The sequence below is a fragment of the Leopardus geoffroyi genome, chromosome B3 (genome assembly GCF_018350155.1).
Source record: "Leopardus geoffroyi isolate Oge1 chromosome B3, O.geoffroyi_Oge1_pat1.0, whole genome shotgun sequence".
NCBI classification, from domain to species: Eukaryota; Metazoa; Chordata; class Mammalia; order Carnivora; family Felidae; genus Leopardus; species Leopardus geoffroyi.
The window spans coordinates 71,221,694-71,282,641 of record NC_059337.1 but is presented as its reverse complement, the minus strand read 5'-3'; the positions used below and the strand labels follow the sequence as shown (position 1 = coordinate 71,282,641).

Sequence of the window (60,948 nt, the reverse complement as noted above, 5' to 3'; positions counted from 1 at the left end):
TTGCCTATTGTGGGCAAAGTTTGGTCCCTTTTTGTTAGTGAGTCAGTCTGGGGTCACCTTGGGTCAAATTGAGTTAGATCAGACATTTGTCTGTCCAAACTGCAGGATGTTTTCCCTTTGTTGTCCCCTGAGGAGCTTTTGTTGGTGGGAAGACTGGATGTCTGTCCCCAGCCCACTGCTGGGGCAGCATTTGGACTGATGTACATGGTTACCTTCCCTTCTTTCTCATGCAGGAGTCACTTTTGGAGTAGTGCTGACCCTTGTTGGGGCTCCTTGAGCATTGCCAAACTTGGGGCATCACTTTGGATGGTCTTGGCCAAAGGTGTATTTGAGGGGAGGTCAGCAGGAGAATACAGGGGTGGGATGTGGGGTGTTAGCAAGTTTTGTGTGAGTCTTCTGTGGGAGGGGACCTTGAGAGGAAGCCTGGCTGGAGGAGGGATGTCCACAGGAAAAATTGAGGGCAAGGTGTACTGTTAGCAAGTTAGGTAGTGAGTGTTGGTGCTATGTTGTTTCTGTGTGTCTAGGCTGGGGGGCAGGGAAGGGGAATGGTTGCCTGCCAGCTCTTTTATTCTTGGAGGAGTCTTCCAAGGATCCCTGCTGCTCCAGCACGTGCTCTGCAATTAGGAAATAAATCTCCCTCCTGTATACCTCTTGTGTTTTTCAAACTGCTGCTTCTATGCAGTATCTTCCCAGGGCTATTAGTTGTGCTGTCTGTTTAAGGGTGGGGACTCAGTTTCCTTTTGCCCTTTTGACTCTCCCAGAGTTGAGCCCACTGATTTTGAAAGTTCCTGACGTTAAGCCCTAATGATTGTAAGAACTCATGAAATTATGCCCCTCTAGTTTTCAAAGCCAAATGTTATGGGGATTCACCTTCCCCATGCAGGTTCCCTCTGCCTCGGGTGCCTGGTGTGAAGGTCTGTTTCTTTCCTCTCTCTGTGCATGAAGCACCCCTCCCACAGCCACTCCTATGGTCTGTTTAGCTCCCCATAATGTCTCTTCCCTTCTTATCTTCTTCAGTGTGGCCTCTTCTCTACATGTAACTGTGGAGAGTCTGTTTTGCCAGTCTCTGGGTAATTTTCTGGGTTATTTACACTGATGGGGCTGTTATATTGATGAAATGAGGTGAGTTTAGGGTCCTTTTTACTCCACCATTTTCCCTGTAAGTGGCAGCTATCATGATTTAAGTTATTTGTGCAATCTCCAACATGTTGGACAATTTTCTTTCTAAAGCCAGCACCATTTAATGTCCTGGTTGCTTCACTTGGTTCTACTTCTTTTTTCTAAGCACAAATGCATGATTCTTCTACTCTGTCATGGAAAATGGTCAGACCATGCCTGCTGTCACTCACTGGACCATTCTATCCTATGACAGGATCTGTAGTAGGGTGATGTGACTCTCTTGACTCACTGATTTTCTCATTCAGTCCCTATTAGATTTCTAAGTGGTATGGTGGTGTAGGTTGGGTTCCATGGACATAGATGCTAAGATTTCATGCAGAAAGTTTGTTGTGGAGTTCTCTTGGGAACAACAGCTGTACAGGATTGAAGAAAGTAGTGTAGGGTAGAAGGAGAAGTTGAACTGTAATAAAGTTGAAACAAAAGTTTTAGCTGTTGCCATGTGGAACCCTGTAGCTGGGATGGCTGTGCAGATTGGTTGTGGATTGAGGCAATAGTATCAGGCCTTTGTACACCAGCCCTGACCAATCATTGGATGTGAACTGACCCTAGGTAGGGCTGATAGGGATTACCCTTTGCTTTGAGGAAATTTCTGATAAGGAAGCTAGTCCTCAGCACACTAGACTTATGTCAGTTGGAGAAATTGAGTGCCTCAGTCTTGAAGGAAAGATCTGGACAGCACATTACAACATCTGCTACATATGGGCCCACTGGGTGCCATATCCCATACCTATGGCACATCATAGAACATGTACTATGTGTGCTATGTGTCCTGTACCTACCCCATATCATAGAATAGAACATGTACTATAAACTCACCATCATTCTCACTGTTTTGTATATCTTTGGACCAAATATGTTGGTTCTAAGAACTATGCTTCAGATGCTTTCAGCAGCGGAAATGTGTATCTTGAAATGTGTGTCTTTGTTGGTGGTGATGTCTCTGTTCTCCATGGTGATGTATATGAATCTCATATCCAGCTATTTACTAGAAATGGAGATGACTAATCATATCCCCTAATACTCTCTATAATAATGGTATCTTTTATAAAGACTCTGATTATAAACTTCCTCAATGATAGCCTACTCAATAAGGACATGAAATTTGTTCTCAGTCATATTTTTTTTTTTAATTTTTTTTTTCAACGTTTATTTATTTTTGGGACAGAGAGAGACAGAGCATGAACGGGGGAGGGGCAGAGAGAGAGGGAGACACAGAATCGGAAACAGGCTCCGGGCTCTGAGCCATCAGCCCAGAGCCCGACGCGGGGCTCGAACTCACAGACCGCGAGATCGTGACCTGGCTGAAGTCGGACGCCTAACCGACTGCGCCACCCAGGCGCCCCTCAGTCATATTTTTTTATTAATTTTTTTTACATTTATTTTTGAGGGAGAGAGAGAGTGTGAGCAGGGAAGGGGCAGAGAGAGGGAGACACAGAATCTGAAGCAGGCTCCAGGCTCTGAGCTGTCAACACAGAGCCCACCACAGGGCTCCAGCCCACAAACAGTGAGATCATGGCCTGAGCCGAAGTTGGACACTCTACTGACTGAGCCACCCAGGTGCCCCCTCAGTCATATCTTTTATGGAATGAATATTAGCTCATGAATAGTTCTTCCTATTAAAAGATCCTGTTGAAGGAACCTAATTATATTAATTGTACATCTCTGGCCTACTATACAAAATGAAAATATTTGGCAACCTTACTTTGGAGTTGCATATTATAAGGCCAAATGTAAAGGCACTGTATACAGAAGTCAATAAAATATAACTTAATTTTTGTAAGATAAAGAATGAAAAAAGCCCTGACATGTAGTTATAAATATTTTTATATGATTAGGAGCAGAGAGAACAGTATGAAGCACATGTACTAGATTGTTGATATTGTTTGTGTAGCAGAGATGGGTGGGGGTAGAGTGAAAAGTAGATTAAGAATTAAGTGGTGGTGGTAGAGAGTAGGAAGGAGAAAATAAAGGAGTCCACCAGAAAAAAAAAACTCATTCATGTAAACTTGACATATGTGAAAGAGTGTGTGATTTGTGTATACAAGAATACATGAAAGATTGGTCACTAAAGTATTAATGGTGGTTAGCTCAGAGTGGTGGGAGTTTAGATAACTTTAAAAATATTTTTATGTTTTATTGTTTGATAATTACTACAATGAGCATTTATATATTGAGCAAAGAGCAAGGTATTTTTTTTTTCTCTGTGGGTGAGAAGAATCACTGCATTAAGGAAATCTTTCCTGAATACCAATAAGTATCAGGGTATCCCTTGGAATTAAAAAGAAAGCCAAATTAATAAAAGTACGTGAAATACACAAAGTACATTCCAGCTTACATGTTTCTGGCTCAAAGAATTAGTTCTGAATGTAATATTTTAAATATAAGTATAATATTTATACTTTGATGTCCTTTAAAGATTGATTTTTGTATTTCAATACCCAAATGATATATTTCTTCATTGTCCTATGTTTCTTTTTATATCTATTTGTATCTATCTTAATTGTTGAATTATGAATTAAGTTATATCTTTTAATAGGAAGAACTATTCATATTTATTTTGATTAAAGATGCTCATTACTCATTAATGTATCAATAGGTGTGGCCAATTATAAATCACAATGGGTAGTAAGTGCCCTGTGGACCTGTATTCTAGAAATACTTCTTTTCTGTGTATTGTGGCATACTTGTAAATAGATTGTGATCTGTGAATGGTTAAGTGCATTTTTTTTAATAACTTGCCATGCTTTCTCACTTCTTAATATTCCTGGCCTTTATCTGTACTCTTTTTTCACTTGCTCTCATACCAATTTATAATTCCTTTGTTTATATCACACCTTGTCCATTTGCCGCTTGTTTATGAGCCCTGCAAGAAAAGGAAATATATCTTACTTCTGTATATTAGTCATTTCTAGCTCAGTGTCTAGCATATCACATATATTTAATTGTTTTAATGAATAAATGATTATGGAGGAAAATAGTACAACAATAATAAAAATATAGCCACTTTCAATTTTTCATAGTTTATTTAGTCTCATGGGTCCTCAAAAGAGGAAGAATTTTCCTACTCTGCTCCAATAGAACCAAGGAATTTTTAGTGAGATGACATCAAGAGGTTGTCAGTTTTCTTCTTTTTCATTTTCTATCAATAATCAGTCCTCTTCCTAATTTCCCAAAGAATCAAAGAATTATTAAAAAAAAGTTTCCCTGGTTCTAATTTTATACTGGAATAGTTGTAAGATTTATTTTTCAGTGTTAACATTAATGTTAAATGTTTTAATCTATGTTTAAATCTAGTATATGCGAATAGAAAGAAATTTTAAAAATACATAGGCATATACAGTGAAAATATCTCCTTCTTTCCCTACCCCCAAACACCCAATTAACTTTCTCAAAAACGACCTCTTAGTTTCTTCTTTCTTCTTCAAGAAGCACATAATGTATTTCTGAACATAAATATATACATACTCATATAATTTTTCTTCACGTGAGAGATAGCCCAAGACAGCGATCTTTTTCATTTTGTTTTTCATTTAATGATATACTTTCAGGGTAGCTTTAGATCAAAAGATGTGTACAGATCTTAATTTTTAACAGTTATATAGTATATTTCATTCTGTGGATGTATAGTAATTCAATGTCCTTAACTAATAGGAATTTAGATCGTTCCAATATTTTTCTATTGGAAACAGTAGTCAGTATTCTTGTAGATATACCATTTTTTTATATGTGGATATACTATTCAGGTTAATATCTAGGAACAGAATTTCTGAGTCAAAATGAATGCTTTTTAAATTTTGATAATTTTTGTCAAAATGTCCTCCATAAGAATTGTACCAATTTTGCTCTACTAGCAAAGGAATAGATTGCTGCTTTTCCCAACATCGTGTTTGATCTTCATCAACTTTTGTATTTCTCTAATTCTGAATAAAATAGAATGTCTTTTTAGATATTTGAAAATATTTGCTGTATTCTTTTTTTAATACATTTGGCACCTTTTCTATTGTGCCGAGGCTAGAAGATATTTATATATATTAAGATATTAACCTCTTGTCTGTAATTCATGTTACTATGACAGATATTCTGAAAGGCAGAAATATAAGCTGAACTGGAAGAGTAAGGACAATTTGTTGTTGTTAAACGGGTAATAGAAAACTTTAGGTTTTGGCCTAGGATTGTATTCTTGTGTAATTTGTAAGGTCAAACACAAATAAATATTTAGGGGCTGACTGTTATTCAACATAGTATTGGAAATCCTAGCCTCAACAATCAGACAACACAAAGGAATAAAAGTATCCAAATTAGCAACGGGGAAGTCAAAGTTTCTCTCTTCACAGATGATCTGATAATCTATATGGAAAACCCAAAATATTCACCAAAAAAATTGCTAGAACTGATCCATGAATTCAGCAAAGTTGCAGGATATAAAATCAATGCACAGAAATCAGCTGCATTCCTATACACCAATAATGAAATAACAGAAAGTGAAAGCAAGGAATCAATCTCATTTACAATTGCATCAAAAACCATAAAATACCTCAGAATAAACCTAAACAGAGGTGAAAAATTTTTTCACTGAAAACTATAGAGAGCTTATGAAAGAAATTGAAAATGAAACAAAAAATAGAAAAATATTTTATGCTCATGGATTAGAAGAACAAATATTGTTAAAATGTTGATACTACCCAAAGCAGTCTACATATTCAATGCCATCCCTATCAAAATAACACCAGCATTATTCACAGAGCTAGAAGAAACCTAAAATTTGTATGGAACCAGAAAAGACCCTAAATAGCCAAAGCAATCCGGAAAAAGAAAACCGAAGCTGGAGACATCACAGTCCTGGACTTCAAGCTGTATTACAAAGCTGTAATCATCAAGACATTATGGTATTGGCACAAAAACAGACACTCAGATCAATGGAACAGATTAGAGAACCCAGACACGAATCCCCAAATGTATGGCCAACTAATCTTTGACAAAGCAGGGAAGAATATCCAATGGAATAAAGACAGTCTCTTCAGCAAATGGTTCTGGGAAAACTGGACAGCGACGTGCAGTAAAATGAACCTGGACCACTTTTTTACACTAGACACAAAAATAAACTCAAAATGAATAAAAGACCTAAATGTAAGACAGGAAGCCATCAGAGAAAGCAGGCAAAAACCTCTTTGACCCTGGCCACAGCAACTTCTTACTCAACACATCTCCAGAGGCAAGGGCAACAAAAGCAAAACTGAACTGTTGGGACCTCTTCAAGAAAAAAAAGCTTCTGCACAGCGAAGGAAACAATCAGCAAAACTAAAAGGCAACTGACAGAATGGGAGAAGATATTTGCAAATGACATATCATAAAGGTTAGAATACAAAATCTATAGAGAACTTATCAAACTCAACACCCAAAAAATGAATAATCCAGTGAAGAATTGGGCAAAAGACATGAATAGACTTTTCTTCAAAGAAGACATCCAGATGGCCAACGGATACATGAAAAAATGCTCAATATCACTCATCATCAGGGAAACACAAATTAAAACCACAATAAGATAGCACCTCACACCTGTCAGAATGACTAAAATGAACAACTCAGGCAATGACAGATGTTGGCGAGGATGTGGAGAAAGAGAATCTCTTTTGCACTGCTGGTAGAAATGTAAATTTATGCAGCCACTCTGGAAAACAGTATGGAGGTTCCTGAAAAAATTAAAAATAGAACTACTCCATGACCTAGCAATTGCACTACTAGGTATTTATCCAAGGGATACAGATGTGCTGTTTCGAAGGAGCACATACACCCCAATGTTTATAGCAGTGCTATCAACAATAGCCAAAGTATAGAAAGAGCCCAAATGTCCATTGACAGATGGATGGATAAAGAAGATGTGGTATATATACAATAGAATATTACTTGGCCATCAAAACGAATGAAATCTTGCCATATGCAACTCTGTGGATAGATCTAGAGGGTATTATGCTAAGTGAAATTAGAGAAAGACAAATATCATATGCTTTACTCATATGTGGAATTTAAGATACAAAACAGGGAAGGGAAGGGAACATAAGGGAAGGGAAGCAAAAAGAATATAAAAACAAGAAGAGGGACAAAACATAAGAGACTCTTAAATATAGAGAACAAACAGGGTTGCTGGAGAGGTTGTGGGTGGGGGGGATGGGCTAAATGGGTAAAGGGCATTAAGTAAGACACTTGTTGGGATGAACATTGGGTGTTATACATAGGGAATAAATCACTGGAATATATTCTTGAAATCATTACACTATATGCTAACTAAGTGGCATGCAAATTAAAAAAATAAATAAAATTAAAAAAATAAATTGGAGGCTGAATTATCCTTGTTGAAAACTAGTGAAGACACTTTCCCTCTCCTTCACCTTTTTTTTTTTGAGCTTTTACTTTAGAAAACTTGTAATTAAATTTTTTTCTGTCTTTGAAATGTATGTAAAAATTAAATCTAAGTGAGCCTCTTGCCAACTTTATGACTCAGAAGTGTCTTTGTCAGGTACCTAAGAAGTCTCCTGAAATATAATAATCAATGTGGATACTGCCCCTATCTCCCATTTTCCATGGTAGCTTAGAAGCCTAGCTTTGGTGGCCTATCTGCTAAGTTGCAAAACTATGTCAGGTAATAAAGATGTGTGTATTTTTCCTTCGTATGAAGCCAATTAGCAAACAAAGATGGCCATCCAATTATCAGGTGAATCTATGATGAATTATGTATGACAAAGTGTTCTGTCAAATCTTTTTGAGAACTAGTTCCTATTTATCTTGAGAACACGTATGTAAATGGTTTGTATTTGCTTGGCTACATAAAGGAATGAGATTTCTTTATGTCTTTGCCATCTCTTATCAGATTGCCTGTGATTCACATATTCTCTTGTTTTAATGCTTATTCAATAATAAAACTGTTTCTTTCTCTTCTACTTTTGTGGATAGGTTTTCTGTCTTGGCAGGAGATATTTTTAATTCTATTTCTGCAACAAATTCTACTAAGTTTTTTCAATCTATGACTCTGTCATTTCTAAAATTAAGGAGATGAGTTCATCTTTGAGATCCCTTATAGCCCCATAAATTCTAGGAAAGAAGCTGTATGGTGTATAAAGTTCAAAAACAATATAAACAATTTTCTGAGTGATGTCAGGTAGTCTTCTTTTTCGCTAAGAAATTAAAAACAGATTCTGCCCCCAAATGTTTTAAACCAAGGCTCTTACTTTTATGTTCTCAACAATGTTTTCATAGCATGTTTCATATCTTTGTTCCTCAGACTATATATTATAGGGTTGATGAGTGGAGTAACTACAGAATAAAACAAAGTCACCATCTTCTGCATCCCAGCTTCACGCTCAGATGTTGGGCTCACATACATGACCATCACTGAGCCATAGAACAGTGAAACCACTGCCAGATGGGACCCACAGGTGGAGAAAGCTTTTCTTCGTCCAGCTGCTGAAGGGACCCTCAACACAGCTCTCAGAACAAGAGCATAGGACACCACGATAAAGAAAAAGGGAATAAATAAGAGCAGAGAACTTAAGGTGGAGCTAGTTAACTCTATTGCAGGGGCTCTAGTACAGGTGAGGGCCAACAGGGGACCAGGATCACACAGGAAGTGGTCAATAATCCTGGATCCACAGAAGGACATTTGCGAGATGATGATGATGGGAATCAAGAACCAGAGGAAACCAAATACCCAGCAGCTGATCACAAGATTGGTGCAGAGACGTCCAGTCATAATGGTTGGATAGTGTAGAGGCCAGCAGATGGCAAGGTACCGATCAAATGCCATAATAGCCAAGAAAAAGCATTCTGTAGAACCCAAGGAGAAGAAAAAGTAGAACTGGAGAAAGCACCCAGAGAAGGAAATGACCTTGGTGTCAGAGAGGAAGTTGGCTAACATGTTGGGGACAGTGGAGGTGACATACCAGATCTCTAGGAAGGAGAAGTTGGCGAGCAAGATGTACATGGGGGTGTGGAGTCTCTGATCCCAGTGCACAGCACAGATGATGGACCCGTTGCCCATGAGGGTCAGGAGGTAGACAACAGAGAAGAGCACAAAGAGGAGGATCTGCTCCTCCCTGGAGCAAGGGAAGCCCAGGAGGATGAAGCCAGTGATGGTGCTGGAGGTGTTGGGGGTGTTGGAGATATTCATGTATCTGGGAGCTGTGAAAAGACCATCAAATTATTGAATGTCTGTGTATATGGGGACCCACATATGTATTGAAACCACTCTGTGGAATGCAATAAACATTTATATGTCAGTAGTTAGTATTTTTGTCTAATCCCGAAATATTGTTCTGGCTTAGTCATTGGACTGAAAAACACAAGCAGCCAGTGAATATCAGTGGATAGACAGAAATGTTTCTTTATTGTGAAATATATGGAAACATGCTTAATACATAAACTTATAGCTTAATAAGTCATTATACATAAACCTCCATAGTAACTGCTACCAAGGTCAAGAAATAGACTATCACTTGCATCCTAGAATCCTCTCTCATGCTCCATCACAATCACTATCCTCTGCCTCTCTATTCCTCCAATTGTAACATTCTCTTTTCCTTAAGGTAATCGCTTCTTTGTTTTTATTTTAATAAAAAAGTATGCATTCCTAAACAAAAATATTTGGTTTTTCTTGTTTTTCTACTTTACATAAAGGAAGGTATACATTTGGATGGCTTCTTTTGTTCAACAGTAAGTTTGTGAAATTCATGTTGTTGCATGTATCTGTAGTTTTTCCATTTTTCCTTCTCTATACTATTACATTCCATGAATAAACCGTAACATAGATTAATTATTAGCTATCAGGAATAATGCTACTATGAATATAAAGTTCATTTTTCTTGGTTTGCATATGCATGCATTTCTATACGCTGGATAATAGAATATGTGCATCTTCAATTTTATTAGATTAAACTCAACAGTGTTCCATCATTATTGGACTATTTTCTGCTTACATTGACAGTACATGAGAGCTCTGATTGTCAATACCATTTTCTAATACTAAGGTCTATATTTACCAGAGCCTGGGGAATGATGTATAGAGTGCATTTTAACTGCTTTCTCTTTTTTGTTTTCTTCTGGTGATATTAGACTGGGTAGTTCTCCTCTTGGCAGTAATTTTTTCCAGAGTAGGTGGTTACATCAGAACAGCTCTGCTTTCAGGAGAGAATAGTCCAGAAGTGATTAAGAAAAAAAAAATAAATAAAAATAAAAAAAATAGAAAAGAAAAAAGAAAAAGAAAAAAAGAAAAAAAAAAACTATCCTCAAACTTGGTTTAGGAGAACATTGTAATGCATGATGTAATTCACAGCCACTTCTGGGAAGTCTGTTACCATCTTACATGAACATTGAGTCTTATGATCAGTCTTTTAAATAAGACATTTCTTTACTGTACCTCCCACTTTTCCTGTATGCCTCTTCCAAGAGAGAATTCTTTGAAGTGGCTCACTCAGAAGCATCTTACTGAGCAGAAAGTTTCAAATAGAACTTTTTCATAGGCTCAAAATCAGTTTGTGTAAGTTAGTTTACCAGAAGTGACTGGGAATTAGCATAATGCTTTGCACTTAGACAGCTCTTAATGAATATTCATAAAAATGATTGAATAACACACTTTTTTTCGGTTTCCAGAGAGAGATCACACCCACAGAGCTATTTGTGGACAAAGCTAATTCAAATTGTGTGGCCTTGGAGCAGCAGACCCTTAGGACTAATGGAATCACTTTTCTGTTTTAAGGTAGTTAATGAACTCACTGATTCTATTTGGCAATGCAATCTACCAATTTCAGGAATAAAAGATTCAAATTGTAGCAAATAGCTTTAGCTCACTTCTGTTAATATAGTTCTCCAGCCATCTAGGGTAGGTACAGTTGAGGGATAGGATGAACATTAATTTGGCTTTGTGGAAATAGGTCTTTGATTGTCTGGGCTGGGAATATGACTACAAAATCCACTGGTTTCTATTCCAGCTCTATGAACTGTGGAACCTGATACTATTGATCCAAAGTTAAGGTACACGGAGCAGGAAACTTGAAAAGAAGAGAGAGCTTCCTTCTAGTCACTGCTTGGGAGTGCCTCAAGGCAGAATGAGTTTAGAAGGTTATACATTTGCATAATGGCTTTATGCTTTTCTGAGTTAAAACAACAACAATAACAACAACAACAAAACCTTTGTTAAATAATCCTGTCCTCAATCCTGGGTCTTAGTTATTATAGCCTCTGTAAATAGGGCATGCCTAAGGAACATGAAAAATATCTATTTCCATTATCTGGATTATAGTATCAATTAAACAATCAAATTATTTTTGAGAGTCACATAGTTATCCAAGGAATCTGACAGTGGTCTATTGATGGTAGTGTATTTTTGTGTTGATTTAAGAAGATTTGTGATAGGGGACCAGCAAACTGAGTAATAATTTAGAATTTATAATTTGTGTACCAAAGCTTCCCTTTCAGAGACAGATCTAGGTCTGGATTTCATATGATTTTCAAGACATGGGGGACTCATCTGGTCAATAAAATTTCCCAAGGTCCTGCTATTTTATATCTTAACTTATATTACAGTGAGGCTTTTAGAGCCTCAGCTGTGGGAAGAACAGGTTCTGGTTCTTGTACCATAAACTTACACTTTCTAAATGCCCTTTCCTTTCTGATTTTAAGAACATGTGGCTAGGGACTGAGATTAAGTTTCAGATACCAAATATTCCATTTTTTGAAGGCAAACTTAAATCAGACACAAAATATCTAACATACATTTGCATTACCTTACACTGTTCTCATTCAGGATGAACATATTCACAATGTGGTCTTTTCTGAAGCAAACATTTTTCCAAATGCCCTGTTCTTCGAATGGGGCTGTTAACAAATGTTGGATCCATGACAATACATTAACTGCTAATGAATGGAAGAAGTGACTCAAAATAAAATTTACTTAACGTGTGAAATTCACTTATGGACTTTAAACTCAATAAAATTTTCAGTAGGTCAAAATAATTCATTACTAATTGTGTTTGGGGCATTTTTAACCAAAGTGTTTTGTAGGATGTTTCTAAAAGGTTATGTTTTGCAATAATCACATTGTCCATCGCCTCAAAATATTTTCAGCAGTTTGAATGGCTTAATGTTTAAGGACTTACTTTTCCTGGTTTAGTCTAATTTTACATCCCTTCCTTTCTTTTGCACCTCACATCCAATGCATCAGCAAGATGCTTCTGTTTCTAAACTATGACTCACATCATGCACTTCTCTTTGTCTTCACTGTTTTCTCCCAATTTCAAATGACATCCTTTCTTCCTTGGACTTCTGCAGCAGCAACCTAACACAAGTCCTTGCTTCTACTTTTGTTCCTCTACCCTCAGTTTTCCAAGCAGCAGCATATTACTCCTTAAAAATGGAAAAATCAATCATGTTAGACTTTTGAGTAAAACCATTTCTTCTCAGAACAGTTCTGTGTCAGGAAGTCTCACAAAGCTGTTCTAGAAAGCTAGGAGGGATTCTAGAAAATAAGAATGGCCATCATTATTTTATGCTCAATCTAATATATTTAACAGGACTGTATTGCTACTCATCTTTTATCACTTAGCTCATTTGTACAGAAGAAACTATGATGCTTACCTGCCACAAATCTTAGCTGGAGCTGTCGGGGAAAAAAAAAAGACTGATTCCCACTGCAGAGGGGGCTGTGAATATCACTGTGTTTATGACTCCATGCTGAGTTAGTCGACTGAGTTAATTAGCAACAATCATCTTGTTTTGGTTTACTTGTTTAATTAGTCAACCTAGGAAAGGTTGAGATAGACCAAATGAGTGAGCCAGGTCATGCCATACACAGTTGGAGGAAGACATTTCCTGATCTTGGTATGTTCATGTGTTGGCCCTCTCTCCATAGCCAGGTTAGAAATGTCTCATGACAACTCGATTTCCTCCTTTAGCTGGTTTGTATAGTTTCAGTGAGGGGGTTGTCACATCAGTAACATTGGTAATCTGTTTCTAGAAAATACTTAAAAGTAAGGATAATTTTCCCAATTAGGCCGGCAGGCCGGTGTGCATAACAGAAAAATATTGGATTTAGAGTCAAGAGCTTTTTTTTATTAGTCATAGGAAATTAATATGCAGTTACCTTAAAGTAGGCATAAAAATGCCCTCTTTAAAGGGCTGCTGTAAAGATTATTGAATGAGATAAATGCCTGTGGAAGTACCTTGACCATTGCCTGACCAGTAAAAGCTTAAGAAATATTGGTTGTATGTGTATGGCTATAGCAAATTTGAAGAGAGCTGCAGGTAAAAGCTAGGAGATTATGACTTTTGCTCTTCTCCATACCTCAGAAGCTTATTACCTGGATCAGCAAAGGGAGTTCCAAACTGAAGCTTCTCAAATTTTCTGTTTTATTTTCTTAGAGAGATGACAGTAATTAGGAGAAAAGAGGTGGAAGTGATTGTGATAAGGATCCTTGATTTTGTCTGTGGAAGGGTGGAGGGTTTATAAGCAGAGCCTGTCAGGAAGTAGTCCCTGTTTTTTTGTTTTTGTTTTTGTTTTTGTTTTTTTAAATCCTTGAGGATCCATTTACTGCTCCTAAAAGGAAAACAGTGTCAAGAGACATTTTTCTGCTTGTTATTCACTTCCCTTGGGACCTACCTTAACTTTTTTTTTTCCTATAATAATATTTTTTCCCTGTTTTAAACCTCTCACAAGTAGAATGACATTTTCACAAATCAATCGACTGGTTGTTTTATTAATTAATCAACCAATAAGTCTATCCCTAACTTCTCTAAGTGTGCCCCTGTTCAATTCCTGCCTCTTACCCCACTCTGAACTCACTCCCCAGGTAGCCACTGATATTTCTCTCACTGTAGATGTTTGCATTTCCTACAGCATTATATAAATGGAATAATACCATGCTCCTTTTTTTTTTTTGTTTGTTTTTTTGGTCTACTTCCTTTTACTCAGCACAGTTATTTTGAGATTCATCCATGTTGTTGCATCTGTCAATAGATCATTCTTTTTATTGCTGAGTAATATGTAATATGTATGTATATGTAATATGTATGTAAAGATGTATAAGAATTTATTAATCCATTCACCTTTTGATGGGTGTGGGTTGTTTCTAGTTATTAGAAATAAACTTATGTTATTAGAAGTAAACCTGCTAGGAACTTTGTGTATAAGACTTTGTATGTCATATGCTTTTTCCTATTAGGTAAATAGCTATGGGTGAAATGGCTTTATCAAGTGGTAGATATATGCTTAACTTTTTAAGAAGCTGCCAACGTGTTTTCCAAAGTTCCTGTACCATTTTACATTCACACTAGCAGTGTATGAGAGTTCCAGTGCATTTATATCATCACCAACACTGGTATGGTTAGTCTTTTTTTTTTTTTTTTTTAACGTTTATTTATTTTTGAGACAGAGAGAGACAGAGCATGAATGGGGGAGGGTCAGAGAGAGAGGGAGACACAGAATCTGAAACAGGCTCCAGGCTCTGAGCTGTCAGCACAGAGCCCGATATGGGGCTCGAACTCACGGACTGCGGGATCATGACCTGAGCCGAAGTCGGACGCTTAACTGACTGAGCCACCCAGGCACCCCATGGTTGGTCTTTTTAATTTTAGTCATTCTGGTATGTACACAGTAGTAACTCATTGTGTTTTTAACTTGTAATTCCCTTATGACTAGTGATGTTTCAATATATTTTCATTTGCTTGTCATTTGTATATGTGCTGTTCAATGTCTGCTCAAATATTTTATCAATATTTTTATTGGGTCATTTTTTTTTCTTTTTTTAAAAATTGTTTTTTTAATGTTTATTTTTTTGGAGAGAGAGAGACAGAGCTTGAACAGGGGAAAGGGCAGAGAGAGAGAGAGGGAGATATAGCATCTGAAGCAGGTTCCAGGCTATGAGCTGCAGCACTGAGCCTGAGGCGAGGCTCAAATCCACAAACTGTGAGACTATGACCTGAGCCAAAATCCAACACTTAACCAACTGAGCCACCCAGGAGCCCCTTTTAAAGTTTTTTTTAAATGTTTATTTATTTTTGAGAGACAGAGACCGTAAGTGGGGGAAGGGCAGAGAGAGAGGAAGAAACAGAAGCTGACACAGGCTCCAGGCTCTGAAATGTCAGTGCAGAGCCGGAGGTGGGGCTTGAACCCATGAACTGGGAGATCATGACCTGAGTTGAAGTCAGTTGCTTAACTGACTGAGCCACCCAGGTGCTCTGGGTCATTTGTACTCTTATTGTTGACTTTTGAATGTTCTTTACATATTCTGATTGCAAGTCCTTCAACAGATTTTTAAGCCTTTTTAGTATTTTAGTTAACATACAGTGAAATATTGGTTTTAGGAGAATTCAGTGATTCATCACTTACATAAAACATGCAGTGCTTATCACAAGTGCCGTCTTTAATACCCATCACCCATCTAGCCCATCTCCTACCCACCTTCCTCCATCTGCCTTCAGTTTGTTCTCTATTGTTAAGAGTCTCTTGTGGTTTGTTTTCCTTTCTTCTCTTCCCCCCCTCCCATATGTTCATCTGTTTTGTTTCTTAAGTTCCACATATGAGTGAAATCTTATGATAGTGTCTTTCTCTGACTTATTTCACTTAGCATAATACAGTCTAGCTCCAGCTGTATCATTGCAAATGGCAAGATTTCATTATTTTTGATGGCTGTATAATATTCCATTGCATATATACATAACAGTTCTTTATCCATTCATCAGTCAGTGGATCATAGGGTAGCTCTATTTTTAGTTTTTTTTTGAGGAACCTCCATACTGTTCTACAGAATGTCCACACCAGTTTGCATCCCCACCAGCAGTGCAAGAGGGTTCCCCTTTCTCTGCATCTTTGCCAACACCTATTGTTTATTGTGTTAATTTTAGCCATTCTGACAGGTGTGAAGTGCTGTCTTGTTGTTTTGATATGTATTTCCCTAATGATGAGTGATGTTGAGCATCTTTTTGTCTGTTAGCCATCTGGGTATCTTCTTTGGAAAAGTGGTTATTGTTATTCATATCTTCTGCCTATTTCTTAACTGGATTGTTTTTTTGGATATTGAGTTTGATAAGTTCTTTATAAAGTTTTGATACTAACCCTTTATCAGGTATGTTGTTTGCAGTATCTTCTCCCATTCCGTAGGTTGCCTTTTAGTTTTGTTGTTGGTTTCCCTTGCTGGGCAGAAGTCTTTTTTTTTTTGTAATTTTTTAAAAGTTTACTTATTTTTGGGAGACAGAGACAGAGCCCGAGTTGAGAAGGGCAGAGAGAGAAGGAGACACAGAATCCAAAGCAGGCTCCAGGCCATGAGCTGTCAGCACAGAGCCTGATATGGGACTCTAACCCACAAACTATAAGATCCTGACCTGAGCTGAAGTCGATGCTTGACTGACTGAGCCACCAAGTCACCCTCAGAAGTTTTTTATCTTGATGAAGTCCCTGTAGTTCATATTTGCTCTCATTTCCCTTGCATTTGGCAACATGTCTAGTAAGAAGAGTTAATACCTATTCTTTTCAAACTGTTCTAAAAATAGAAATGGAAGGAAAGCTTCCAAACCCATCCTATGATGCCAGCATTACTTTGATTCCAAAGTCAAGGACCCCACTAAAAAGGAGAATTACAGGCCAATATCCCTGATAAACATGGATGCAAAAATTCTCAGCAAGATACTAGCAAATCAAATTCAATACTACATTAAAAGAATATTCACCATGATCAAGTGGGATTTATTCCTGGGCAGTAGGGCTGGTTCAATATTCACAAGTCAATCAATGTGATACACCACATTAATAAAAGAAAAGATAAGAACCACATGATCCTGTCAATAGATGTAGAAGTATTGACAAGATACAACATCCATTCTTGATAAAAAACTATCAATAAAATAATGAATGGAATATACCTTGGCATCATAAATGCCATATACAAAAGACCCATAGTTAATATCATCCTCAATGGAGAAAAAGTGAGAGCCTTTCCCCAAAAGTCAGGAACAAGACAAGGATGCCCACTCTCACCATTACTGTTCAATATAGTATTGGAAGTCTTAGCCTTATCAGACAACAAAAAGAAATAAAGGGAATACAAAGTGGTAAGGAAGAAGTCACACATTTGCTATTTGCAGACGATATGATCCTCTATGTAGAAAACTCAAAAGACTCCACCCCAAAATTGCTGGAACTAATACATAAATTCAGCAAAGTTGCAGGATACAAAATCAACTTGTGGAAATCTGTTGCATTTCTATACACCAATAACAAAGCAGCAGAAAAACCAAGGAATCAATTGCATTTACAATTGCACCAAAAACAATAAGTTACCTAGGAGAAAATCCAGCTAAAGAGGTAAAATATCTGTACCCTGAAAACTTATGAAAAAAATTGAAGAAACACAAAGAAATGGAAAAACATTTCATGCTCATGGATGGAAGAATAAACATTGTTAAAATGCCTTTATTACCAAAAGTAATCTACACATTTAATGCAATCCCTATCAAAATACCATCAGCATTCTTCACAGGGCTAGATCAGTGTTAAAATTTGTATGGAACCACAAAAGCCCCCGAATAGCCAAAGCAATCCTGAAAAAGAAAAACAAAATTTGAGGCATCATAATTCTGGATTTCAACCTATATTACAAAGCTGTAGTCATCAAGGCAATATGGTACCTGCACAAAAACAGACAGATGAATGGAACAGAATATAAAACCCAGAAACGGACCCACAACTCTATGGTTAACTCATTTTTGACAAAGCAAGAAAGAATATCCAATGTAAGAGCAGAATTCTTGTTTTGTTTCTGATTTTAGAGGGAAAGCATTCACTTTCACCATCAAGTATTCATGCCAGATGTAAGTTTTTGAAATGTTCTTTACAGATCAAAAATGTTTCAAACTCTGCCACAGTGGCAGTATCGTAGCCAATGAGGCTTATCTGAAGTGTGATTATTGCTAATTGAAAGCTTTTCATAGATCAAAGATGTTTTTGGTGAATCGCAGTTCGCTAAGAACTTTTATCAAGAAGCGATGTTGGTTAGAATGTATTTTAATATGTGCAGGTATATTACGTATAACTTAGATTCTTATGTGCCAACTTGGGCATTTACATCATCTAACAGGGTTTAAATGGGAAAACGAATGCCAAATTTCAAGCAACCTGGTTCTGAGAAAAGTTTTGCCCTTAACTTACATTCCATTTGTTAGTTGAGAGTTTGCTATACTAATGTTTCCTTTTTTAAGGAATTATCATGTAAACATCATCAATAATTAAGCCCTACAAAGGGCCTGACAAAATAAAAACTGTTTCTCCGCATCTGGTGTTTTCATGGCAGCATACACTAGTGATGCAAATGGAATATGAGTATTTCCTTAGAAAAACACAGGGAATGAATCTATAAGCTTCATCAATGCAGCCTTTAGTAGCCTATGGCATGTGATCTGAAGTTAGTTGTTTGCCAAGGTGACTCTCCATCTCACAGATTTCTGTTCACTGGTAGAGGCTACTCTCTGCTCTAGAGGGTGACTTGTTCCCATCAAACTGTGTAAGAGAAAACCACAAGTGGGAAGTAATTGGTCCTCATGGCTGCTGAATATCCATATACTGTTTTAATTTCTCTCTTTCTGCTGCCAGGATCCTGAAGGCATTTTGCTCTCACTGCCACTCACCTCAAAATCTGCTCTCCAGTGTCCTACAAATTCCACTCACTATCGTATTAAGATCAAGTTATAGAAATAAAATTCCCTCTCTCCTTATTTCAGCCAGCATATTATTTTATACATTTAAGAGGAAAATTTCTGAGTAAAAAAAAGAGAACAAAATCAAAGAAAAAAGCATGTCTTCAGAATACAAGTATCTTATTTCAAGATAATTAAAACATTTACTTAAAAGTTTTTTTGAATAATATAGTTTACTGAATTCAGGTACTACTTCCCATGAATAACCCCCTCCCCTGCATTTCAGTCATGCCAGGACTAACTCTTTCCCAAACTTCCCGTTTCTTTTTCAGTTCTCAGTCACCCTTTCCTTCAACTCCTCACTTTTCTTTGGATGGCAGGTGTGACAACTCTGTACAGGTGAATTACTTCCAGTGCAGAAAGAATTTAATAAACTTCGTAGGGCATATATTGTGATAGTAACAGTTCCTTCCATTCTTATGAATACTTCTCCTAAGTCAACTTCTACATTATAGAAGAGAACTTTGGTATCCAAATAAGGGGTTATTAATCTTTGACTTGGGTGAACATGCAGTTAGCTCTAAATTTTATTCTTAGTGTATTCTGGGCCAGACTTCTGGAGTAAGGCAGAACATCAGAAAGCTAATATTTGTATCAAAATTCTTAGATCTGGGAAGAATTGCTTTTGTTCTATATAATACCTTTGAATCTTACTGAGAAATGTTATGAGAAGCAGCTATATAGAACCAGATTATATCTATGTATATCTGTGTCTGTCTATCTATCATCATCTATATCAGATACTTTGGAGGCTCAATATTCACTGTATTTCTTAGTTTCCTTAGTATGAATCCCCATGAAAGAAATTGTTACAGCATTAAGAGCCATTAATTTAGCTTTCCCTGAGCCCACGTGTTTTCTTCTCAGAGTTAATAAAAATCATACAGCAAATAATGTTTCCCCATTCTTCACTTTGTTTATTTATTTATTTATTTATTTAAAAAAAATTTTTTTTTCAACGTTTATTTATTTTTGGGACAGAGAGAGACAGAGCATGAACGGGGGAGGGGCAGAGAGAGGGAGACACAGAATCAGAAACAGGCTCCAGGCTCTGAGCCATCAGCCCAGAGCCTGACGCGGGGCTCGAACTCACGGACCGCGAGATCGTGACCTGGCTGAAGTCGGACGCTCAACCGACTGCGCCACCCAGGCGCCCCCTTCACTTTGTTTTAAAGAGAGCTCATAACATATTTAGTGGCTTGCTTTAATACAAACATAAAATCTTATCCAAAAATTGTCATTCTATTTTTTTCTTTCTAAGTTGATATTTCTCTTATTTTTTCTTTTATTGCACTTTTCTTTCAGTACATCAGATCCTTAATGTAACAAGGTGGAATATAGTATAACAAAGGCACATATAAATAAACATGTAACTAAATAAATAGTTCCAAGATAAGAAGAGCTTCTGAAGTGGAAAGGATTTTATTAAGATGGAATTTTTATTAAGCCTTCCTCTATGGTATTAAGCAGGCTTTCCCAGGAGTTCAGATAAAACACTATTTATTGTGTTTTAGAAGGTTCTAGATGATCTGATCTTGCCTATCTCTCTAGCCTCCTATACCATTTTCATTTTGGGTAGCCAAATAAATTATTTAATATTCTTTGAAAACCACAAACTTTAACCTATACTTACATGGGATTTGGTTCCCCTAGAACTTTGCATAGCATATTTTATGACTTTGAAATATCACCTCCTAACAAAGGCACTCTCGAGCCATGTCATCTAAATTACCCACTATCCTACCCAAAACTTTTCTATATTCATATATTCATCTTTTATTGCGATATAGTTGATATATATAACATTATGTTAGTTTCAGGGATGCAATGTAATGTTTCAGTACCTGTGTAATTATAAAGTTACCACTACAATAAATTTAGTTAACATCTGTCATCACACATAGTTACAAATTTTCTTTTCTCCTTTCTTTTGGAATTGACTAACTGGAATTATAGATTTATGTGTTTAGCTGATTATTATCCATCTCCCTCACTAGAATGTAAATTTCACAAAGGCAGGGAATTTATCTTCCACACTGATGTAATTCAGGGCACATCACAGAGTAAATAAATGTTTATGGAATGAATTAGTGAAATGCACCAAGTAAACTGAGCACTTTATTTTTGACCAAATAGTTGGGCCAAATAACAAGGAGTGGTTGTCAAATTTCTCTGCATCTGTTTATATCTCAGTCTCTGGGAATCATGAATCACTGGTTTTTGCTCTTTGCTTTTACCTCTTTAGGTCTCTGTGTCAATTCACCCTTCCCTCACACAAAACTAACCCAAACTGTAATGCCACTATATTATGGTCTTCTTTAAAAATGTAAACCTGTTTCCAGGTGTTTTTAATAATTTTGCATAGGTAAGAAGAATGTAATCTAGTCCTTAATTTATAAATGGAGGATTTCAAAATCGATGCAGGAAAATAAACTTCTACTACTTTCATGAATGTTTGACTCACCTATAGTGTTCACTGTAACTCCTTTCACTTTTCTCAGCTAATGTGGGGTTTGTATTTCTCTCTGTCACATATTTATTTAAAATAGTGGCGCTTTCAGATCAGTTTGTGGATTGTGCTGGTCTAGGTGTACCAGAACCACCTGAGTAATATTAAAATAAGGATTTCCAGGAGTCCAATTCAAGATTCTGATTTAGATATGGAGAAAGTACTGGGAATCTGTTCTTTTAAAAAGCTCCCTAAATAATTATGAAGCAGACAAGTTAAGGAGACAGTGCTTTTAATTATTATTAGTCGTTTGGATGTCAATTAAATAAAAATTTTGGCTCAATTATGATTTGGTTGGCACTAGTTTCCCTTGAATTTAGTGAGCTAAAAGGGTGTGAATAGTCTTCTAAGGAGTAGAGCAGAGATGTTTAAACAAGCAAAACCAAGTGCAAGAATGGATGCACTTAATAGAAGTCAAAAAAGGGAGGAGTCCAGGGACTAAAATGGGCAAGCAATTATTGGAGGAAGGAATAAAAGAAGAATCTAAAGTCCAGAAATTCAGGTCATTTAAGTCTAATTAACCATGTATGAAATCCTGATTTGAGCGCAAGGTATGATTTAATTGAGCATACTATTGTCCATTATGTAACTAGACAGAAATAGATGAATTTGAGTCTGTGTTTGAGTCTGCAAATGAATAAAGACCTACTTCTTAAGTGGGAATGGTAGTGGAGAAAAAGAATTAATTCTGATTTTGACCTACTCATGAGTTCTCATTCTCTTTGACTAATTTTTGTGCATATGAATTTTTCTGAAGGCAGCCTTCACGTCATTGTTCCGGAGACTGTAGATCAGTGGGTTAATAAGTGGGGTCACTGATGAGTAGAACAAGGTTACAATCTTCTGTATCCCAGCTGCATTTTCAGAGGTTGGGCTGATGTACATGACCATGATGGATCCATAGAAGAGAGACACCACAGTCAGGTGGGAACCACAGGTGGAGAAGGCCTTACGTCGGCCAGCTGCTGAAGGGACACGCAACACTGCTCTGAGAACCAGGGTGTAGGACCCAAGGATGAAGAAGAAGCTGATGAAGACAATAAGAGAGCTCAATATAGAACAGGAAAGCTAATTCCAGGGGCAGGGATGCAGGACAGGGCCAGAAGAGGACCAGGGTCACAGACAAAGTGGTCAATGGTATTGGGACCACAAAAGGGGAGTTGTGTGATAAAATAGATAGGGACTGGATAGCAGAGGAAGGCTGTGACCCAGCAGAGGGCCACCAGGTTCATGCAGAAGTGGCTACTCATGATGTTAGGATAATGGAGAGGCCGACAGATGGCCAAGTACTGATCAAAAGCCATGAGGGGCAGTAAGAAAGTCTCAGTAATGCCCATGGAGAAGAAGAAATAGAACTGGAAGAAGCAAGCAGTGAAAGAGATGGTTTTGGTCTCAGATAGGAAGTTCTTTAACATATTGGGAACAGTGGTGTTGATGTAACAGATCTCCAGGAATGAGAAGTTGGCCAGCAGAATGTACATGGGGTGTGAAGCCTGTGATCCAGCTTCACTGCACAGACAATGGCCCCGTTCCCCATCAGTGTCCGGATGTAGGACACAAAGAACAACACGAAAAGGAGGACCTGAATCTCTCTGGAGCACGGAAAACTCAGTAGTATGAATTTGGCCACTGTGCTGACTCCTGACATATTCATGGCTTCCTAAAGGGGTAGAGAGGAAGAAGTGTCAATGACAAAGATGACCTTAATCCTCAGGAATATTTCCTTTGTAGAGATCCCAAACTCCTTCAGATTTTGTAATTCCATTAAATAAATAATATAACTATACTGCTAAAGACTATGAACCTTTCAGAGTGCTGGTATGATCAGACTTTGAATCTTTGTATTCTGTCATTTCTCTTTCAGAATTTTCTCATGGTAAAAGAAAAGATCCTATGTGATAAGCAGCTTGAAGAATGTTAATGACAGTACTAACAAAAGTAGGTAAGTATGAAAATCATGTATTTGTATCTATAGATTAAGATATATAGACCTTTAATATTGGACACAGAATTTCAATTACTTAAATCTTTGGAATCAGAGATAAAAAAAGTTAGGCATCAGAAGAGGGAGAAAGGTAACAAGGTGCAGAAACATTTATACATTTCAGTGTTATTCTGGATCAGTGTTGGAACCGTACGTGTTGACATCCTAAGGTGGTCTAATAGCTGACACAAAAAATGTCAAACGACTATCCATTCTTCAGGGTTCATCATTGTTTGTTAGCTCAATAAAAATTTGAAAGTCCAGATATCTAATGATGGCTTCCGATTTGGTTCCGTATTTTACCTACTGAATTAAAACACTTGTGTAACAAGAAACAATAGGTGTTGGTGAAGTTTCAGACAGGAGAACCCTCTTGCACTGTTGGTGGGCATGCAAACTGGTGCAGCCACTCTGGAGAATAGTATGGAGGTTCCTCAGGAAACTAAAAATAGAACAACCTTATGATTCAGCAATTGCACTATTAGGTGTCTACTCCCAAAATACAAAAATACAGATTCAAAGGGGTACATGCCCCCCAATGTTTATAGTAGCATTAGCAACAATACCAAACTATGGAGAGAGCCCAAATGTCCATTGCCTAATGAATGGATAAAGAAGATGTGAGATATATATATATATATATATATATATATATATATATATATATATTATATATATTATATATTAATATATATTAATTAATTAATTAATATATATTAATATATATATATATTACTCAGTCATCAAAAAGAATGAAATCTTGCCATTTACAATGGCGTGGATGGAACTAGAATGTATTATACTAAGCAAAATAAGTCAATCAGAGAAAGGCAAATGCTGTACGATTTCACTCATGTGGAATTTAAGCAACAAAACAGTTGAACATATGGGAGGGGGAGTAAAAAGAGTAGAGAGGGAAACAAACTACAAGAGACTCTTAATGACAGAGAACAAACTATGGGTTGATGGAGGGAGATGGGTGGGAGATGGACTGATGGGTGATGGGTACCTAGGAGGACACTTGTGATGAGCACTGGGTGTTGTATGTAAGTGATGATTCACTGATTTCTACTCCTAAAACTAATATTGCACTGTATATTAATTTAAATAAAAGATAATTACATTAAATTAAATTAAAAAAAAAACTCTAGAAAACAAACAGGATTGCTGGAGGGGAAGTGGGCAGTGGATGGGCTAAATGTGTGATGGGTATTAAGGAGGACACTTGGATGTTACATGTAGATGATGAGTCAGTAAATTCTACTTCTGAAACTAATATTACACTATATGTTAACTAATTACAATTTAAATAAAAACTTAAAACAAAAAAAAATAATGTGTAAAATCTCAGCCTAGGTTAAAACTAGAAAAATATAGGGGTGTCTGGGTGTCTCGGTCAGTTGAGCGTCCAACTTTGGTTCAGGTCATGATCTCACAGTACGTGAGTTCAAGCCCCATGTTGGACTCTGTGCTGACAGCTCGGAGCCTGGAGCCTGCTTCACATTCTGTGTCTTCCTCTCTCTCTGCCCCTGTGCCACTCAGGCTCTGTTTCTCTCTGTCTCTCTGTCTCTCTCTCTCTCTCTCTCTCTCTCTCTTTCTCTCTCTCTCTCTCTGTGTCAAAAAATAAATATTTAAAAAAATTTAAAAACTAGAAAAATACAGAAAAAGTAAGCAATGTATTGGCATATTAAGGATTTTTGAGGGTTTTGCCTGAAGTGTCATGATACTTAGTAAGGCCTCTATTCTTCTGGGTTATGGATAGATACAGAGGCTCACAAATGTCAGATACTCCCAAGCAAAGGCCTCTGGAAACCAGGAACAGTGGTGTGGGAGCCATACACTGTCCCTCTAGACAAGGATTCCCCTCCTACTTCCTCACTCCTCTGTTGCCCCCACCCAGTTCTAGATATTTAGGGAAGTTAAGGGAGAATCATTGTGAAAACTTCCTTCTCTGAGTTAGACTTAGATGCGGTGTGATTTCTGTGGTGAGAAAAGCAAAACAAAGCCGTGAAATTGCCTACAATTCTGTTGTTAGTTTGCTTTTAATTTATTAATTTATGTTAGGATCCCCTCCATTAGTGAGGGACAGTCATAGTTTGGACCTAAATGACCCAAGTGACACAACTGAGTGATGATATTTATTAAAAAAAATGTAAATGCACAATACAGACCCAGATGCTCCTAATAAAAGTATTCTAGCTAAGAATATTTATTATGTATAAGTTATAAAATGCATTACTTTCTAGATTGCATAATGTCATAACTTTAAGGGTGATCTTGATGATTGTAATTAGTGACACAAGGTATCAGGGAAAGTCAGAATTTTCCACATCACACTTCACTGTAAGGCTCCTCTTTGGCCTGTGACTGGATCATGTTTGGCAAAATCAAGCTGTGAGTAATTCCTCTGTAGCAGGAATTTAGTGTAACCCAGAAGTCAAAGAATCCATGAGGAAAGAGGTGTAAAAGGAGGCAATATTTGGTGATTAATGTCTATGAGGATTGCAATGACTTTGTAAGCCATGTGGGAATGAAGCCACCAAGTGGATGTGCTCAGTCGTGTTCTCTCTCCTCGAAATGGCTGATCATCTGCCCTGTGGCAGAGCCGAACACGGCTAAAATAAGAGAGAGCTGAAGTTTTTTCTGCCCTGCTACTCATCACCACTTTGCCAATCATTTCCAGATGTCACTTCCCTAACATGCTGTTTCCCCCAAAGAGCTGGTTCTGACTGAATATACCTCCTGGTTACTAAGGATGGACTTTCCATACTTCCTCATCCTCATCTCTCTCACTTCCTTGATTCCCAGCCCTCTTAGTTGCAAAGATGAATGTCCTTACATTCTTCATGTAACTTGAGGTGCTATTGTTTCTACAACCACATAAAAGAAGGCAGAGCTAGAAGACACACCTAAGAACTCTCCTAAACTTGTATCTCTTCCAAACCTACCTCCTCATAGAACTGGCAGGTCTGACCTGAAATCTTCTGTTTGCACTGCAGCAAGAGGCAGGCACGATGGAGGATGTGGCATCCTTGGCAGCCAGCAGCCCAGAGAAGGTGTTTACATTGCTGGGCACAGGACATTCATTTGGAGAAAAATTGGCATATATGCTACACAAGAGAGACTTATTTATGTTTCTCTGAAATCTGTATCTGATTCCTCCTAAGGGATATAGTCTCCTGGGACCAAAAGTGAGAATTCATGAGAGAAAACTGTCAGTTATATCCCTAATGTTCTCTTCCCTAAGGAGTCCAGTGATTGGCCTTTGGGATCCAGTTTCTCCAGTGGTGATCAGAAACTCTCATGCTATTCTTAGAGTCATTGTTTATTTTGTTCAATAGACAGATTACTCTTATGGTGGTGCAATCACTACAGCAACCCCAGCTTAGCTGTGACATGAGATTATTTATTCTCTTGTTACTTTACATTTTATTCATTTTTTGAGTCTGCTGCAAGTTTTAGATTCTCTTATCTGTCAGTATCAGAGTCATGTCATCAGATTTCTCATTTTCATTCCTGTTGACCTGCTCAATGGCTTGAAAGGGGTTATTCCTTTTTTTTTTTTTGCTAACAGGTTTTCTCTCCCAGATTCACTCTGTGCTTCTAGTATGACCCTGATAAATAAATTCCATTTCATAGTGAACAAGTCCCAGAAGCAAGAAACATGGGGTATACGGTGAAATGCCAAAGTTCTAGAAGATAACCCCTCATTTAGTCCTTTAGGTTGTTTTAGACTGTTTTAGCAGATGTCCCTAAAAGTTGACATGATTGTTGAAATTTTCTTTCTCCTTTCAAGTGAGTTGTTGCTGAGAGTGGTGACTCAAACTTTTGGACCATTTTGTGTTATTACTTTTATGTCTATGTGTGCCTGCGCACATGGGTATGTGTGCAGTTAGATATGATATTTAATAATGTTTTTCCTCTGTTATTGGTTTAGAGCCATCTTTAATGGGACTGCATTCTTGTTAATAATTTATTATTGGGGGCCCCTGGGTGGCTCAGTCGGTTGGGCGTCCGACTTCAGCTCAGGTCATGATCTCGCGGTTCATGAGTTCGAGCCCCGCGTCAGGCTCTGGGCTGTTGGCTCGGAGCCTGGAGCCTGCTTCCGATTCTGTGTCTCCCTCTCTCTCTGCCCCTCCCCCATTCATGGTCTGTCTCTCTCTGTCCCAAAAATAAATAAACGTTTAAAAAAAAAAAAATAAAAAAAAATAATTTATTATTGGGTGTACAGCATCAATGAGCAAAGAGTTTTATGAGGAGTTATGACTTGAAGTTTCCTCATTTTCTCAGCATTGTTTCTGTAAGGTAGAAATGCTTTTGTTTCTTATGTGGTAACAGCACTTTTTTAGTCCTGAAAATTGATACCCTAGGACGCACACTAGCTAGGGTTTTGAGTGACTTATTCAATGAAAGCTTTTAGTGCTTGAATGTACAAAGAGAATTTTCTTGACACTAAGGTCTGCCAAAATTATGATTTGGAAGAAAGAATTTATCTCTTTCATCAGGTGGATGGTTCCATGCCAGATACTTGAACTGAAGTACTAAATTATAGAATTTAACTCAAGGGAGTTGAGGAGCACTCTTGATCTGTTAAAAATATGTAAAAATATACACACACACATGCACACATACAATGTATATACTCCCATACATAGTGAAGTTCTCCCTCCTGGTAAGGAAAGATACTTGTGAAATATTCCCTTATTTTATTTTTTCCAGTTTTATTGAAATATAATTAACATATAACAATGTATAAATTTAAGTTGTAAAACATGAGGATTTGATATATGTATATATAGGAAAATGATTACTGTTAAGTTTAATTTACATCCATGACTTCACATAGCTACAAAAATTTTTTTCTTGTTTTGAGAACTTTTAAGATTGACTCTCTCAGTAACTTTTTAAATACGCAATTCTAATATATTGTTAACTATTGTCACCATGCTGTAATTTATATCCCCAGAACTTATTTATCTTATAACTTGAAATCTTGTACATTTTGACCACCTTCACCCATTTCCTCCACCTTCCACCCCTTACCTCTGGTAACCACCAATCTGTTTTCTATTTCTATGAGTTCAGTCTTTTTAGATTTCACATGTAAGTGAGAACATACCGTATTTGTCATTTTCTGTCTGGCTTATTTCTCTTGGCATAATTCCTTCAACATTCAAGCATGTTTTTGCAAATGTCCTTTGCAAGATATTTCTTTTTTTTATGTGTCAATAATATTATATCATATATGTAACACATATTCTAAATGTATATATCTATTATATTAGATATATAATATATATCTAAATGTGTATTTATTATATAATATATATCATATATTCTATTATATATCATATATTATAAATATATTATATATAAATTTTTATATACATGTATTAATTTGTGTATGTTGAACTGTCCTTGCATGCCAAGGATAAATCCCACTTGATCATGGTGTATGATGCTTTTAAAGTGCTGTTGAAGTACATCTATTAGTGTTTTGTTGAGATACTTGCCTATTGCTTTGTAGCAGTTTAAATATTATATATCTGGGTTTACATGCGTAGGTTTTTCTTATGCATTTTATTCTTTAAGATTCTTGGATCTGTAATTTGGTGACTGCTACTAATTTTTGAAAAATTTTGGCTATCATTTCTTTGGATGTTTCTTCTTCCTTGAGCAAACAGAATGAGATGTCATATATGGAACAATAACAATACTGATCTACAAAATCAGAAATAAATGGTTGGATAGGTGTTCTAGTTCATATTTCTTTTCAGATTTGAATAGTGACTATACGACTTTCCTGCCTGCAACAGGGGGAAGAATAAAATAATTTTGATTCCAAGTCTACTTTCACTGCCTTCTGTATCATATTCTTCTAAAAAGTGTTATCCAGAGAGGAAGAGGGGAGAGGCAGTAGTGCAGCAATATGAAGATGCAGTGTAGCTCACTTTATCATTGCTAGCTGAAAGAATAATTCTAAGCAGAGTGTGAATTCTGTCTTTTTCTTCTTCTTGGGGAATCAAGTTGTAGTTGAGAAGGAGACAGCTTTAGAGTAGTTGTTCCTTACAGTTGGCACTTCTCTCCTCAGAAGACCTGGTCTTTTTTTTTAAATTTGTTTTTAATGTTCATTTACTTGAGAGAGAGAGAGAGAGAGAGAGAGAGAGAGAGAGAGAGAGAGAGAGTGCGCATAAGCAGGGAGGGGCAGAGAGAGAGAGAGAGGGAGATACAGATTCCGAAGCAGGCTCCAGGCTCTGGCTTTCCATGCAGAGCCCTACTCAGGGCTCAAACTCATGAGCTGTGAGATCATGACCTGAGCAGAAGTCGGATGCTTAACTGACTGAGTCACCCAGGCGCCCCAGGGCACTTGGTCTTAAGAATGATTACTGTGAACTGTCCTCAGGAAGCCTGTAATTTTGAATAAATTTGTTTTCAGTGCCTCACTTTCTTCATCTTTAAAGTGGTAATAATATTTATTTTGTACGGTTGATATGAAGGTTACACGAGTTTATAGGTAAAGCAGTTATGTTTATGTGCAAAGCCTGAAGAATTTTTAATACAGAGTAAGCATTTTCTATTATTACAGAGAAAGAAAAATTTAGCCCAGAGAACCAATGTTGACTGCTATGCTATAGTGTTCCCTGTTAAGCCTAATTATTTCATAAAGTATCAGATAAGGTTACTCCCTGACTGTGGTGGCTTAAGACAAATCAACATCATTTTTTTTAATACATGAAATTTATTGTCAAATTGGTTTCCATACAACACCCAGTGCTCATCCCAAAAGATGCCCTCTTCAATGCCCATCACCTACCCTTCTCTCCCTCCCACCTCCCCATCAACCCTCAGTTTGTTCTCAGTTTTTAAGAGTCTCTTATGCTTTGGCTCTCTCCCACTCTAACCTCTTTTTTTTTTTCCCTTCCCTTCCCCCATGGGTTCCTGTTAAGTTTCTCAGGATCCACATAAGAGTGAAAACATATGGTATCTGTCTTTCTCTGTATGGCTTATTTCACTTAGCATCACACTCTCCAGTTCCATCCATGTTGCTACAAAGGACCATATTTCATTCTTTCTCATTGCCACGTAGTACTCCATTGTGTCTATAAACCACAATTTCTTTATCCATTCATCAGTTGATGGACATTTAGGCTCTTTCCACAATTTGGCTATTGTTGAGAGTGCTGCTATAAACATTGGGGTACAAGTGGCCCTATGCATCAGTACTCCTGTATCCCTTGGGTAAATTCCTAGCAGTGCTACTGCTGGGTCATAGGATAGGTCTATTTTTAATTTTTTGAGGAACCTGCACACCGTTTTCCAGAGCGGCTGCACCAGTTTGCATTCCCACCAACAGTGCAAGAGGGTTCCCGTTTCTCCACATCCTCGCCAGCATCTATAGTCTCCTGATTTGTTTATTTTGGCCACTCTGACTGGCGTGAGGTGATATCTGAGTGTGGTTTTGATTTGTATTTCCCTGATTAGGAGCGATGTTGAGCATCTTTTCATGTGCCTGTTGGCCATCCAGATGTCTTCTTTAGAGAAGTGTCTATTCATGTTTTCTGCCCATTTCTTCACTGGATTATTTGTTTTTTGGGTGTGGAGTTTGGTGAGCTCTTTATACATTTTGGATACTAGCCTTTTGTCTGATATGTCATTTGCAAATATCTTTTCCCTTTCCATTGGTTGCTTTTTAGTTTTGTTGATTGTTTCCTTTGCAGTGCAGAAGCTTTTTATCTTCATGAGGTCCCAATAGTTCATTTTTGCTTTTAATTCCCTTGCCTTTGGGGATGTGTAGAGTAAGAAATTGCTGCAGCTGAGGTCAGAGAGGTTTATTCCTGCTTTCTCCTCTAGGGTTTTGATGGTTTCCTGTCTCACATTCAGGTCTTTTATCCATTTTGAGTTTATTTTTGTGAATGGTGTCAGAAAGTGGTCTAGTTTCATTCTTCTGCATGTTGCTGTCTAGTTCTCCCAGCACCATTTGTTAAAGAGACTTTTTTCCATTGGATATTCTTTCCTGCTTTGTCAAAGATTAGTTGGCCATACATTTGTGGGTCTAGTTCTGGGGTTTCTATTCTCTTCCATTGGTCTATGTGTCTGTTTTTGTGCCAATACCATGCTGTCTTGATGATGACAGCTTTGAGGTAGAGGCGAAAGTCTGGGATTGTGATGCCTCCTGCTTTGGTCTTCTTCTTCAAAATTACTTTGGCTATTTGGGCCTTTGGTGGTTCCATATGAATTTTAGGATTGCTTGTTCTAGCTTCGAGAAGAATGCTGGTGCAATTTTTATTGGAATTGCGTCGAATGTGTAGATAGCTTTGGGTAGTATTGACATTTTGACAATGTTTATTCTTCCAGCCCATGAGCATGGAATGTTTTTCCATTTCTTTATATCTTCTTCAATTTCCTTCATAAGCTCTCTATAGTTTTCAGCATACACCTTTTACATCTTTGGTTAGATTTATTCCTAGATATTTTATGCTTCTTGGTGCAATTGTGAATGGGATCAGTTTCTTTATTTGTCTTTCTGTTGCTTCATTGTTAGTGTATAAGAATGCAACTGATTTCTGTACATTGATTTTGTATCCTGCAACTTTGCTGAATTCATGTATCAGTTCTAGCAGACTTTTGGTGGGGTCTATCGGGTTTTCCATGTATAATATCATGTCATCTGCAAAAAGTGAAAGCTTGACTTCATCTTTGCCAATTTTGATGCCTTTGATTTCCTTTTGTTGTCTGATTGCTGACGCTGGCATCCAACACTATGTTAAACAACAGCGGTGAGAGTGGACATCCCTGTCGTATTCCTGATCTCAGGGGGAAAGCTCTCAGTTTTTCCCCATTGAGGATGATATTAGCTGTGGGCTTTTCATAAATGGCTTTTATGATGTTTAAGTATGTTCCTTCTACCCCGACTTTCTCGAGGGTTTTTATTAAGAAAGGATGTGGAATTTTGTCAAATGCTTTTTCTGCATCGATTGGTAGGATCATATGGTCCTTATCTTTTCTTTTACTAATGTGATGTATCACGTTGATTGATTTGCAGGTGTTGAACCAGCCCTGCATCCCAGGAATGAATCCCACTTGATCATGGTGAATAATTCTTTTTATAAGTTGTTGAATTCGATTTGCTAGTATCTTATTGAGAATTTTTGCATCCATATTCATTATGGATATTGGCCTGTAGTTCTCTTTTTTACTAGGTCTCTGTCTGGTTTAGGAATCATAAGTAATACTGGCTTCATAGAATGAGTCTGGAAGTTTTCCTTCCCTTTCTATTTTTTGGAACAGCTTGAGAAGGATAGGTATTATCTCTGCTTTAAATGTTTGGTAGAATTCCCCAGGGAAGCCATCTGGTCCTGGACTCTTATTTGTTGGGAGATTTTTGATAACTGATTCAATTTCTTCGCTGGTTATGGGTCTGTTCAAGCTTTCTATTTCCTCCTGTTTGAGTTTTGGAAGTGTGTGGGTGTTTAGGAATTTGTCCATTTCTTCCAGGTTGTCCCGTGTGTTGGCATATAATTTTTCATAGTATTCCCTCATAATTGCTTGTATTTCTGAGGGATTGGTTCTAATAATTCGATTTTCATTTTGATTTTATCTATTTGGGTCATCTCCCTTTTCTTTTTGAGAAGCCTGGCTAGAGGTGTATCAATTTTGTTTATTTTTTCAAAAAACCAACTCTTGGTTTTGTTGATCTGCTCTACAGTTTTTTAGATTCTATGTTGTTTATTTCTGTTCTGATCTTTATTATTTCTCTTCTTCTGCTGGGTTTAGGGTGTCTTTGCTGTTCTGCTTCTATTTCCTTTAGATGTACTGTTAGATTTTGTATTTGGGATTTTTCCTGTTTCTTGAGATAGGCCTGGATTGCAATGTATTTTCCTCAGGACTTCCTTGGCTGCATCCCAAAGCATTTGGATTGCTGTATTTTCATTTTCGTTTGTTTCCATATATTTTAAAATTTCTTCTCTAATTGCCTGGTTGACCCATTCATCCTTTGGTAGGGTGTTCTTTAACCTCCATGCTTTTGGAGGTTTTCCAGACTTTTTCCTGTGGTTGATTTCAAGCTTCATAGCATTGTGGTCTCAAAGTGTGCATGGTATGATCTCATTTCTTATATACTTATGAAGCGCTGTTTTGTGACAGAGAATGCGATCCATCTTGGAGAATGTTCCCTGTGCACTCGAGAAGAAAGTATATTCTGTTGCTTTGGGATGCAGAGTTCTAAATATATCTGTCAAGTCCATCTGATCCAATGTATCACTCAGGGCCCTTGTTTCTTTACTGACCATGTGTCTAGATGATCTATCCATTGTTGTGAGTGGGGTATTAAAGTCCCCTGCAATTACCACATTCTTATCAATAAGGTTGCTTATGTTTCTGAGTAATTGTTTTATATATTTGGGGGCTCCCATATTCGGCACATAGACATTTATAATTGTTAGTTCTTCTTGATGGATAGACCCTGTAATTATTATATATGCCCTTCTTCATCTCTTGTTACAGCCTTTAATTTAAAGTCTAGTTTGTCTGATATAAGTATGGCTACTCTAGCTCTCTTTTGACTTCCAGTAGCATGATAAATAGTTCTCCATCCCCTCACTTTCAATCTGAAGGTGTCCTTAGGTCTAAAATGAGTCTCTTTAGACAGCAAATAGATGGGTCTTGTTTCTTTATCCATTCTGATACCCTATGTCTTTTGGTTGGTGCATTTAGTCCATTTACATTCAGTGTTATTATAGAAAGATATGGGTTTAGAGTCATTGTGATGTCTGTAGGTTTCATGCTTGTAGCGATGTCTCTGGTACTTTGTCTCACAGGATCCCCCTTAGGATCTCTTGTAGGGCTGGTTTAGTGGTGATGAATTCCTTCAGTTTTTGTTTGTTTGCGAAGACCTTTGTCTCTCCTTCTATTCTAAATGACAGATTTGCTGGATAGAGGATTCTCAGCTGCATATTTTTTGTGTTCATCACATTGAAGATTTCCTGCCATTCCTTTCTGGCCTGCCAAGTTTCAGTAGAGAGATCTGTCATGAGTCTTATCGGCCTCCCTTTATATGTTAGAGCACGTTTATCCCTAGCTGCTTTCAGAATTTTCTCTTTATCCTTGTACTTTGCCAGTTTCACTATGATATGTCGTGCAGAAGATCGATTCAAGTTAGGTCTGAAGGGAGTTCTCTGTGTCTCTTGGATTTCAATGCCTTTTTCCTTCCCCAGATCAGGGAAGTTCTCAGCTATTATTTCTTCAAGTACCCCTTCAGCACCTTTCTCTCTCTCTTCCTCCTCTGTAAAACCAATTATGCATAGATTATTTCTCTTTAGTGCATCACTTAGTTCTCTAATTTTCCCCTCATACTCCTGGATTTTTTTTATCTCTCTTTTTCTCAGCTTCTTCTTTTTCCATAATTTTATCTTCTAGTTCACCTATTCTCTCCTTGCGTCTTTAATCTGAGCTGTGGTCATCTCCATTTTATTTTGCAGCTCATTAATAGCATTTTTTAGCTCCTCCTGGGTTTTCCTTTGTCCCTTGATCTCTGTAGCAAGAGATTCTCTGCTGTCCTTGATACTGTTTTCAAGCCCAGCGATTAATTTTATGACTAGTATTCTAAATTCACTTTCTGTTATATTGTTGAAATTGTTTTTGATCAGTTCGTTAACTGTCATTATTTCCTGGAGGTTTTTTTGAGGGGAATTCTTCCGTTTCGTCATTTTGGATAGTGTCTGGAGTGGTGCAGAACTGCAGGGTACTTCCCCTCAGCTGTCTTGAATAACTTGCGTTGGTGGGCGAGGCTGCAGTCAGACCTGATGTCTGCCCCCATCCCACTGCTGGGGCCACAGTCAGACTGGTGTGTACCTTCTCTTGCCCTCTCCGGGGGCGGGGGGGGGATTCTCTGTGGGGTGGCGTGGCCCATCTGGGCTTGCACACTGCCAGGCTTGTGGTGCTGGGGATCTGGCGTATTAGCTGCGCTGGATCGGCCAGGTGTACAGGGGCAGGAGGGGCAGGCTCAGCTTCCTTTTCCTTTGGAGATTCACTTCAGGAGCGGCCCTGCAGCACTGGGAGGGAGTCAGACCTGCTATAGGGTTTGATCCGCAGAAGTACAGCATTGGGTGTTTGTGTGGTGCAAACAAGTTCCCTGACAGGATCTGATTCCCTTTGGGATTTTGGCTGGGGGATGGGCGAGGGAGATGGCGCTGGCGAGTGCCTTTGTTCCCTGCCAAACTGCGCTCTGTTGTCTGGGGCTCAACAACTCTCCCTCCCGTTGTCCTCCAGCCCTCCCGCTCTCTGAACAGATCTGTTAACTTATAACCTTCCAGATGTTAAGTCCCGCTTGCTGTCAGAACACACTCTGTCTGGCCCCTCTGCCTTTGAAGCCAGACTCGAAGTCTCTGCTTTGCTGGCGGCTGCCCCTCTGCCCCAGCTCTCTCCCGCCAGTCCGTGTAGTGCACACCGCCTCTCCGCCCTTCCTACCCTCTTCTGTGGGCCTCTTGTCTATGCTTGGCTCTGGAGTATCCATTCTGCTAGTCTTCTGGCGATTTTCTGTGTTATTTAGGCAGGTGTGGGTAGAATCTAAGTGATCTGCAGGACGTGCTGAGCCCAGTGTCCTAATCCGCCATCTTCCCAGAAGCCAAATCAACATCATTTTGTAATCACTTATGAAGAGAGACAAAGACAACACTCTAAAACCACCAAATTACTGAATATCACCTTCTCCCTGCTAGTGTGAGTGACTCCTGCTTCTTTCCTATTGACAATTTCAGTCTTGCTTTATTCCTCCCACCTTCTAAATAAAAATGACTAAGATGCCAGTCACTGAACTGCTCACTTTCTGACAGCAGTCTATCTAAAACAGATTCCCATTTTGTTGAACTTTCCCGCAAATCATATAAAGTTCAAATCTTATGATAATCCTCTCTAAGCTCTTACTGAGTTATCCCATGGTTCATTTGGGATAGTCTCCCTTGCTGCAGCAAACTCTAAATATGATTACTACCACTACGATTATTATCATTAATATCTTCTTTTCTTATTAAAAATTTTTTTAATGTTTATTTTTGAGAGAAAGAGAGAAAGACAGAGCTCGAGCCAGGGAGCGATAGAGAGAGAGGAAGACACAGAATTTGAAGCAGGCTACAGGCTCTGAGCCCCTGATGCGGGGCTCAAATTCATGAACCATGAGATTATGACTTGAGCCAAAGTTGGACACTTAACCAACTGAGCCACCCAGGTGCCCTGATCATTAATATCTTCTTAAGATACACTCATCGTCTCTACTGTAGCCTACAAAATCTACTATTCTGGGCTCTGGCTACTTCTTTTTTCTTTTTCAAATTTTTATTTCAAGTTTAGTTAGTTGGGGCACCTGGGTAGCTCAGTCAGTTGAGTATCAGACGCTTGATTTCAGCTCAGGTCATGATCTCACCGTTTGAGAGACTGAGCCCCACATCGGGCTTTACAATGACAGTGCAGAGCCTGCTTGGGATTCACTCTCTGCTCCTCCCCCACTCTCTCTCGCTTTCTCAAAGTAAATGGATAAACTTAAAAAAATTTAGTTAACATGTAGTATAATATTAGTTTCAGTAGAATTTAGTGATTTTTACCACTTACATTTACTATGTCGTCCTCATCATAACAAGTACCATCCTTAATACCCATCACCCATTTAGCCTATCTCCCACCCACCTCCCTCCATCAACTCTGTTTGTTCTCTGTCATTAAGAGTCTCTTATGGTTTGCCTCCCTCTCTCTTCCCCCCCTTCCCATAAGTTCATCTGTTTCTTAAATTCCACATATGAGTGAAATCATATGGTATTTGTCTTTCTCTGACAGACTTATTTTGCTTAGCATAATACACTCTAGCTCCATCCGTCATTGTAAATGGCAAGATTTCATTCTTTTGATGGCTAAGTAATATTCCATTGTATGTACATAGTTTGGCTATTGTTGATAGTGCTGCTATAATCATCAGGGTGCATGTGCTCCTTTGAATCAGTATTTTTGTATCCTTTAGGTAAATACCTAGTGGTGCAATTGTTGGGTCATGGGTAGTTCTATTTGTAATTCTCTGAGGAACCTCCATACTGTTTTCCAGAGTGACTGCACCAGTTTTCATTCCTACCAACAATGCAAGAGGGTTCCCCTTTCCCTGCATCCTCACCAACATCTATTGTTTCCTGTATTGTTAATTTTAGCCATTCTGATAGGTGTGAGGTAGTATCTTATCGTGGTTTTGATTTGTATTTCCTTGAAGCTAAGTGATCTTTTAATCTAGGCTCTGGCTACTCTGATAGTCTTATTCTCATTCACCTCAAAGCAAGTCACACACGAACTGTATCTTGAACATGCTAGTTTTACTCCACCTTTGTGGCAGACCTTTGTGCTAGATATTTTTTTCTGCCTGGAATATTCTTCTCCAAGGTATTCACACATCTCAGTTCCTTGCTTCATTCATTTCTAATCTCTGTCTCCTTCAAGAACACTTTCTTGACAACCTAGTTTGAAATATACATCCGCTGCTTCTATTCCCTTATTCTATTTTTGTTTGTATCATTTAACAGTAAATGGAATTACTTATCTCTTTATTGTCACTCTTATCTTCTCCGGAGCATAGGCTCTATAATAACAAAGTCTTTGTCCTGTGCCTTTATTCACTTCTGTATTACCAGCATCTAGAATAATTCCTGGCAAAAAGGAAGAATGTAATAGAAAATTGTTGACATGATGAAATAATTCATTGCTTCATGTCTTATGAAGCAAGAATAAAAAGAAAGCATAGAATCTATTCTCAGAAATAAATGATGTAAACTGTAGGGAGATGGGTATAGGGTGGGAGAAGGTTAAAGGGATTCCCCAAATTACAGGGATCAAGAGAATGTGTACATTTATAATTCTCTGGTCACTGTACCTTAGTTGACATTCTGTTATTTTGTAGAACTCCGGTGCTTTAAATTTATTTTCTGCCTATATTACTATGGGACTGATTCTATTTTTTATGTCTTTCTATGAGTTTTTCTCTTAGTGTCTATGTCCCCACATTCTTCTGTTTATTTTTCAAGATCTAATTCAAATGCCCTTATCTTTGTGTTACTTTTTATATTCACCCTTACATGCGGAATGGCTATGACTTTGCTTCTATAATATTATTAACACAGTTACACTATATAACATTCAAGTTATTATATTACTCATATTATTGTATTGTAAGAGGTTACAAGTTTAGAAAGAGACTTCCAGAATAGAAGAGTAAGGGCCTTCAAAAACCCACTTCTTCAAAAAAGCATCAAGTAGAAATAATCAAAATAAGTTTTATCAGAACTCTGGAAATTAACCAAAGGCTTGCAACAATTCAAGAATTTTTTTTTTCAATAAAACAGCTGAATCTTCATAAGAAAAGTGTGTTTTGTGTCATTTTAACTGGCCGTATTCTCACCTCCCTTTTCCATTAGCCTTGAAAACCAGCAGACTTACAGACTTACATGGTATCTGTGAAAACCAGTAGACTAGCAGCCACTAGAGAGGGAAGACTGGGTTTGGAACTCCTCAAAAAGCCCCAATTACCAGAGAGCTCTCACTATTTGGCCCATCTTACAGCTCCTTGGAAAAGCCCTATTTGCAGGACTTGTTATTTGGCCTGAATCAGAGTTTGCTCAGTGGGGAAACCTCTATCCCAGGATATTTTTGACAATAGTGAAGGCAGTTGTTTAACATTGAAGCTGCTTGGAGCAGTAATATCAGCTGTGACAAATGTGAAGCTGGGGAAAAAAGACTTAAAAAGTAGTTCAGGGGAATGAGATGTCCATAGTGATCTTTGAAATGTTTCAATGTATTCCTGGGGATCTAGAAGACTATACACATGTGCAAGGCTGTGCACATTTCCAAAAAAGACTTAAGAGGACCCTAATATTTTACCTAAGGCTGTATCTGAGGCCCTGTACAAGTAAGAAATGAAAGCTAAAGCAGATTTATAAACATCTGGAACACTGAATCTTTGTCCTAACAGAACCCCTCTGCAGACAGTGGATAATCTTTTGGTTAAAGGCGTTTAAAAAAATCTCTGTACAATTATGATCTGACCATTAAGTTAACCAAGCAGAGACTTTAATAGCTACATATAACAGGTGATTTAGACTTTATAGACTTAATGAAAGAAAAAGTCATTAAAGAAACAATCAGCATCAGCAGCAAGAACAATCACATGAAACAGCAGTAACAAAACCTGGAGAAATTGGGGAAATTTGATTTTCAGAGTTGCCACATTTTATTATTTAAAATATCCAGTTTTACATTAAAAAAAAAAGACATACAAAGAAAGAGAAAAGTATGGCCCATAGATAAGAAAAAAAACAGAAGTCATTAGAAATTGCCTTCAGGGGAGTCCAGATATGGGATTCCCTAGGCAGAAAGTTTAAGTAAGCTTTTATAAACAACTTCAAAGAATTGAAGAAAATTATGTCCACAGAATTAAGAGAAATTATGAGAATGATATCTCACCAAGTAGAGAATATCAAGAAAGAGATTGAAATTATCAAAAAGAAGCAGATGGAAACTGTGTTGAAAATTACAGTGACTACTAAAAATATTTAATAGAGAGGCTCAACAGAATATTTGAGTAAGCAGAAGAAAGAATCAGCCAACTTGAAAATAGATTGAGAAAATCCAACCTGAGAAATAGAAGCAAAATGAACAGTTTCAGAGAACTATAGGATACCGTTGGGTATACCAACATATAATGGGAGTCTAAGAATGAGAAAAGAGATAAAAAAGGGGAGGAAAATATTTGAAGAAATAATGACTGAATATACCCCAAATATGATTAAAAACATGAATTAATACAGCCGAGAAGTTTAATAAATTTCAAGTAGGATAAATTCAAAGAGATCACATCTAAACACATCAAGGTCAAACTCTTGAAAGAAAAAGAGAAAATTGTGAATACAGCAAGAGAAAAGCAACCCATAACATACAAGTGATCCTAAATAAGATTAACAGCTGACCTCTCAAAACCATGGAAACCAAAAGAGAGTGGGTTGGCATTTTCAAATGGACTGAAAAAAGATTGGTAACCAATAATTTTATATCCAGTAAGCCTATATTTCACAAAAGAAGGAAAAATTAAGACATTCTCAAATAAACAAAAACTGAAGGAATTTGTCGCTAGCCAACTTGTATTATAAATGATATTAAGAAGAGAACTTCAGGTAGAATTGAAAGGAGTAGAGTTGAATCTACCCCCCAAAAGTAAAGAGCACCAATAAAGATAACAATGAAGGTAAATATAAAATACAATATAAATGTATTTTTACTTGTAACTCTTTTCCTCTCCTGATTCAAAAGACAACTGCATAAAGCAATAATTATAAAACTGTGTCAATGGGTGTGAAATGTATAAAGATGTCATTTGTATGACAACAAAAGCAGAAAAGAGGAGGGGGAAAAGGAGGTACATTGAAGCAAAGTTTTTTTATACTATTGAAATTAAGTTGAAACTAATCCACACTAGATGGTTTTAAGATGCAATCACTAAGAAAATAACTCAAAAAATATACCAAAACAAACAAAAAGGGAATTAAAATAGTGTACTAAGAAATATATATTTAACACAAAAGGAGCTAGTAATGGAGGAATAGAATTTCAAAAATAAAGGAGAGGAAATAATCTTCCCTATTCATTCCATGAAGCCAGTATTGCTCGGAAACCAAAACCAGGCAAAGATGTCACAAGTAATAAATCAGACTGATATTTCTTATGAACATAGATTAAAAAAACCCTCAAAAAATACTAGCAAAACAAATCCAGTAATATATAAAAGGATTGATACATCATGACCATGTGGGATCTATCAAAGGTTAGTTTCACTTTGAAAATTGCTGATTAGTGATTTTCATCTGCCTGGGTGGCTCAGTTGGTTAAGCATACAACTCTTGATTTCATCTCAGGTCATGGTCTCACAGTTACATGAGTCTGTGCCTCAGGTCATCAGGCTCTGAGCTGGCAGTACAGAACCTGCTTGGGATTTTCTATCTTCCCCCCTCTCTCTGCCCCTACCCCTCTTTCTTTTTTCCTCCTCTGTCTCAAAATAAATAAATAAATAAACTAAAGAAAAAAATCATTAACCATTCAGTGTTACTTACCATATTCATAGAATAAGGACAAAAATATATGATCATCTCAATAGATACAAAAAAAGCATTTTACAAATTCCAACATTATTTCATGATAAAAACCCTAAAAAACAAAACAAAACAAAACAAAAAAGCAGACAAACCGAGGGACTTCCTCAACCTGATAAAGGGCATCTATAAAATACCTACAGTGGCCTCACATTTAGTGGTGAAACACTCAAAGCTTACCCCTAGGATCAGGAACAAGACAAGGATGACTGTTCTTGCCACTTATATTTAATATTGTACTGCAAGTTCTAAGCCTCAGCAAGAAAAAGAAATATAAGACATCCTGATTGCATTTACAACAGCATCAAAAAGAATAAAAATCTGACAAATTTAGCAAAAAAAAAATGCAAGATGAATACTGACAACTACAAAACATTGTTGCAAGGAGTTACTATAAATCAAAATAAATAGAGATCCCATGTTATTGGATTGGAAGATTTAATATTATTAAGGTGGTAATACTCTTTGAGTTATCTTCAAAAGACGTTAATGACTTGATATCCATGTTTTTTTTTTTTTTTCACATCCTGATGGCTCATTTCTTTTTGTCACTGAAAAATATTCCATTGTTTAGGTGTATCAGAACTTGTCCATTTTCTTACTAAAGGACTTCTTTGTCCCTTCCCGTTTTTGGTAATTATGAATAAAGCTACTGTAAGCATTTGTGTGCAGGTTTTGTTTGTGGACATAGATTTTTGAGTCAATTTGGAGAATGCCTGGGGATGCAATTACTGGATCGTAAGGTAAAATTAAGCTTAGTTTGGGAGAAGATTGCCAGATTGTCTTCCAGGCTGGCTGTATCATTTAGCATTCCCATCAGCAATGAATGACAGTTCTTGTTGCTCTGTGTCCTCGCCAGTTGTTGTTATTGTCGGTTTTTGGATTTTGGACATTCTTGTTAATGGTTGTAATGGTATCCCGTTATGTTGATTCGTAACTCCTTGATGACAGGTGAAAGACAAGATCTTTTCAAGTGCTTATTTTCCACCTGTATATCTCCCTTTTTAAAAATGTTTTTATCTGGATTCAGTAATAGGATAATAATGATCTCATAGAGTGAGTTTGGAAAGGTTCCGTCTGCTTCTATTTTCTGAAATATATTTGTGGAAAGTTGGTATCATTTCTTTGTTAAATGTTTGATAGAATTTACCAGTAAAATCATCTGATCCTGTTCATTACGTTTTTAAGAGGTTACTAGTTATTGATTTATTTTCTTTAATCTATATAGGTACAGATACTAAATATATAGATTATTTCTCCTTATGTGAATTATAGTTTGTATCTTTTGAGGAATTTGTTGATTTCATCTAAATTACCAAATTTATGGACGTATATCAAATTTATAGTGTTTCTTTACATTTTAATGTCCATCTCTGTCTCCTCTCTTTTTTCTTCTTGGTTAGCCTGGCTGGAGTTTTACTAATTTTTTAAAAATTTTCAAAGAACTAACTTTTGTTCCATTGATTTTTCTGGGTTTTTTTTTTTTTTTTGGTTTCTTTTCAATTTCATTGACTTCTGCTCTGAATTTTATTATTTTTTTTCCTGCTTGTTTTAGGCTTAAATTGGTTTTCTTTCTCCAGATTTCCTAAGGTAGAAAATTATATAATTAATTTAATACATTTCTTTTTTTCTAATAGATGCATTTAATGCTATAAACCTCCCTCCCTCTAAATACTGATATTGCTACATCTCTCAAATTTTGGTTAGCTGTATTTTCATTTTTATTCAGCTTAAAATGTTTTTTAATCTCTTGAGATTGCTTTTTTGCCCCATGTGTAGAAGAATATTAAGTTCCAAATATTTGGGCATTTTCCAGCTATTTTTCTGTTACTGATTCTACTTTAATTTCAATGTATGATAACATACTTTGTATTATTTACATTTGTTTAAACTTTGTTAAGGTCATTTTACGGCCCCAAATATGGTGTATCTTGGTGAATGTTCTATGCAAGTTCAAGAAGAATGTGTTTTCTGTTGGATGGAATATTTTATAAACGTCAGATTCAGTTTATTGATAGTGCTATTCAGGTAAACTGTATCTTTGCCAATTTTCTGTCTGCTTGATCTATCAATCACTGAAAAAAGGGTGTTTACTTTAACTATAATAGTGGATTTCTTATTTCCCCTTGAAATTCTCTAAATTTTTGCATCATGTGTTCTTAGGCTCAAACACATTAATATTGTTAGTTTTAAGTTTGGGATGCATCACTTTAGAAAATTATATAAAGTTATAAAATATTATAAATATGAGAAAAATAATGGAAATACATAAGTTGTATCATTTAGTTTACCTAAAAAACAAAATTAATAATTAACTTAAAAATTCACATGGAAATGCAGGGGACCCAGAATACCCAAAGTTGGAGGACTCCCAATTCTTGATTTGAAAGTGTACTACAAAGATACGATAATCAAGACTGTGTGGTACTAGCATGAGAATAGACATATAGATTGAGAATTGAGCATCCAGAAATAAACCTTATTTTTATGGTTTAATGTTCAACAGTAATGCCAAGATAATTCACCGGGGGGGAAGGACAGTTTCAACAAATGTTGCTGGGACGGACAACTGGATATCCACACGCAAAAGAATGAAGTTGAACCTCTATCTCCCATCATATACTAAAATTATCTCAAGATAGGACATAGACTTAAATATAAAAGGTAAAGCTATAAAACTCTATGAAGAAAACAGACATAATTATTTGTGATGTTGAGTTAGACAATAGCTTCTTAGATATGGCACCAAAAGAACAAGACACACACACACACACACACACACACACACACACACACAAATAAATTGGACTTCATCAAAATAAAACAAACTTCTGTGCTATAAATGACACTGTCAAAAGAAGTGAAAAGCAACCCACAGAATGGAAGAAAATATTTGTAAACCATTTATTGATAGACACTTGAATCTAGAGTATTTTAGGGGCACCTGGATTGCTCAGCCAGTCGAGTGTCCAATTCTTGATTTCGGTTCAGGCCATGATCTCAGTCATGGAATTGAGCCCTGCATTTGGCTCAGTGCTGAACATGAAGCCTGTTTGCGATTCTCTCTCCCTCTCTCTGCCCCTCCCACTTCTAAAAATAAATAAATAAACATTTAGAGTATTTAAAAAACTCTTAAAACTCAACAGCAGTAATGAATAAGACAACTAAGCCGATTAAAAATGGGACAAAGAATTTGAATTGACATTTCTTCAAAGAAGATTCATGAGTGGCCAATAGTTACATGAATAGATGCTTAATATAAGTGATTAGGAAAATACAAATCAGAACCACAGTGAGATGTTACTTTATAATGTCTAGGCTGGCAAAAAGAAAAAGAAAGAAAAAAGAGAGAGGGAGGTAGGAAAGAAAGGAGGGAATAACAAGTGTGGCTGGGATATAGAGAATTTGAAACTAATAATTGCTGGTGGCATTATAAATAGTACTGCAACTTTGGAAAGCAGTCTAACAATTCTTCAAAAAATTTACTACATGATCTAGCAATTTTACGCAGGTATTGTTATGGACTGAATTGTGTCTTTCTAAAATTCATATAACTTCTAAAATTCATGCAACTGTGTTTGTAGACAGGGCCTTTAAGGAGGTAACTAAGGTTAAATCAAGTCATGGGGGGGACCTTAATCTGATGACTGCAGCACATATAAGAACAGGAAGAGATAGCAGGACCACCCTCACCTCTGTTCATGTATAGAGGAAAGGCCATGTGAAAATACAGTGAGAAGGTGGTTGTCTGCAAGCCTAGGAGAGAGGCTTCATCAGATTCTAACTCTCCTGGTGCCTTGATCTTAGACTCTCAGTCTCTAGAACTGTGATAAAATAAATTTATATTGTTTAAGCCACCCAGCCTGTGGTATTTTGTCATGGCAGCCTATGCAAACTAGTATATGTCCAGGAGAAATATATATTCAGACAAAAATGTGTACATGAATGTTCATAACATCATTATTCATATTAGCAAAAAAGTAGGAACAGCTTAAATGTTCATCATTTGATGAATGCATACACAAAATGTGGTATATCCATACAATGGAATATTATTTGACAATAAAAAGGAATAAAGTACTCATAGCAAGCTATAATATGGATGAGTTATTCATGGATGAACATTATGCTAAGTGAAAGAAGCTAGCTACAAAAGGCCACATAGTGCATGGTCCATTTTTCTGAAATGCCCAGAATAGGCAAAATCCACAGGAACATAAAGTAGATTAGTGGTTTCCAGGGGCTGATGGAGAGGGAAGTAGGGAATGACTGCTAATGGGTATGGGATTTCTTTTTGAGGTTATGAAAATATTGTAAAATTTGTTAGTGGTGATTGTTGCACAGCTATGTGAATAAACTAAGAGCACTGAATTGTCCCTTTTTAAAAGGGTGAATTTTTATGGTATGTAAACTGTATTTCAATCAAACTATTATAAACCAAAACAAAAAAGTTAGAAAAGTTTATTTCCATTGCTGGGTTGTGGTCTTTCTGAGGACAGGAAAGAAATATTGCTAATCAGCATTACTCCAAAGGCTAGTACGATGCCAGGATGGTTTTTCATATTCGCTATTCTTTTTAATATACATATATCCCATTTAATATACATATATCCCAATATACATATATCCCCAGGTAAAAATATTCAAAAGAGACTTACCTAACTTGAATATAAAATTTTGGGGGGGGGCAAAACAATGATTATTATACTTGTGTTATAACATGTCGTATTGCTATCTAATAATCAGTTTGGTTGATTTGCACCAGGGTGGCTTTTGAAAAGAAAAGGAATGTGGATGTAGTCTCGTTATGTGTTATTGTGGAGTTTAGAAGTCCCTGAATTGGAATGCAGTGGTTCCCAGTGCTTTTTGTGTATTACAATTTCCTGGGGGGCTTTTCAGAATACCTGTACCACCTGCACCCCCCATCATGAGTCACTCAGTTGAGAACCACTGCTTGGGTGGAGGTAGGTGTCAATAGGACTGCATGTGGTTGTGATTACAGTGAGGCAACAGAGAAACTGTTGTAAAGCACTGGTTTTCCAACTTTAACGTATGTAATAACCCATGAGGATAAAATGCAGATTCTACTTTATAGGGCTGAGCTAGGCCCTGAAATCCTACCTTCCAAGAAGCTCCCCAGTGATGCCCAGCTAACAGTCCCCAATCCACATTGTCAGTGGTAAGGGTTGTATAATACATTTTCAAAGGAGTGAAAGCATGGTTAATAAGAAAATGTAATAAAGAAAATGAAATAAAGCAGTTGCATACTTAGACAAAAAGCTTGATGAAGGGAAGGAAGCAGGTAATTGCTTGAGACATTAACTTTCATCTTGGTGAGCTTTTCCATTGATTTGATTATCATTTAATGATTGGTCCAACTACTTTAGATGGATTTCACGTTTTCTAGAAGTTTTTCCATTTTGTCCATAGGATGAAAATTTGGATTGTTAGGGACTTTGCATAATTTCTTTAGATATTGTCCTCACTTGCCAGGATGACAGAATCTAGTGAGGAAATATGAACAAATATATTTGTTTTATTTAAATTGACATTATTGACATTTTTGTGCTAGACATGATATTGAGTTCTGGAATTACAGAAATTAATAAGCATAGTCCCTGTTCTTAAAATTTGACAGTTTAGGGGCACCTGGGTCGCTCAGTTGGTTAAGCGTCCCACTCTTGATTTTGGCTCAGGTCATGATCTCATGGTTCATGGGATTGAGCCCCAAATTGGGCTCTGGGCTGACAGCATGGATCCTGGTTGGGATTTTCTCTCTCCCTCTCTCTCTGTCCCTCTTTTTCTCATGCTCATGCTCTCTATCTCTCTCAAAATAAATAAACTTAAAAAAAATTGACAATCTGTTAAGGATGGGGAGGCATGTAGGACAGATTTGTGAACAGCTAACTATCACACAAGAAATAAATGAATGACATGTGCAGTAGAAGTACACACAACGTGCTATGGAAGAGGCAGTTAATTCCACCTGGGGAAAGGTTCCATTGATGACCTGGTATTTAGAATTTTGAAATGGCTTCTTCAAAATGTTCACTGTTTGTTGGCCAGTTCTCAACTATTCACTGACAGGAGGCTCACGGTCGGAACTCATCTAGGAATAACATACTGACATCACAGACCAATTTTAGAAACCTCCTAGAACTTTCTTCAAGGCATCCTTCATTTCTTTATTCCGGAGGCTGTAGATCATGGGGTTAAAAAAAGGGGTCAGAACTGAGTAGAATAGAGTTGTGAACTTCTGCATTCCCTCTGCTTGTCCTGACCCCGGGCTCACATATGTCATCATGACAGAGCCATAGAATAGAAACACAACAGCCAGATGTGAGGAGCATGTAGAAAACGCCTTCTTCCGGCCAGCAACTGAGGGCACCTGCACTACAGCCCTCAGCACCAGGGTATAGGAGCCAGTAATGTAGAAAAAGGTGGCAAAGATGAGGAGTGAGCTCATGGTGCCACATATGAGAATAGTCCCTGGGATTGGGACACAGGCTGAAGCCAAGGCCAGCAGAGGACCCAGGTCACACAGGAAGTCATCAATCACGTTTGGGCCACAAAATGGTAGCTGGGTAACAAGTATCACTGGGATCAGAAACCAGAGAAAACCATAGACCCAGCAAAAGATGACCAGGCTGCAACAGAACTTCACAGTCATGATGGTGGGGTAATGCAGGGAGTGACAGATTGCCAGGAACCGGTCATAGGCCATGATGGACAGAAATAAGCATTCAGTTGTGCCTAGTGAGAAGAAGAAGTACAACTGGAGGAGGCACCAAGCAAAGGAGATGGTTTTGGTCTGGGAGAGGAAGTTGGCCAGCATGTTGGGCACATCCGAGTTGACATAGCAGATTTCCAGGAAGGAGAAGTTGGCCAGCAGAATATACATGGGGGTGTGGAGCCGGCGGTCCCAGTGCACCGCACACACAATGGCCATGTTTCCAAGGAGCGTCATGATGTAAGTCACAAAGAATATGGAAAAGAGGAGGATCTGCATTTCCCAACGGCAAGGAAAGCCCAAGAGGATGAACTCACTCACAGTGTGAGAAATATTTCTGGCCTCCGAGGTCATTTCCTTCTATCCTGTGAGGATTGCAGCAGAAGTTACATTACAAAAGGAGTCATGCCTCCTGATTCGTCCCCAGGAGAGAACACATTTTCCTGATCATAGGGGAGACCTAGACCAGGAGTTCCTATTTTTGATTGGGCACTTCAACAATATACTTGTTGAGTATACTTTTCTATATATGACTCTTCACTTTTAAACTATATACAGCCCACTGTCAATCAATATAGTAAATGTTGGTAAATATTTTGAAAAAAGTTTTCTTTTTTTTTTTTTAATTTTTTTTTCAACGTTTATTTATTTTTGGGACAGAGAGAGACAGAGCATGAACGGGGGAGGGGCAGAGAGAGAGGGAGACACAGAATCGGAAACAGGCTCCAGGCTCTGAGCCATCAGCTCAGAGCCTGACGCGGGGCTCGAACTCACGGACCGCGAGATCGTGACCTGGCTGAAGTCGGACGCTTAACCGACTGCGCCACCCCGGCGCCCCGAAAAAAGTTTTCTTAAAATAAAAGTAGAAATTCAGGTATTTCCTTTCTGCATCTCTCATTGAGTTGTCCGGTGCACCCAACTTTGGAGAACATTGGTCTAGACAACATACATATAGGTGGCTGGCTGAAGCTAAATTGAGATATAAACATTGACATTGGCAATTCATCCATAAAAAAAAATTAGAATTGACAGTTTTACCAAACAAAACAGTACAATCAGATAAGTGATATAAAGGAGAGAACATGAGGCTTTGAAGCCAGGTATGAAAATAACCAGAGTGACTTTAAGCAAGTTGCATTTTAGCACACTAAGTAACCATTTATAGGCCATTATTAGTGTCTCTTCTCTATCTGTAGGATGCTGTGGTACAAGGGCTCCAGACTTTGATATTATTAGCAACATATGGGGGAGCCTTTGAAAGGTGTAGATTCCTGGGCTCCGCCTGGGTTTGGGATCCACTGGTGTGTGTCAGAGCACAAGCTCTGGAGACATGACAGTTCTGGGCTCTGCCACTTCCTGAGGAGCATTTCCTCAGGCAAGAATTTGACCTTTGAGACTATGTTTCTTTCTCTGTAAATTATGAACAGTCATACCTCCACAGTAAGGATGGCATGAAAATTGCATAGAATAATGTATGCAAAAGCAGTTTAAAATTATACAGTGCTACAGAAGTATAAACTTTGGTAAACTGTTCAGGGCTTGTTATGCTAAACATTACACTCCTTTGTTAACCTTATAAATTAAATTGATTTTATTTATTTATTTATTTTATTTATTTTATTTTTTTTTGTATTTTATTTTTTATTTTTTTTATTTTTTTGACTTAAAGATCTACTTTATTTTTTTTCTTTTTTTTTTAATATATGAAATTTATTGTCAAATTGGTTTCCATATAAATTAAATTGATTTTAAAATGCAAAAGAATGTGTTTTCCTGTGGAATTTTAGCCATGTGACAGGCATAGTCCATGTTGTGTGTGTTCGTGTGCATGTACACACGTGTGTATGTATGAAAAATAAAGTGCTTCTCAGTCGTTTCAGAGTACACTGAATGAAACTCCCTTATAAGCCTCTTTTTTTTTAAGTTTATTTATTTTGAGAGAGACAGAGACAGCATGGGTGGGGGAGGGGCAGAGAGAGAGAGGGAGAGAGAATCCTAAGCAGGCTCCTGGGAGATCATGACCTGGGCTGAAACCAAGAGTTGGACACTTAACCCACTAAGCCACCCAGGTGCCCCTATAAGCACCCTTTTTTGCCTATCAAACATACCTATAAAGCACCCTTGAAGACCCTTTTTTGCCTATCAAACATATCAGAGCTCTCATTTTTTTCTTAATAGACTGTCTTCCTTGGTAAGGTTACCACTGCAACCATAAATAATAGGATCATTTTCCTGATGGCTACACTGTAGTTTGTATTAAAGCCACCTACTTTTGAAGCCACAAAACTTCCTGTGTGATCTCTTCCCCCACTGCTCCTACTCATGCCTGGCTCCTTTGTGGGATTTCCTGGGAAATAAGCATCAACCTTTATTCAAATGATCACAACAGAAGAGCAACAACAAATACTATTTCAAAATAGTCAGACATGGAAATCAGGGTTTTGATAAAACCTTTCTCCCTCTGGCATTCTTTAGTTTTGTGGTTTATTCAGCCCTGCAAGCCTGGTGTGCGCTCTCTCTCTCTCTCTCTCTCTGATACAGGGGGGCAGAGAGAAGCTTATCTAAATTTCAGCCTTGACCTAAGCCTAAGTTGAACCCAGAAGAAGTTTGGAATATGTGTATATCATCTCTGTTTTGCCTTTTTCCTCCTTTCCCATTTTAGAAGCCCAGAACTCAAATGCTCTATTTACCTTTTCTTGGCAACACCAATTCTTTGGGGAAAAATCCAATAAACTCATGCATAAACTGAACCTCAGTGTCTGTGAAGACTTTAGCAGTTTTCATTTTCCACATTATGTACACAAGGGCACATGACCAGCTGGCACACACACCAGATACAGTGGAGCAGCATTTATTGGGAGAAACTTGCAGACACAGCATCAGTCACAGGCCTGCAGTCCCCTTTTGTTTTGCTCATTATAAGCACAGTGGCACACAGAAATCTAGGATATTACGTTTTAAGAAGGCACCTGAACTTTTAAGGCCTGAGGGTTTTGTTTTTTAGCTGTGTCATTAGGGAAGTGCTAACCCCTCCCCTGATGTGATTAGGGCCAGTATATAACATCAACATGAAGAAAATTTGGTTCTGGTCCTATTTCTAGAATCAGGTTTTGGGGCTGGGGGAGAAGGCTGCCAGCATTTCTCCTGGTGTGATTGGAGGCTGAAGTCAATTCAAACTTTGCAGTTGCAGCTCTAGGCTATGACAAATTAACAGAGGATTCTCCTCCTCAGCCATGTGAAGGAGAAAGTCATTGCATTAGGCACTGGGCAATTGATGCTTCATTTCCATGGAACTTCACAGGAGGCAATTTACTCTTTGGGAGGGTGGCTTGAAAGAAATTTGTTTGAACAAGTTAACCCTTATGTCTGCCATAAGGGTTAGATGTAACCCTTATGGGTTTTTTGGAGGGCTTTCTTAATTACTCTATAGGGGAGCCATAGCAAGGGTTATTGCTTCCATTTCATGTATGAGGAGATAAAGACTCAGAGATCAAATGCCTGAAATTCCAAACCAGTAAGTGACAGGGTCAGGACACGAGTCTTTGCTTTCTAGCTCCTATTTTGCTATTTCCTCACCACGTTAGAGGACCTTCAGAGTAGATGTGTCTAAAATGTCACTCATCCCAGGGAAAAAAGTGTATCAAATTAATAATGAGCAACTGTTGGTGCTATAGACATCATCACATCATCCGAGGGAAGAGGGGTGGCATCTCCCAAGCATCCCTTAAATTATACCACCTAGGTGGAATTGTGGGTTTTTTTTTCCTTTTATTTTTCATTTTTACATGGCTAGCTTATTTTTTTTTCTTTTTTGTTTTTTTGTAGTAAGTTCAGACACACAAATACTATACTGAGTGTGGTAGTTATTTTACTCTTACCTGACTTTTCTGATATGCAGTGTTCAACTTCTCTACAGTGAAGAGGCAGGACAACTCTCATCCATCTATACAAAATTAAGATAAACGATTATCTTAAAGAAGTAATGGAAGTTTGTTTTGTTTTGTTTTTTAAAGAGACCAGGGGCACCTGGGTGGCGCAGTCGGTTAAGCGTCCGACTTCAGCCAGGTCACGATCTCGCGGTCTGGGAGTTCGAGCCCCGCGTCAGGCTCTGGGCTGATGGCTCAGAGCCTGGAGCCTGTTTCCGATTCTGTGTCTCCCTCTCTCTCTGCCCCTCCCCCGTTCATCCTCTGTCTCTCTCTGTTCCAAAAATAAATAAACATTGAAAAAAAAATTAAAAAAAAATAAAGAGACGATATTAAGCAACAATAGACAGTGAGGAGGCATCTAAGGGACCTACAGGCATGTTTCTTTGCAGTTTGGGGTGTTATAATTCTATTTGTTGCAGCTTTTGACTTATTACTACTTTTATTATTTAAACTTTTTTCACCAATTAGATAAAGTTACCCTGTTTCTACCAGTGCCTGCCTGAGTCTCTGTTTCCCAGTTATCTTTGCAGCATAAAGGACAACTGATTCAATGTGCTATGTCCAAGGACTCACTTAAGTGAATAGTTGGATTCTGTTCCTTGTACTCTGGAGGAAATAAACTGTCAAGTCTGGCCTTCTGTTTCTTGGAATAACGTATTGCTCATATTCACTGGCCTCAGAGACATCACGGGTTTTAAAGTGATTTACAAAGTCACATTTTCTTATTGATCTGAATTTACTGAATCTTGGAGCTGGGAGAGACTTTAGGGATTCTCTAGTCTCTCTTCCTACCAGCAGTAAGAACCCCTTTCTTCTGCTTTCTTGCTGGTTGGTCATCTAGCTTCTGTTGGAATAATCCATGACAAATAGCTCAATGAACTGCAGAACAGCTTTCAGTTTTAGAGATTGTAATAAACCTCCTCGTTCTCTCTTACGTTCCTGAGTCACGTTCCCATCTTGATGTGCCATCTTGGTCTCACTTCTGCCTCAGGGAAGGAGGGTTAACATTATGTGCCCATCATACACACACACTCTGTTAAGATTTTGACCATGCATTATCCTTCTTGGTCTTTCAACAACTACAGAAGTAGTAACTGGGCCACAAGAAGACAGTAAGTGGTGGTGCTGGGCAGATTGTATTCTTTCATTACATTATGCTGATGCTCAAAATAAGTCTACACAGCGGTATTTAGAATATCTGAGGAAGGGACTCATGTCTTCTTTGAATCTTCTCTATTTATACTAAGCACTCTTGGTTTCTTTAAATTGACGTAATTTCTAGGGTGCTCACCATCCTCGCTGCCTTTTTTGATTGTTCATACCTTTCAGAAGATATGATCTTACTGAAACCAAACAGAGTGTCCTTTGTGCTGTGTGACTGACACAGAGCACAGTGTGCTGTGATCTCTTTTGTTCTAGACTCATGCAGACTTAGGTTGACGTTAGCTTTTTTGGGCAGTAATTTTATATTTTAGACTTTTATTGAATTTTCATTTTACCAAAGTCCTTAGAGTTCTTTCACAAGAACTTCTTTAAAGCCAGATTGGCCCCATCTGATGCTTGTGTCATTGAGTTTTCTAAGCAAGGGAGGTTAATTACTGAATTTCACTAAGTGTTTCAGTCAATTAAGACCTTAAGACTATCAAATACTAGCTTTCTTTTCTATTTTTATTGCCTAGAATTTGATAAAATTTCTTTTGTTTCACCTATGTCTGATTAAAATATTATATACAACATGAGAAAGTCCTTTTTTTACTTAAAACTTTTTCTAGCTTAACATCTATTATCAACAATTGTGGATAGATGGCTAAGCTAAAAATAGATAAATAGTACAAAGGTGGTAAAAATGACATTGTATCTCTGGAAGACATTCTGGCATATATAATTGGATGGTTTATGAAAAGTTTTTAGAAGGAAAGTTTAGACTTTTTTGTTTTTGTTTTTGTTTTTTTATTTTATTTTATTTTTTTTAAATTTACATCCAAGTTAGCATATAGTGCAACAATGATTTCAGGAGTAGATTCCTTAATGCCTCTTACCCATTTAGCCCACCCCCCCTCCCACAACCCCTCCAGTAACCCTCTGTTCTCCATATTTAAGAGTTTCATGTTTTGTCCCCCTCCTTGTTTTTATATTATTTTTGCTTCCCTTCCCTTATGTTCATCTGGTTTGTATCTTAAAGTCCTCATATGAGTTAAGTCATATATTTGTCTTTCTCTGACTAATTTTGCTTTGCATAATACCCTCTAGTTCCATCTACATAGTTGCAAATGGCAAGATTTCACAAATTTTAGACTTTAAACTGGTACCCTCATTCAATTTCAGTTGTTTAAAATTTTTCTATCATTCTCCAGAATCTTCTAAATACAGTAATAGTGGTTTTGAAATCACACCTGTAAATTCTTTCTGTATCCTGGGATATAATTTGTCTAGGTCTGAGAAATTAAGCTTATTAATAGTTACTGAGTGCTGTTTCACTTAATTTTCCTGTTAATTCTCTTTTATACATGTGTTCTCCATTCTTTGGAAAGAAGATAATTTTTTGGAGCTGACCATATTTTAATTTAATTTAGATTGATGGGTGCCATGCCTTTCTCCAGAGGGCAGGAGATGGCCCGGGCTTTTTTTTTTTTTTTTTTTAAATCTCGTAAACCTTGCAAGCAGGGAGACCCTCTCATTATAGTGCTATCAGCTTGTGTTGGAAGTTGTGTTCTCATTGAGGTCTTAATCCAGTGAAAAGCTCACTAAATTCCTTAGAGAAACCCATGCTTTCTTTATAATCACTTTATTTTACTGGTCTCTCTGTAGTTGTTTCTGTCTCTTTCTTTCTCTCACTCCATGTATTACTTTATTTTTCTTTTCCATAGAGTTACTTCTAAGATGACAGTATGACTTGGGATTTCTGACTCTGGAAAATTTAAGAACTGGCTGTAATACTACCCATCTTCTTATAGTTATTTACTTGTATAAGTAAATAATAGTACTTCATACCATTTTCAGTAAAATATTTTTGTTTTTCATTTTTTTAGTAAAATATTTTTAAATAACAGAATCAACTTCTTGACTGCTGTCCATCACGAACTTTAGTTCATTTTCTATTCGCTGTTACTTTGCTACTACTTATCGAACATTTATGTGCTACGGTACAAGCCTTTCAAGCTTATTTTCTAAACTTCTTTTGACTTTATAGCTGATCCCTAACCTAAATGATTTCAGTAACACAACAAAATTTTACTAAGTGCCTACTAAATTCTTGTATAATTTTCTATGCGAGGGCTGTTTTGGGAAGTGTCTTTATATTCCTGCATGGTGAAATGTCTTAAAAATTAGAAATATTTTTTTTCAATAAAAGGGACATTTAAAGAAGTGAAAATGAAATTTCAGTATAAGTTGTGGAAGTTAACTTCCCACCATTCTAGATGAAGGCTGGTAACTTAAGCTGAAAAAGATCATTTTTCTTTTGCTTTTCACGTTAGCGTAGGTGAATAACCATGATACCAGTGTTGGTGAAGGTGCAATGCAATGACATTCAGAAGAACTTGTGGAGGGAATATAAACTTGTAAATTTTTTTTCTGACAGGCAATTTGGAAGCGCTAGAGCTTTAAAAACCTGTGTGCCTATTAAATAAAAATCAGAGATGTGGAAAAAATTACTAATAAGTAAGTTCATTGTAGCAGTGCCTAAAAATTTCTGGGGCTCATGTTAAAATACAGACTCTGACTCAAAAGGAAAAGATGTGGCTCGAGATTCTAAATTTTTAATGTGGAGAATTTGAATCACTATGCTGTATACCTGAGACTAAAGTAACATTGTGTAACTAATGTAACATGAGGTAACTAGTATCAACTATACACAAATGAAAAAGAGGTTTTATAAAAGCAATAGGGTAATGCTGATTCTTTGAGTAGTAAAGGTTTGTAAAGTTCTTTCCAGAGTTCTTTGTATAGCAAGGGTTTATGTAGTTCTTTATATACATTTCTGTAAAGAAAGTAAAAAATACAAAGGAATAGAAAAATTCCTGTGAAGAAATAAAACTTAATAGTGGTAACTTTTTCAAGGTCAAATGATAGGTTACATAATTGTTTTCCTTTATACATATCTATATTTCTTAACTTTTTATGAGTAATATGTATCACTTTATAATCTGAAAGATAATTATTATAAAATATTGTTTTTGAAGGTACTTACTCTTCTGAACCTTCTACCTTCTCTGAGCACTTTTTATGACCTTTGTTATTCCTGAAATGTGCTAGGGAGTCCACAATTTGTGTCATGTTTGACTTACCATGTAGGATGTCGTCTCCCCTTCACTTGCTGCTTGGATTTAAAGCCACTCAGGTCAGCCACTGTGCCAGGGTTGAGGAGAAAGGGAAGGTTCCCAACAGGGCATCCTGAGGTTACATTTTACTTTTGGGTCACCTATATCATTTCATAAACCTAGGGCAGGGATAAGAAGTTAAATTAAAAAAATTGAGTGCAACATTGTGAGAAATAATAACCTCCAACTTCTGGAGAGGATTTGTACTGTTACTTCTCTCTCATTAGAAAGAGTCATATCTTATCTTCAGTCTACTTTTCTTCCCTAAAAGCTACAGAAAGGAAATTGATATTAGTTTCCATTCTGGGTTTTACTTTTCTTCAATAAACTTTATGGGGAATGCTGTCGTTTAGAATAAGGTCACAAATACTGTGATGATAGTAGAACAGAGTAAATGAAGGCAATATAATTATCTTTTATTTTTCTTTTGCCTTTCCAGTTGACAACTTTTGAAAGTAATGGTTTCATATTCAACTAGAAATGTAGTTTCTCAAACTCAGATTTCCACACTCAAAATATAACACATATTTTTCTCTGTCCCCCAATCATGCAGTATAGGTACCAGCCCTTTGTTGAAGGAATTGATTCAAGAACTGATTGAGAATAGGAAACAGAGTCTGCAGATAAGCCTTAACCTGGATCTGAGTTCTATCCCTTGAGCTTTCAATTTCAGTGCATTTGGGGAAATTTTTTTTTTGAAGTTGGAAAAAATGAGTATTTTTCCCCTCCCAGCAGTGATGAGAATGAAAACTTGGCTTCTCCACTTGTCCCGTGAAACTATTGCTGGGCCAAAGCCAGCTTCCCTAAAGGGATTCTTTGCTGAGATTCCCTCAGCTGGATGAACATTACCCCAAGGACCCATGTTTTGATGATTCTTTTTCCAAACGTCTGATATTCCTTTTCTCATATTGGACCAGTGAGTCTACTCCATCTGTTTGCATGTCCATTTGACATGCAGTTCTGAGCCTCTTTCTCAGATTAAAGGGACACCTATTTCGATTATTCATTTTTAAATTCATTACCTGAATCCAAAAGTCAATCCAAGCCTGTACCTTCCCATTTCCTTTGCCATCAAATATTAGCAGTTGATATTTATTGAAAGCTTCCTTCGTGCAAGGCAGTAAAATGAGTAACTTTTTTGAATAAGTTCATTTAACTCCCATAAGAATCCAACATGTATTTATTTGTTCAAGGTTTTTTCATCTAATAAATGGGAATGCCAATATCTGAATTTAGTTGTCTCTGAGAACAGAGCCCGAGTTTTTAAATACTAACCTATTTACCCTGCATCATCACTTGGGAGGGAAGGAAAACAATGCTTACTGATAACTCATTTCATGCCAGGCAATGTGACAAAATCTTATAAAAATGTAATTTTATTTAATCTTTGCAACACTCTGTTGCAATTTTAAAAAATTCTGACTACTAAAGTAATATGTGTTTAAATAAAAATTTGGAAGATTCAGAAGAGTTTAAAGAGCTATAAAATTACTAATAATTTTATCAAGTAGACATAAATTCAGATAAAAATTTGGCATATTTCCTCTGCTCTGTTTTGTTCTAAAATTTTTTCTTTATACATATGAGGTCATATAGCATTTATAATTAGTATCCTGCTTATATAAGCATTTTTAAAATGTAATTAAAACTCTTAAATGCTACATAATAGTGAGTGTTATTTTTATAACATTTCCTGAGTGTGTTTAGGCTATTTTGAATTTTCCAATCTTAAAATAATGCAATAAAAATCTTTGGGTTTTAATGTTTGCTTAGAGTTTTAGAATATTTCCCTGGAATAGATTGTTTCAAAGAAAATTATGTCAAAAGATATATATAGTTTTTAAAAGATATATATATAATTTGGGGTGCCTGGGTGTCTCAGTGTTTAAGTGTCTGAGTCTTGCTTTTGGCTCAGGTCATGATCTCAGGGTTTGGTTTGTGGGTTCAGCCCTGTGTAGGGCTTCACGCTCTCTGCCCTTCCCCTACTCCCTTGCCATGTGTGCTTGTGCACTTTCTTTCTCAAAAGAAATACATTTTAAAAAAGGATTTATATAATTTAATGCTCACAACACATATTGCCGAATCACCTTCCAAAATATATTCTCAAAAGATGTGTTGATGAGGATGCCATCTTCTGGAATCCTTATTGGATATGGATGGTATTAAAAAAATTATCTCTATATTGATTGAAGAAAAACATTCATGTCTCATTTTTATAGTTGCATTTTTTTTGGCTTCTAGTTTTGTCATTTTTATCCAGTTTTATTGAGATATAATTAACATACAACACTGTATAAGCTTATGATATACAGCATAATGATTTGATTTACATATATTGTGAAATGATTACCACAGTAAGTTTAGTTACCATCCATCATCTCATATAGATACAAAAATAAGAAAAAAATTCTCTTGCTATGTGAACTCTTAGGATTTACTCTCTTAACAACTTTTATATATATTATAGGACAGTGTTAACTATAGTTATTATATTGTACATTTCATCCCTACTATTTATCTTTTAACTGGAAATTTGTACGTTTTGACCACCTTTATCCAATTTCCTCTTCACCTATTCCCTGCCTCTGATAATCACAAATCTGATCACATATTCTGAGTTTTTTTTTTAAGACTGTACCTATAAGTAAGATTATGCAGTATTTGTCTTTATCTGACTTACTTCACTTAGCATAATGCCCTCAAAGCCCATCCATTCTGTTGCAAATGGCAGGGTTCCCTGCTTTTAAATAGTTGAGTAATACTCCATTGTATATATATGCCACAACTACTTTATCCATTTATCCAATGATGGACATTTAGGTTGTTTCTATGTTTTGGCTATTGTAAATAATGCTGCTTTGAACAGGGTTGTGCAGTTATCTCTTCAATATAGTGTTTTTGTTTCCTTCAGCTATATTCCCAGAAGTGGAATTGCTGAATCATATGATAGTTCTATTTTTAATTTTTTGAGGAACCTCCATACTGTTTTCCACACTGGCTGTACCAATATACAGTCACATTAACCATGTTCAAAGGTTCCCTTTTCTCCAAATCCTTGCCAGGATTTGCTATCTCTTGTCTTTTTGATGATAGCCATCCTGACAGGTGTGAGGTGATTATCTATCCCATTGTAGTTCATATCTGCATTTTCCTAATGATGAGTAATGTTGAGCATCTTTTTATGGGTCTGTTGGCCTTCTGTATGTCTTCTTCTTTTTTTTAAAAATTAATCTGTATGTCTTCTTTGGAAAAAATCTCTATCCTGGTCTGTTACTTTTATTTATTTATTTATTTATTTATTTATTTATTTATTTATTTATTTTGCTGTGGAGTTGTATAAATTCTTTATATATATTGGATATTAACCACTTATCAGATACATGGTTTGCGAACATTTTTTTCTCATTCTATAGTTTGTCTTTTCATTTTGTTGGTTATTTCTTTTACTGTGAAGAAGACTTTTAATTTGATATAGTCCCACTTGTTGGTTTTTTGTTTTGTTGCTTGTGCTTTGTGTGTTTATTAAAAAAGTCCTTGCCAAGATATATGTCAAAGGGCTTCTTTATTTTTTTTAAGGAATTTTATGGTTTCAGATCTTACAGTTACGTCTTTAACTCATTTCAAGTTAATTTTTGTGAGTTGTGTAAGATAGAGGTCTAATTTCATTCTTTTATATGTGAATATCCAGTTTTCCCAGCACTATTTATTGAAGAGACTGTCTTTTCTCCAATGAGTATTCTTGGCCCCCTTGTCAAATATAGTTAACCATAAATGCATGGGTTCATTTCTGGGCTCCTGAGTTGTTCCATTGGTCTATGCACCTGTTTTTGTGGCAATACCATACTATCGTTATTACTATAGTTTTGTAAATTCGTTTGATATCAGAAGATTTTGATACCTCTAGATTTGTTTTTATTTCTCAAGATTGCTTTAGAGTCTTCTGTGTTTTATTTTTTTAATAATTAAAAATTTTTTTCTTAATGTTTATTTTTGAGAGAGAGAGAGAAAGAGAGAGAGACAGAGACAGAGACAGAGGCAGACAGAGGATAGGAAGCAGGCTCTGTGCTGACAGCTCAGAGCCTGATGGGACTCAGACCCTCATACTGTGAGATCATGACCTGACCTGAAGTTGAACACCTAACTGACTGAGCCACTCAGTCTCCCATTTCTTTGGTTCCATATAAGTTTTATGATTGTTTTTTCTCAGTCTGTGAAAAATACGATTGGAATTTTGATAGGAATCTTATTGAATTTGTAGATTGCTTTGGGTAGTATGGACATTTTAACAATATTAATACTTCTAATCCATGAACTTAGAATATCTTTCCATTTACTTGTATCTGCTTTAATTTCTTTCATTAATGTCTTAGACATCAATCTTTATCACAAAGCCTAAAATACTGGAAA

At 36.9% G+C, this 60,948-nt stretch overlaps 2 protein-coding genes and 2 pseudogenes across 2 annotated transcripts; 1 reads left to right on the top strand and 3 right to left on the bottom strand.

Moving 5' to 3' along the window:
- Positions 1 to 8,404: 8,404 nt before the first annotated feature.
- Positions 8,405 to 9,355, bottom strand: LOC123582230 (olfactory receptor 11G2-like). Its single transcript, XM_045448481.1, has one exon. It carries the CDS (start codon positions 9,338 to 9,340, stop codon positions 8,405 to 8,407), a length of 936 nt encoding a protein of 311 aa, XP_045304437.1. The 5' UTR covers positions 9,341 to 9,355.
- An 8,714-nt stretch (positions 9,356 to 18,069) lies between these two features.
- Positions 18,070 to 18,227, top strand: LOC123584491 (annotated as a pseudogene).
- Positions 18,228 to 22,144: 3,917 nt separating this feature from the next.
- LOC123583686 lies at positions 22,145 to 23,072 on the bottom strand (annotated as a pseudogene).
- Positions 23,073 to 47,708: 24,636 nt separating this feature from the next.
- Positions 47,709 to 48,650, bottom strand: LOC123583685 (olfactory receptor 11H6-like). The gene has a single exon (XM_045450826.1). The coding sequence runs from the start codon at positions 48,648 to 48,650 to the stop codon at positions 47,709 to 47,711; it is 942 nt and encodes a 313-aa protein (XP_045306782.1).
- Positions 48,651 to 60,948: the final 12,298 nt, after the last annotated feature.

Coding starts and splice junctions, on each gene's coding strand:
- LOC123582230 (XM_045448481.1), bottom strand. CDS start 9,340: ATGAATATCTCCAACACCCCCAACACCTCCAGCACCATCACTGGCTTC.
- LOC123583685 (XM_045450826.1), bottom strand. CDS start 48,650: ATGACCTCGGAGGCCAGAAATATTTCTCACACTGTGAGTGAGTTCATC.